The 72,089-nt window shown below is 39.1% G+C and overlaps 2 protein-coding genes across 2 annotated transcripts; both read right to left on the bottom strand.

Moving 5' to 3' along the window:
* Positions 1–32,115: 32,115 nt before the first annotated feature.
* On the bottom strand, positions 32,116–57,512 carry LOC149804184 (peptidyl-prolyl cis-trans isomerase-like 1). The gene is made up of 4 exons (XM_089954171.1): positions 57,337–57,512; positions 45,395–45,549; positions 43,431–43,499; positions 32,116–32,362 (listed from the first exon to the last, which is right to left on the bottom strand). The coding sequence occupies exons 1-4, from the start codon at positions 57,390–57,392 to the stop codon at positions 32,139–32,141; spliced, it is 504 nt and encodes a 167-aa protein (XP_089810297.1). The 5' UTR covers positions 57,393–57,512; the 3' UTR covers positions 32,116–32,138.
* Positions 50,380–53,964, bottom strand: LOC149804185 (E3 SUMO-protein ligase ZBED1-like). Its single transcript, XM_089954170.1, has 2 exons — positions 52,312–53,964; positions 50,380–51,774 (listed from the first exon to the last, which is right to left on the bottom strand). Exons 1-2 carry the CDS (start codon positions 53,641–53,643, stop codon positions 51,277–51,279), a joined length of 1,830 nt encoding a protein of 609 aa, XP_089810296.1. The 5' UTR covers positions 53,644–53,964; the 3' UTR covers positions 50,380–51,276.
* Positions 57,513–72,089: the final 14,577 nt, after the last annotated feature.

Here is a 72,089-nt window from a genome sequence, read left to right as displayed (position 1 = left end):
TGCGTGTGCGACCGGCAATAGGTGTTGAAGAGGAGGAGGATGTCTGAGCGGGGGATATCGGTTCTTGTTTCACTTCTGTCTTCACTTCTGTCTTCACTTTCTTTTTCTCTTGTGATGAAGAAGGGGTGGCCATCATCTTTTTAATCCATCCAATTCTGGAGGTAGGTGGTGTTGTTAACTTGCGTACTTTTTCTGGTGGAGTTTGAAACCCTTCTTCTTCTTCTTCTTTTCCTTTTTCTGTCTTGGTCACTGGTACTGGTGGTACTGGTACTGGTACTGGTGATGGTGCTGGACTTTTCATCAAGGTCTTAAAATCTTTCAGAGTGGGTAGAGCTGTTTCGTCTAAAGCTTTCTGGTGAAAGAGTTGCAGTCGTTGCAAGAGTTGACCGTACTTTTGCGATTTTTCTGTTTCGGACAAATCTTGGCGATCCATCAAGGACTGCAATTCGTGTTGTAACTGGGACATCTCGCTCAAATGGGGATTGGGAGGTAAATGCGGGGTGTGTTGTTTTTGCCACCGATGGTATTCCATCCATCGTTTGTAAGGCACTAAAGCTAGTTTTCGTCCTTCCATAGGGTTGTCAGGGGACGATTCTGAGATCTTGGAACTTCCGAGGCCTTTTTATCTTCCTCCCACCAGTCCTCCCAACATGGTTCCCAAGACTCCTTTCAGTATGGGGCCTAACAAGAGAGGTAAAATACCTCCACGTTGCACTAACATCTTCTTTTTTTGACGAATGGGAATTTTCTTTTGAACCATTTGGCGAAGAACGTGACGATGTTTGCCTAAGCATTGTTTCTGGTGTTTGGACAAAGGGATCGTGCCTTTCAAAATGTTCAAACAACATTCGCACACGGTATCGATGACCTCTTTGGAGGCCGTTTGAATGAGTTTTTTTCGTAGGGGTGGATAAGCTTTGGACAGGACAGATAACATGTCCCCATGTTTGGCTAAACGTGGTGGCAGTCCTTTCCTTTTCTTTCCTTGGGGTTTTCTGGAGGGTGACATCTTTAAGTCTTCAGGAGCACCAAAAAACACTGATACCCGACTTGGTCACAGGCCTTTTTTATACTGGAACGCGTCGCCACTGATTGTCTTGACGTCGTATCAGTTTGAGGACAGGCATGACACGTCGTGCAGGGGTACGTAACGGACTAAATCGAGCCAGTTCTTGCTTGGAGAAATCCAGTAAACCTTGTAACATGCCCGATCTTTCTTGGACTTTGATTTTGGGAGAAGGTACTTTGTGAGCAGCAGCCACTGCCACTAAATTGGAAGGTCCTGCCACTGGGGAAGTTCTTTTTGGGGTCATCAACGGAAAAGTTCTTGGTGTGATCAACGTCTCCAAGTACTCTTCAGTTCTGGGTGTCATTAACGGAGAAGTGGACAAACGTGAGGCTGCCGGAGACGCAGTCACCGCCGTGGCAGGTCGTGGTTTGCGAGTGTAAGGTTACGTCCTGGCCGAAGTGCCTCTCTTGCGACTAGTTTTCTTTGGACTTTTCTTTTTCTGGGGACTTTTTCTCTGTTTCTTTTTCTGGGGGTTTCTTTTCTTTGTCCGGGGTGGTGGTGGTGGTGTCTGGTCAGAGGAGGGCCCTGCCACTGGAGAAGTTCTCCTTGGGGACCTGGTCTTTTTCTTCTTGGGGCTTCGTTGGACTTTTGTCTTGGGTATAACTTTGGGGGCACTAGGATCCCATCTTAAGAGTGAGCGAATGATGACCCCTCCTAGAGTACCGCTCCCTCTAGGTTTCAAAATGATTTGTTTTTTGGTTTGAGTGTCGATGCGGGGATCGGCCAGTTGGACCAAAGCGACTTTGTTTCGATCGAAAAAGCGTTTAGTTTGATGAGGAATCTGAATGATTCCTTGGAGTAATTGACGTGCCGTCACCGTGAACCATCGTAAGACTTCTTTGAGACTAGCTTCTAAGACACGAGCTCGTGTTTGTGGATCTTTTTCTCGACTGATGCCATACAAGGCACGAATCAATTTGACGGGAAGATGCGACTGAAGGGACGTCATGTTCACACTGTGTGAGACAGACGAAAAAGGGTCTGAGGTTTTTATAGATTTTTTTTATGGGGAGTGAAATGAAGTCGAGGACGGAGACGTGTACAGGACAGGCCCTCCGTCTTGGCCCCAGTGGTGAAACAAGTGGGTACGAAATCGCAAATCCTCGGGAGTCATAGGTTTCAAATCGACGAGTAAATAGGCGTGTGGCGTTTGAGTGGCATCGTCGTACGCCTGAGTCAGCCAAGGCGTTCCTAACTGTTTGGCTAAGACTTGCACTTGCGATTTATCTCGAGGGCTTTTAAACAAGACCACGTAATGCGCATTGAGACTGATGGTGCGATGGGCTTTACTTTGTTGAAACAAATTTTGGGTGATGTAAACGACAATGGCATTACGGTGATGCCCTTTGCGCGTGAACCACAGTTTAATTTTTTCTTCGTCATCTCCTAACATGTCGTCGAAAATGACCAAATGGGTTTGACGGGAGTCAGAGACGATGCCGTCGTCTTCTTTAGGAATGCCTTCCACAAACACGATGGAATCGCCTTGACTTTCTCGCAAGAGGCTGTACGCCGATTGCCACTCTTTGTAACACCACACGATTCGTTGAGGGGGTCGATCGATCAAATGATGTTTATGTTCGATCAAACGTTTGACGAATTCGGTTTTGCCTGAACCGCTAGGTCCAGCAATGAGCATGTTAAAGGGATGGCGAAGATACAAAGCCTCCCAACTGGCACGATCTAAGTGTTCGTCGATGACTTTGACAGTAGAGGAAGAGGGAGCAGAGACAGCAGAGGTAGCCATGGTGTGAGAAATGTCACTTGTGACACGAAAAACAAACAAGACAAGAGTTTATATACTTTTTCAGAACACGTTTATTGAATGTTTCAAACATGAATACGAAAGACAAAAATGCATAAAAACCAAAGGCTTAAGTACAAGAATAAAAGGCACATGATAACCATGAACGTGGAATAAACACAAGTGTCTGTACAACATGTTTTGGGTAAAGTTCTAACCAGTTCTATAGTAGGGGTAAGGTCACACAAGTGTCCTCCCGAAAGGGTCTTTCAGGCCTGTCCACGACAGTCCTGTCCTGGGTGACGGGTTCTTCTGGCACTGTCACTAACACATGTTGAAAAGTAACTTTTTTCCTTGAATAACTCTCGTGCATACTGGGCCACCTCTTGTGTCCAAGCCTCAAAACCCTGGTCTCGGTGATGTCCAACATTTGACTCCTAACCAATCTGGTTTCTTCTTCGTCAACGACATGGTAAGTTACTTCAATGAACAATGAACTATCGATCTTGCCTAGGGTTCCTTTTCATATACAGACCAATACCGACGTGACCGTACGGTAAGGTGAAGTGATTGGGAAGTCGCACTCCTTCTGGTATACAATTTGATAGACTTTTTCCAAGGGTCGACTGACGATGTGGTGAGTGGGTAAACGTACAATCTTGTTCGGTTGATAGGTGGTCACTTTAAAGTTTCCATCCTCTCCCGATTGCAAGGCTTCTTTCAATACCCCAAAGTTGACCACCCGACTGGTACGATGATTCAGAGTCAGTCCTTTCACTTTGCACGTAGTGTGCACTTCTCCTTGTGGGTCCCGGTATTCGTAGCCGTAATTTTTGGGACCACCACTGACGAAACTTAGAATCTTGTCGTCGGGATGCTCGTCTGTCCAGGCTCCTAAACGGTCTCCTTCGATGACAGGGTGCTGTTGAATCGGGTGATGGATGTAAATGCAACTGTCCGTGTCAAAGTACAGGACGCGTTCTTCTAACAGTTCTAAAGCTTCGTACAATTTTAAGCGAGCATGAGCTGTCACGTAAGCCGCAATGATGACGTTTCCAAAAGGGTCGTCTTGTACAAAGTCCAGATCTTCTTCGTAATTGACCAAGATCAAATCCTCGCGAACGACGTCCACGTGGTTCATGTATTTGGTTTTGTCGTGAATCATCTGGAAGTAGCGGGAAGGTTCTGTCAAATATTCCGTCTTGGGTAAACACGGTCGTTGTGCCATTTTACCCCACAAGCAATTTAACATCACTTTGGCAAACGATCGCCTGCCTTCGTTTTTTTCGATGTGGTCTAAAGAGATGCCTTCTTGTGCGTAGTATTTCTCTTTGAATTGTATTTGGTCTTCGGGAGTGTGACACCAGGAAGGATAGCCGCTGGCTTCTTGTTTCAGTTTCAAAAAGGCATCCACGTAGTCGGCGAAAATGCCTTTCTGAGTAGGGTCACCCTTGTGGTACTGTTGTGTCTTGGGAAAGTGGCAAATTTCGTACACTTCTAACAGTTGGTATCCCATGTCCAGAGCTTTGAACAATTCCACGCTGACCCAGGTTCCCGTCAAGGCACGTTCTTCCTGGCTGTGATGGCAAGGTTGGTCCTGGTTGCACGTTTCGGCACAAGTACGGCACAAAGGAAACATCAGTTTGCCTTGACAATGGTGAGGTAAGACGGGATGGTATAGGTTCGTGGGAGGCAAAACTTTACACTTGATCAAGCCTTCGTATTGTCGAATGTTTTTCAGGTCGATGTGTTCCGTCAACAATTGCGGGTGCCCTACAGGAAAGCGACAATATTTGCACACGTAGGGATACAGCGAACACACGTCCAAGTATTTGATTTCTTCTCCTTTCTCTTCGTCGGCTTGGTACAGCAAACAGGTGGCATTGGTCCTTCCTCCGTACAAACTATCCCTCGGGTTCAGCGGGTCCATGAACTGGTAACTTTCCACGAGGCGTTTAAACTCGGGATCGGTTTTCATACGGTGATCGTACTCGTGTTCCCACATTTCCACCACTTGGTATCCTTGCTGTTCTAACTTTAGGCGTCGCTGACAAGTGTCCTGGTACAAGTCTTCCATGGTTCGTTGCAAAAACTGATTTTTAGTGCCACGGTCAGGGTAACAGACGGGACATCCGTGAAATAAGCAACCGTTAAACTCGTACACGATCTTGGGGTTTTCTAAGTCTCAGCCATCTACCGAATGCGTTCCGATGGTCTTTTCGCCCCTTCCGTTGCTGGCATGCTGAATCCATTTGTCTTCCTTGTCGCACAAGTAATGTAACCAACGTAGGGCTTTGACCGAGTATTGACGCTTGACATAGTGGGTCGTTTGAGGACTGATGACAGCCACGGTGTTTTCAGGCATGAATCGTTGGCGGTACACTAAGGAACACGCTTTGGCAATGGTGCAAGCTTCTTTCAAAGGATCGACCCCTCCGTGTTCCATGAACAGTTCTCGAAATTTTCCACAGCAACGCCGTAAAATGTCCACGTCGGAACGACAATACTTTAACATTTCTTCCTGAAAGTCGAAAGGGTCCGAGGCGTGAGCTTGGTACCAAGCGTAGAAAGCTTCTCGTTGTTCGGTACGCATGTTGTCGGGGTCGTAATAGTGAGCCTCAGGCAAATGGGGTAGAACAGCATGTTGATTGGCTTCCGTATTGAAAAAGTGTGGAAAGTACCCTTTAGCCATTTCTGTCATTCCAAACGTTTTAGGCATTCGGCTCAAAGGCATGGCCAAGTAACTCATCGAATCTTTAAACTGTACTTGTCCCACTTGCATGAAAATGATTTTGGCTCCGTTCAAAATCACTTTAGGACGTTCGGTGCCATGTTCCGTATAGTACCTCAAAAGAAACTGTCCATCGTATCCGGAGAAATTGTGAGCCATCACCGTGGCATGACGATGACAATCTCCGTAACGTTCGATGTCCTCTTGGCTCCACGTCTTGTCGATGGGGTCTAAGACCCATTGGGCAAAATCGGCTAACGTGTTTGGTCCCCGAAAGATTTTTTCACGTCCTCCAGGAATCTTGCTGCAGTGAGGGCAATGACTGAAGATAGGTTCTTGAATGCACTTCTCGCACGCTCGATGAGCCACGCAGAAATTAGGGATCTGAATGCCAGTCTCTTGCATGCATTCGAAATCGAAAAAGATGAAATTGCCTTTCTTCTTGTGACCGTCCTCTTTCTCTGGTGGGGGTTGGTATTTTTGCACGTAACATTCGTGTTCCAAGTCCACGACGTGGTGACAAATGTGACATTTTTTCTTTCCTCGACATACGTGTGCCTTCGCATTGTTGGTACGTATGCCTTGTCTACACGTAGGGCACAATCTCAGGAGTTGACAAGCACATTTCTTCTGTGAACCTTGTGTTTTCAAATGTTGTTGGTAACAGGTAGGGCTGACAAACGTGCGCAGACAAGTCGAACAAGGCACTGGTTCTTCGCTCAGACAGGGTGGAGAGGCCAAACATCCTGGGCATTTCCATCCACAATGCTTGTGTTGCTCTCGATTATTATAACCATAGTCACATTTCTCACAGTAATATCTGTATCCCAGGAATCCGGTGATACTGGTAATGGTATCGAAATGGTCATCGTGATGATAAACATGAATGTATTTTCCGTCCTTAAAGTCTTGGCCTCGAAACAACAGAGACCCGCGCATTTCTTGAGGGTGCACTTTCAAGGTGTAGCGTGGAGCTAGGGCATCTTGCAATTTTTGCATCTCAGGAATGTCACAGGGTGTGTCTTTGGACAGGCCAGTTTGTTGCAACAGGAGTTCTGCTTCGTTTCGTTGTTTGGTTCGGTTCGATTTTCGAATGTTCTCCCAGGTTCTTTTCCATTCTGTCGTGTCGTTCTTGTTGGCATAGGTTCGTCCCACCACGATGGCACGGGCTAAACACATCTGGTCATGAGGATTGTGAATTTGGACAAGACTACGCTTAATGCTGCGAAGCTCGTTCACCAATAACATCTTTTTGCGTCCTGTCCCTTGAGGAAGAGAGACGTGGGCCATTTTCAGTGTGGCTTTACCATCGGTGATGTCAAACTGGTCATTAGATTGTTGTACGTGTTGAATCTTGTCCATGATTTTGGAAGGGTTAGTTCTGCAGGTTTGCTAAACTCGATCCAAACAGGGGATTTCAAACCGTCGTGATCTATGGATAGTGTCAAGCGATCGTCTTCTTTGGGTTGACATTGTCGCTTGAGTGCGGTGAGCAAAGAATCCCACATCACGGTGATGAACCCTTCTGCTTTCTCCAAGGGTACGTCGGCCTTGAAATCTTTAAACTTCACCGTGTAGGTGTAAGCCGTGGTTCTAAATTTTCTAGAGGAGCGCTTTTCCGTCTCTCGAATGGAACAGTATTTTTCAGGGTTGACTAAGGGTGACGAACTTGGTTTAGAGGTTTCAAATTCTGGTTCACTCATGTCCTCTTCAAAATCACTGGCATGAATCTGTGCCAAGATTTCAGCCCTGGTACGAGGCGATAGATCACGTTTCTGCCTCTTACTTTCTTCTTCTTCTTTCTTCTCGAATGAATGGGATCGTTTCATCTTGAGTGCAAAACGTCAAATGACTCAAGTTTAAACACCATAGACTAATTTATAGTCTTGGCAAACCAGCGTATATAAAAGGGTGTGTGTCTTGTCCTTTCACTATTCATTTCACTCTCAAACCGAGCACAACGATGGAAGAGACTACCCAGATGGAACGTTTCGTCAGAGCTTTGCGAGGGGTCATTAGAAAATTCTCTTCAGACCAGCCGACGGACTACTCTCCTTCCTTTCGAGATAAAAGTCAAGATACTTGCTATATCTGTCAGAAGAAAGGGCATTGGTCTTCAGAGTGTCCAGACCGTCAAAAAAGAAAAAAAACAGGGGCTAAAAAAGACAAAAGTCAAGATACCTGTTATTATTGTAAAGAAAAAGGACATTGGTCTCCAGATTGCCCAAAAAAGAAACAAGAGGAGTCAGAAGAAAAGAAGGATTCTTCAAAAGAAGAGAGGGATTCTTCGGAAGAAGAGAGGGATTCTTTGAAGGAAGAGATGGATTCTTCAGAGGAAGAAGAGGAAGAAAGAAGACAATTCTATTTAAAAGAGGCAAAGAAACAGGAGAAGAAAAGAAGAAGGGAAGAAAATAAGGAAAAAACGGTGAAGAAATTCAAAAAACAGAGAGACTAAATAATGAAAAAGAAGAAGTGTACGAACTTTTTAAAGTGTTCTGTGGTGAATTGTGAATTGGATTGTAAAAAAATGGATAAAAGAATACATGAATGATATAAGGTAAGTGTCTTTGAGTTTTGATTTTAAAATAAGAAGCTACACTCACGCACTCATACACAGACACGTACTATAAGGGTAAAATGGGTGGGTTTATTTTTGAGTTATTGGCAAATTGAAATTGTATTTCTTTTCGAGAAATTTGGGTGGCCCTGAAAAGGGCCTTTTTTCTTTATGGTGTAGGGGTGAGTTTAACCAATCAACTTTAACTGCCTTAAGCCTTTGCCACGGCCAAGGCCTACTTCTGATGATTGGGTTGAAATCACTAAGGGTGGTACGACAGGCTTAGTCACAGGGTTGGCGTGTTTAGCTCGGGAAGGTCGTATTCTCTTCGGTCGTGATAAAGAAGTCTGATACATTTGTTTCAGACTTCTTAACTCCGCTAAAATGTCCAACAGTACCGTAGCCGTTTGATTTTCACCCTCTTGTTTCTTTGCTGCTACTTCTTCTTGCTGTTGTTGCTGTTGTTTTTTTCTTACCTCTTCTTGTTGCTGTTGCTGTTGCTGTAGGAGAAAAGCTTGTTCCGCTTCCTTTTGTCGTTGCATAAATTTCTCCAATTCTTCTTTCTGTCTCTGTCTAAAATTCTCCACTTGCGGTAATGAAGAAGGTAACGAAGGTTCCGGAACAAATTCTTGCGAGGTAAGAAAATCCACAAAATCCCAATGTACCTCTTCTGAAAGTAAGTCCGGGTTCCCTTGGGCAGTCTCCCCTGCTGGTGCACCCCAATGGATCGTTTTCTGAGTTTCCGTCATGTTAAATCACTGTCGCATAGATTGACTGCACACAAGCGCGAGCGAATCTATATAGACCAACTGACGTCACAGACTACTCTCTTCGGATTGGATGCGGGCTGACTGAATTTTGTAACGCGTGTTTGGATTGGTGAATGAACTCAATCCGTTTCAATCCTGCCTCTACCTATAAATAAGCGCAGTTCAGTGCATTGATTCACCTGTTCTCGTCGCTTCAAGATGTGGACCGATGTGCAATCTTCTACGCTTGTGTCTTCCATGATGTTCCGGACGGACATACCCATGTATGTCCGATCCAAGTGGGCCGTTGTCCACAGGACAAACACCAGCCTGTGGATACGTAGGATCCACGTAGAAAGACAAGGATGCCTGAAAAGAGTGCTGATTTACGGACCAACAGTGAGACGTAGCCTAAGGACAAGAAGAAGACCAATGCGGTACCATTTATGTTAATGAATACATTAACATAAACCCAAAGGCCCTTTTCAGGGCCAGCCATATTTCTCGAAAAGAGATAGCCTTTCCATTGCCTACCCCTTTTCTAAATTTAAATTTAAATTTAAATTTAAAAAAACTTTTTAAAAAAAAAAAAAAAATCCCATATTCAATTCCCCTTGTCCCTAGACAAAACCAAACTCTATTCCCATGTTAATTTCCCTTGTCCCTAGACAGACCCAAACTCTATGTTAAATTCCCATTGTCCCTAAAGTGGCCCAGCGTTTTTCTCCATGTTAAATTTCCATTGTCCCTAGAGTTGCCCAGGGGTGTTTTTAATGCTAAGTCCCATTGTCCCTATGGTGGCCCACTTAACTACTCATGGACATTACGCTGTCAGGGATATTCTTGATATGTTACTAATTGGATCTGATTTCAGTTGTTTTGAAGAATAAAGGGCTATATGACAATGGTGAAATAGCAATTATGTTTAGGTACAACTATAAAGAAGGTCACCCAGTCGAGGTCTCATCAATAAAAAACTATAACAAAATGTACGTCCAACAGTCAGCAGGCACGACTCCACTCAACGATAACATAAGATGGTAATTAAGGCTGCCCCCGTTACGTGGAAACAAAAAACAAAAAAAAACTGCATTTAACATTTTATATTGCTGAACGCAAAATAAACGTGGGCAAGTCCAACCGTCCAGGGCCCACACCATTGTTAATTATCCACAGAGGTCAAACGCTGAAATATCCGATTAAGCCAGTGTCCTGATTGTATATCAAAGGAGCTACTGTTGCAAAGTTGGTGAGTCTGGCGGCATGAAGCCAAAACTCCATAAACGATCGCGTTGCATACTGAATATTTACATAAGGGCACTACAATCAAATGTAGACGAGGTCTTTTTAATATCAAAAGCCTGCTACATTTCTTTAAATCCAGTAAGAATGTCATTTATGTGTGTCAATGATACGGGAAGAGTCTGACAATCAAGGACCATAACTCCGCTAAATGATCATGCTATAAACTGAACATGTACATAAGATAGCTGACAATGAAACTCAGACTGGGTCTTAATATTAAGTTGACAAGAAAGGTGGCGCTCTACAGTTTCGTATTTTGCAAAGATTATATATTTAATGAAAAGGAATTTCCCATATTTTCCTCACTGGTTATACTGTCTGTTTAAAAACGGCCTTGTATATCCAGTATTATTAAAGGAACTTTAATTTTCTTTATTTTGGTGTTTGATTGATTGGTGTATTCGGGGTTATGGTGTATACAGCTCGACAATGCTTCAGATATGCTTGTATTAATTTTTTAAAAAAACGCAAGCTCCGCTTGGTCATTTTCACTTCCTGGACTTCAGATGTATAAAAAAGAGCCGATAACTTCTTTTACGTTGAATATATTTACTAATTCATCCATTGCACTTGGTACTGTCATGTCTGGCAAAATTAATTTTCCCTGTTTTGATAATTGTTGGAGATAGTGTATTTTAGACTAATTCAGGCTATTTTTGAGCACATGGGAGCAGACATTTTGTTCAGCAGTGTGTTTAAATCGTGTTCAAGCTCCAAAGGTACAATATTCAATGAAATGTCAGCAACAGTACATGAAAGTAACATAGAGATATGCCAACATTCTCTCTATTGTGCAAATACAAACAAATTCACCTTACACCTATCACCTCTCAGAAATTCATAACATATGTAGAGCGCCTCCTACATTTCTTCAAATAATAATAATAATAATAATAATAATAATAATAATAATGAGGACTTTGCATAGCGCCTAATCTTTAGAAGCTCTAAGCGCTTTACAACATTAGCCAAATCTAATAGGGGAGTCATGTGCTGAATGAAAACCGTCGGCCATGCCACCTGCGGATATAACTCCTTGAAACGATGATGACGTAGAATACTGACAATCAAACTCAACCGAAACCCCATCATAATCAAGCTGATTGTAAAATTTGGTTGAAATCAAATAATAAATAAGCGAGTCATTGTGTGGAACGAAGTTGGTGGATCTGGCAATCAAGAACGGTAACTCCAGTCAACAATGCAGGAAGCTGACAATCAATCTCATCCAAGATGTCATTACAATTAAGCTGCATACGAAATTTTGTTTATATCCAAGGTGTCATGACAATTAAGCTGCATACCAGATTTGGTTGAAATCCAAGGTGTCATGACAATTAAGCTGCATACCAAAATTGGTTAATATCCACGATGTCATGACAATTAAGTTGCATACCAAATTTGGTTGAAATCAAAGGTGTCATGACAATTAAGCTGCATACCAAATTTGATTGAAATGTAAGATTTCATGACAATTAAGCTTCATGCCAAATTTGCTTGAAATCCAAGATGTCATGACAATTAAACTGCATACCAAATTTGGTTGAAATCAAAGGTGTCATGACAATTAAGCTGCATACCAAATTTGATTGAAATGTAAGATTTCATGACAATTAAGCTTCATGCCAAATTTGCTTGAAATCCAAGATGTCATGACAATTAAACTGCATACCAAATTTGGTTGAAATCCAAGATGTCATGACAATTAAGCTGCATACCAAATTTGGTTGAAATCCAAGGTGTCACGACAATTAAGCAGCATACCAAATTTGGTTGAAATCCAAATAATAATTAAGGCAGCTATTGTGAGGAAACAAAATTGGGTGATTCTGAAGTAAAAAATAATGGCATAAAAGTCTGTCAGTCGAACTTAGCTTACGTTTGGTCAGAAACAAAGCGCATATCAAATTTGGTTCAAATCCAAGGTGTCAAGACAATTAAGCTGCACATCAGATTTGATTCAAATCCGTAAATCATTATGGATCATTATGTGAAATCAACAATGACGGATCTGACTCCATTAGATGAAGCAGAATGCTGACAATTGAACTCGGCCAAGGTTTCGTCAGTGTTAATGTGGTGGAAATGAGATTATAATTAAGCGATTCATTTTCCCGGAAAAAAAAATGGATCACACAATCAGGGGTTATCATTTGACCAAATGATGTCCCATAATGGAGTACAATATGGCCGCTATCGCTTAACCGGCTTGAAGCAGCTGTTCCGTTTTTTGTGCCGTTTTTCATGATATGTGTGCTTGTTGTCTGTCTTCGTCCAAGTTATTGTGTTCATCATGCTTTGGCTGTTAAGTTCTATCTGTTTCTTCATCTCTTTGTTTTTGGAAACGTGAACAATTAGATTTTTTCTCAACTGTCTTGCTCCACTGCTAGAACGTCCTTTGTTGTTGAACAAACCGCCATCACGCGATACTCTCCGTTTATGCTATGATAGACCCTCATTAATTGCTTTAAATTACCACTCCTTGGCTCTCCACACTACATTGTGCTCGAGACTAAACGAATTGGACTACGTTCATCATCATACTTAAATGTAAACGGAAGCGAAAAAAGAAACGTTGTTTCAAAGCTGGCCGGCGTAGAACAGGAAGAATAGTTCCGGTTATCTCCCTTTCGCCCTTTCCGGCTCAACAACATAAAAATTCGACCGTTAATTTAGATAACTCAATTCAAATCCCTATTAAATCGTCAACCTTTGTGTCAACAATCCAACAGATACCACTGCGTGTTGCAGTATTCAATTCCCAATCAGAACACGATACTACCCATGAAAAGGCAACAAAAAAACTAATTCTTAAATTGTATCCCCATGTTCTGATAGTTTCGCGAGATATCAGTTGCTTTTAGTATCGGCTTTTAGTCCAACATTGTGTCACGTACACTTTGCACATGTGTCACAGAATGAAGAAAGGGAGATAAAGCACATCACTTGAAGTTTCTCAGTAAAAAGCCTAAATGGCAAACACCGGAAAAGCGCATAGAAATAGTTAATTTTATCAAAGATAGAATATCGACGTCTTTTTTTCTGACAGAAACATGGCTAAAAACATCAGGTAATGAGCTCAAGAGCGCGGATGTAACACCCACCGGTTACTCCATCAAGTCGTTCCCCCGCCAGTCGCGGAGGTGGAATTGTTGTCATCACAAAGAACTCAATGATCAAACATCTTAACCACACCACAATCTTCAATTTCTACCACACGTCGTTTGAACTAGTCCAAACCACACTCACACTGGAACAAAGATCAGTCCATTTTTTCTGCCTCCACCGCCCTCCTCCAAGTAGAAAAAAAAAAAAACAAGCTGACCGCCTCTCTCTCTCTCTCTCTCTCTCTCTCTCTCTCTCTTTGGAGCAGTTTCCGAATATCCTGTAGTATGGAAATTCGATAGATGGCAACCTGGTTATTCTTGGAGATTTCAACTTTCACTTTCACTGTCTTTGAAATCCATACACATAAAAACTCCTAGATTCCATTAATGTTTTCAACCTCAAACAGTCAGTTAACCATCCCACCCATTTTAGACTGGGTTCATCACATACATGATCATAATATTCTACGATCCTCCCTGGTATCCCACGAACTTGCATCAGATCACCTCAACATTATATGCCATCTTGACGTATCAGTCCCTATCCCTCCACCTTTATTTGCTACTAAGGGAAACGGCCGTATGATAAATAGAACCAAACTAATACATGACATCCAAACAAACCTAACAACTTGCTTATCTCCTACAGTAGAACAACTCGATAACTGTCTGCGTTCACTACTTGACAGACATGCCCCAGCCACCAGGCGCATAGTATCAATTCAAAAGTGTTCTCCGTGGTATAGCAGTGTCAGGCACCAGCTTCGCACTGCTAAAAGAGACCGCCGTAAAGCTGAGAGGCTTTGGCTTTCCACCAGACTCACTATTCATAAGCAAATATATGAAGCCGGTAAGAAGAACGTCACAATCATAGTCCATGCAGCGAACCCTGCCTACTACAGTACTAAGATGATGGAAGTTCCAGCTGCAAAGAGCTCCTCGAGATTACTAACAAGCTAATGTCAAGGAAAAAATTTAAAGAACTACCGCCCAGTTTCTAATATCCCATTCATGTCAAAAATCTTACAAAAGGTTGTTCCATCCCATCTTGTATCTCATCTGAATTCAAACAGTCTTTATAGCAATGTACAATCTGCATATCGCCCTTGCTACAACACTTAAACTACTTTTCTAAAGTTGTTAATGACATTCTCTCTGTTTTGGATAGCGAAAAGATTATCGTCCTCACCGCCCTTGATTTGTCTGCAGCATTTGACACAATAGACCAAAATATATTACTTCACCATCTCCAGCAAGTATTTGGCATTTATGATACAGCCTTACTGTGATTCAAGCCCTACTTGGTCAACAGGACACAAATATTGTCCGCAAATGGAATACACTCCAGCCCAGTTTAGCTATGTTGTGGTGTTCCACATGGGTCTGTTATCTTCATTCTACACACTTAGCCACCATCAAGCGTCATAGATCATCATCCAATGTCTCACCAAATGTACGCTGACGACAGCCAAATATACAAATCTAGCCACCCAACTGAAGTTGATGCTACCATCCAAAGTGTAGAGAGGTGCATTTCTGATATGAAATCATGGATGACATGTAACAAGCTGCAAACGAATGACGATAAAACTGAGGCCATTCTGTTCACAACACAAAGACTTTCTCATTCACATCCTTTACCTCAAACAATAAATATCAGCAACACCAACATTAAATTCACACAGTCAGTACTAAATCTAGATGTTACTCTGGATAGTACTCTCACGTCAGCTTATGCCACTTAAACACTTGTGTGTTCATTAGTACTTTCAAGACTGGACTATTGTACCTCAATTCTGTCTGGTTCGTCTCAATATCTACTCAAGAAATTTCAAAAAGTTCAAAACACAGCTGCTCGGATCATCCTTAGTGTACCACGATCAGAGCACACCTCCCCGCTGCTCTGTACTTCATACACTGGCTATTTATTCGATCCAGAATCAAACACAAAATTTATCCTCTGTGCTACTTTTCACGGATGGACTCCAGTCCAACATACGTATCCGACCTCGCCCATGTGTCCACACCAGCAAGATACTTAACGCTCCTCTTCTGACAATCGTATACTCATTATTCCCACTATGAAAACGAAGTCATATGGAGAATGTTCTTTTGCATACCTGGGCCCAGCAACGTGGAACGAATTGCCCACTGAACTTAGTCACAAAGACACAGTGATCCCATTCAAGAGTGATCTTAAAACACATATTTCGACTGCAAGAACAAAATTAAAGACCTAATGTTTCCTACCTTAAATATTTTCAGCATGTTTTTATGTTTTCTAATGTGATGGTGTTTGTTTTCTGTAATCATATCATTATATAATTTTTGTTATATGTGTTGTCTAATGTTGTAAAGCGCTTAGAGCTTCTGAAGATTAGGCGCTATACAAAGTCCTCATTATTATTATTATTATTATTATTATGTTGACAACCGAATACAGGCAACGTCTCAACAATACACATCTGCATTCCAAAACAGGATCAAATCCATTAATAATTAGTTGGTTATTGGGCGGAAATGAAAGAATAATGGACAGGCGGAAGGAAGGAAGGATGAAAGGATAAATGCATAAGCGCAAATGAAAGCTGCACCCACCCTTAAGAAAAGGAGAGGGGATATAAAAATGAATCAACTGCTTGATTAACGTTGTTAACGAGACTGCAAATGAACACGATACTACCCATGAAAAGGCAACAAAAAAACTAATTCTTAAATTGTATCCCCATGTTCTGATAGTTTCGCGAGATATCATTTGCCTTTAGTATCGGCTTTTAGTCCAACATTGTGTCACGTACACTTTGCACATGTGTCACAGAATGAAGAAAGGGAGATAAAGCACATCACTTGAAGTTTCTCAGTAAAAAGCCTAAATGACAAAATTAGCACAAAACACGCATTGTTTAACGCAAGACACGCATTGACAAACACAAAACACGCACTGATTAACGCAAAACACGCACTGATTAACACAAAACACGCATTGATTAACGCAAAACACGCACTGATTAACACAAAACACGCATTGATTAACGCAAAACACGCATTGATTAGCACAAAATACTCACTGATTAATGCAAAACTGAAGAAAAGAAAGAAGAAATATCAGTATTAAACTGTTCACCGCTTGTTGCCTTTATTTCGTTTTTTTTTTTTTGGTGGGTGTCGTGTGAGGGGTGGGAAGGTTAGTTATTTTTCAATTTTTAGTTTCTTACAATTTTAAGTGTTTTTTTGAAAAATAATAGATAGAGGGCAAAGTGGTTAGAGCGTCCGCCTCGGACGCAGGAGGTAGCAAGGTTCGAACCCCCGGCCGAGTCATACCAAACATTTTTAAAAATGGTACTAGCACCTGCATCGCTTGGCGCTCAGCATTAAGATAATGGTGTTAGGACTGGTCGGCCTGGTGTCAGGATAATATGGTGGGACATGATACTATTTGTCTGCGGCATTGATGCCCCAGTGCTAGACATCACTATAAACTGCCACACTGCAGACACCGTAGCGACTTGACTCCAGTTGTTAAAATCCAAATCATACACACACACACACACACACACAAAAACACACACACACGCGAGTCAGAGGTGCAGAAGGTGCAACGTAGGATTTTGTCATGCTTTGATCTTAGACTTGTTGATTACAGGCCACTCCTTGCTGTCCCCATCTATTCTGAGAATAGCAGGAAGCTAAGCTTGTACAACACCCGTTTTGCATTCAGTTTCCCATCTTCAAGAAAATAGGCACGAATCTTCGCTACCATTTCTTTCTTTTAAAACATCCTGTCAACGCGGAAGCCTGGTGAAATCCTTATGATGGCCATAGCAAAGTTGTAGCCCCTGATACATTCACTATCTGAAATATTCCATGTATTTCGTTAATTAATGTTTTCCAACGTTTAGTAACAGCAGCCATGTTCGTTGGCGGAAAAGCATATTTTGTATCAATCTGAAAGACGTTCAAGCTAGGATACTTAATGAGAAATTCGGTCTATCAATCTGAAAGACGTTCAAGCTAGGATACTTAATGAGAAATTCGGTCTATCAATCAGAAAGACGTTCAAGCTAGGATACTTAATGAGAAATTTGGTCTATCAATCTGAAAGACGTTCAAGCTAGGATACTTAATGAGAAATTCGGTCTATCAATCTGAAAGACGTTCAAGCTAGGATACTTAATGAGAAATTCGGTCTATCAATCTGAAAGACGTTCAATCTAGGATACTAAATGAGAAATTCGGTCCATCAATCTGAAAGACGTTCAAGCTAGGATACTAAATGAGAAATTCGGTCTATCAATCTAAAAGACGTTCAAGCTCGGTCTATCAATCTGAAAGACGTTCAAGCTATGATACTTAATGAGAAATTCGATCAATCAATATGAAAGACGTTCAAGCTAGGATACTTAATGAAAAATTCGGTCTATCTGAAAGAAGTTCAAGCTAGGATACTTAATGAGAAATTTGGTCTATCGATCTAAAAGACGTTCAAGCTCGGTCTATCAATCTGAAAGACGTTCAAGCTATGATACTTAATGAGAAATTCGATCTATCAATCTGAAAGACGTTCAAACTAGGATGCTTAATGAAAAATTCGGTCTATCAATCTGAAAGACGTTCAAGCTAGGATACTTAATGAGAAATTCGGTCTATCAATCTGAAAGACGTTCAAGCTAGGATACTTAATGAGAAATTCGGTCTATCAATCTGAAAGACGTTCAATCTAGGATACTAAATGAGAAATTCGGTCCATCAATCTGAAAGACGTTCAAGCTAGGAAACTAAATGAGAAATTCGGTCTATCAATCTAAAAGACGTTCAAGCTCGGTCTATCAATCTGAAAGACGTTCAAGCTAGGATACTTAATGAGAAATTCGATCTGTCAATCTGAAAGACGTTCAAGCTAGGATACTTAATGAAAAATTCGGTCTATCAATCTGAAAGAAGTTCAAGCTAGGATACTTAATGAAAAATTTGGTCTATCAATCTAAAAGACGTTCAACCTCGGTCTATCAATCTGAAAGACGTTCAAGCTGGGATACTTAATGAGAAATTCAGTCTATCAATCTGAAAGACGTTCAATCTAGGATACTAAATGAGAAATTCGGTCCATCAATCTGAAAGACGTTCAAGCTAGGATACTAAATGAGAAATTCGGTCCATCAATCTGAAAGACGTTCAAGCTAGGATACTAAATGAGAAATTCGGTCTATCAATCTAAAAGACGTTCAAGCTCGGTCTATCAATCTGAAAGACGTTCAAGCTATGATACTTAATGAGAAATTCGATCTATCAATATGAAAGACGTTCAAGCAAGGATACTTAATGAAAAATTCGGTCTATCAATCTGAAAGAAGTTCAAGCTAGGATACTTAATAAGAAATTTGGTCTATCGATCTAAAAGACGTTCAAGCTCGGTCTATCAATCTGAAAGACGTTCAAGCTATGATACTTAATGAGAAATTCGATCTATCAATCTGAAAGACGTTCAAACTAGGATGCTTAATGAAAAATTCGGTCTATCAATCTGAAAGACGTTCAAGCTAGGATACTTAATGAGAAATTTGGTCTATCAATCTGAAAGACGTTCAAGCTAGGATACTTAATGAGAAATTCGGTCTATCAATCTGAAAGACGTTCAAGCTAGGATACTTAATGAGAAATTCGGTCTATCAATCTGAAAGACGTTCAATCTAGGATACTAAATGAGAAATTCGGTCCATCAATCTGAAAGACGTTCAAGCTAGGATACTAAATGAGAAATTCGGTCTATCAATCTAAAAGACGTTCAAGCTCGGTCTATCAATCTGAAAGACGTTCAAGCTATGATACTTAATGAGAAATTCGATCTGTCAATCTGAAAGACGTTCAAGCTAGGATACTTAATGAAAAATTCGGTCTATCAATCTGAAAGAAGTTCAAGCTAGGATACTTAATGAGAAATTTGGTCTATCAATCTAAAAGACGTTCAACCTCGGTCTATCAATCTGAAAGACGTTCAAGCTATGATACTTAATGAGAAATTCGATCTATCAATCTGAAAGACGTTCAAGCTAGGATGCTTAATGAAAAATTCGGTCTATCAATCTGAAAGACGTTCAAGCTAGGACACTTAATGAGAAATTCGGTCTATCAATCTGAAAGACGTTCAAGCATGGATACTTAATGAGAAATTTGGTCTATCAATCTGAAAGACGTTCAAGCTAGGATACTTAATGAGAAATTCGGTCTATCAATCTGAAAGACGTTCAAGCTAGGATACTTAATGAGAAATTCGGTCTATCAATCTGAAAGACATTCAATCTAGGATACTAAATGAGAAATTCGGTCCATCAATCTAAAAGACGTTCAAGCTAGGATACTTAATGAGAAATTCGGTCTATCAATCTGAAAGTCATTCAATCTAGGATACTAAATGAGAAATTCGGTCCATCAATCTAAAAGACGTTCAAGCTAGGATACTAAATGAGAAATTCGGTCTATCAATCTAAAAGACGTTCAAGCTCGGTCTATCAATCTGAAAGACGTTGAAGCTATGATACTTAATGAGAAATTCGATCTATCAATCTGAAAGACGTTCAAGCTAGGATAGTTAATGAGAAATTCGGTCTATCAATCTGAAAGACGTTCAATCTAGGATACTAAAAGAGAAATTCGGTCCATCAATCTGAAAGACGTTCAAGCTAGGATACTAAATGAGAAATTCGGTCTATCAATCTAAAAGACGTTCAAGCTCGGTCTATCAATCTGAAAGACGTTCAAGCTATGATACTTAATGAGAAATTCGATCTGTCAATCTGAAAGACGTTCAAGCTAGGGTACTTAATGAAAAATTCGGTCTATCAATCTGAAAGAAGTTCAAGCTAGGATACTTAATGAGAAATTTGGTCTATCAATCTAAAAGACGTTCAACCTCGGTCTATCAATCTGAAAGACGTTCAAGCTATGATACTTAATGAGAAATTCGATCTATCAATCTGAAAGATGTTCAAGCTAGGATGCTTAATGAAAAATTCGGTCTATCAATCTGAAAGACGTTCAAGCTAGGATACTTAATGAGAAATTCGGTCTATCAATCTGAAAGACGTTCAAGCCAGTATACTTAATGAGAAATTTGGTCTATCAATCTGAAAGACGTTCAAGCTAGTATACTTAATGAGAAATTCGGTCTATCAATCTGAAAGACGTTCAAGCTAGGATACTTAATGAGAAATTCGGTCTATCAATCTGAAAGACGTTCAAGCTAGGATACTTAATGAGAAATTCGGTCTATCAATCTGAAAGACGTTCAAGCCAGTATACTTAATGAGAAATTTGGTCTATCAATCTGAAAGACGTTCAAGCTAGGATACTTAATGAGAAATTCGGTCTATCAATCTGAAAGACGTTCAAGCTAGGATACTTAATGAGAAATTCGGTCTATCAATTTGAAAGACATTCAATCTAGGATACTAAATGAGAAATTCGGTCTATCAATCTAAAAGACGTTCAAGCTCGGTCTATCAATCTGAAAGACGTTGAAGCTATGATACTTAATGAGAAATTCGATCTATCAATCTGAAAGACGTTCAAGCTAGGATACTTAATGAAAAATTCGGTCTATCAATCTGAAAGAAGTTCAGGCTAGGATACTTAATGAGAAATTTGGTCTATCAATCTGAAAGACGTTCAAGCTAGGATACTTAATGAAAAATTCGGTCTATCAATCTGAACGACGTTCAAGTTAGGATACTTGAAAAATTCGGTCAAACTCCGTTAAGCGCTGTTTCATGGATAGTTAATAACGGTCGTCCTTTCCAAGTAACGAAATATATATTTGATGGCAGTTTGGTGGCATTTGTTAAAACTTAAAAGTCCTTCATGCCCGAATGTTTTCTGTAAAAAAATAATTTACTTTCTTGTAGTAATTTCATGTTTAGTAACTACGGCCATATTTGACTGCGAATCAATATTATTTATTGACTTTTTAACACTGCAATATCATAATGGTGCCTGTCACACACACACACACACACACACACATATATATATATATATATATATATATATATATATATATATATATATATATATATATATATATATAACAACCACAAAAGTTGACGGCAGATCTGCATCATTTGTATATAAAAGAAATATCGTCATGACAGAATGGTGCTTTCAAAAATTTAAAACAAATTATATCCAATGGTTTTAGAAAAGTAATATGAAGGCTTTTCTGTTTTTAGCAATGGTGGCAATGTTTGACGAATCAGTATCATTTGAAAGGTTGTATGCCTGGACGTTTTCAACTAAGTATGGTTAAAATCTGTTTGGCGGCTTTTTATTGAGCTTAAAGAAACTGAAAGCTATTTATACCAGGATGCTTTCTGTCAAGTTTTGGGTGAAGTCTGTTAAGCTGTTTTTGAGAAGTTAAAATACCAGATCTTGATGGACGATGGTGATTTTTTTAAAACAAAAATATATTCTGACAGCGGTCATGTTTGATAGCTGATTGTCTTAATCTTTACATATCTGAAAGACCTTCATACCAAGCTCTTTTCTGTCAAATTTTAGACACCCAATTCTGAAAGGTCTTCATGCCAGGATGTTTTCTGTCAAAGTTTTTGATCTCTAATTCTCAAAGGTCTTTATGGTAGAATGTTTTCTGTCAAAGTTTTCGACTGAATTCTATAAGGTTTTCATGCCAGGATGTTTTCTGTCAAAAGTTTTCGATTGAATTCTATAAGGTTTTCATGCCAGGATGTTTTGTGTCAATGTTTCCCATCGAATTCTGTTCTGCGATTTTAGAAAAGTTTTAGATAATGATCACCGTTACTATAAATAGAAAAGTTAAATTTTTCTCTATTTATAGTAACGTTGACCCATTGAAATAATTTTTAAAATATTTGTAAAGTCTTTTTACCAGGATGTTCTGTGCAAAGTTGGGTTGAAATTGATTTATCGTTTTTGTAAAGAAGTTGACGAGAAAAATGAAGAAAAAATAGTTGTTGATGCATGGTGCAATGACACGCCAGACGAAGGCCGTGCCATAATCAGACGAAGGTCATGCCATAAACAAACGAAGGCCATGCCATAAGTTCAATTTGTCTTATAGCCAAATATGCCATAAAAATCAACTCGGTTTTAGAGCCCATTCATTTTTATAACATGGGATGAAAAGAAGAGTCGATCTGATATAGACTGAAGCTCTACAAGTCTATAACGATTTTCAGGAACTACTTTGTGTCCGGTTACCCTGTCGTTTTCTTCTTTTTATTTATCTGCAATCTATAGAAACCATCTCATATATTCTTGAGAAATACACAGAACATACAGAAATTGGTAACATAGTATTTCGTATACGTTTGATTTAAGTTGTTGTTGCTTTGCTGTTTTACTGCAAAGCAATAAAAAAAAAAGGTTATTTAGTGCAAAGGTAATAGACGTAAAGTGTGTTGCCCAAGGATACACCACGGTAGCCGACTCAAGCTGATCCGATGGTAGGATTTGAACCCGCACCTTTTCAGTGGAAGCTAACCACCGAACCTCCTGTTTGATTAATTATCTTCATAAGATAAGTGAAGTGTAAAAACTTCTATGTCATTTTATTTCTCCTTTAACCTGTTGTCATGGCAGCTCATTGAATTTGTCTCAACGACTTTCAAAATATAGCCATACTCTATTTGATTTTTATTATTAGTAGTAGTAGCAGTAATAGTAGTAGAATAAAAAGAAGCAGAAGTAGTAGTTTTTAAACCTAAGTTACTGAACTGGCTGTCGCACTGATGGGTCTTTACAGCTAGTTCTATGCAATTTCTATTACTGACTTCAACCAAATAAAAAAAATGCTCAACCCTACATCCACTTGTATACAAATTTCGAGCTATTTTAGGAAGAAGAGAACTATGGGCAAACGTTTTTGTTAACGACAACCACCAATTTCAGCATATGTAAATCCTGCACATCTTGTAGATTATCATACTAACTGCAAATATTTCCATAGCATACGATATCGACATTTTTGGGGGCCCCGAGTGGCCGAGTGGTCTAAAGCGCTCTTCGTTACGGATCACTGCCATCTCACCTCTGTCTGCGGCGGTTCGAGTCTAAGATTCAGCCAATGTGGGCATGTGAGAAAGCTTGCCAGTAGCTTCTCGTGGGTCGGTGGTTCTTTCCGGGGTTTTCCGGGTTCTTCCTCCACCATTAATACTGGCCGCCATGTATAGCCTATCGTGCTGAAAAATGGCGTTAAACCCCAAAACAACAACAACAACGACATTTTTGCTCCGATTTTCTCACTTTCTGTTCTAGTTTTGCCACATATTATATTTACCACATTTTCATTTGGGCATGTCAGTTGAAAAACACAACTATTTTATTCAGCACATACTGGTTTTAAAAATGGACTTTTCCATTTACTTGCTTTTGCAATTTCATTTTAGAAGTATAAAGGACCAACAATATTTTTACCTCAGGATAAATTAGCTGTATTCAGCTATTATAATTGATATGATCAGTTCTCCTTTTCTACAAATGAGTGAAAACATGTTTCTCAAGCCGTTTGGAGTACGTGGAATTTTGTCTTCACAAAAATTCCGAATCCTCACCCTACCCCGACGCCCTCATTAAATGGTTGGTTGGTAGGTACCTAATAGATGTCTGTATTCTTTAAAGGCAGGATAATTTTCATTAGTTCTTGAATCTGTGGTTTGATGCCAGGAAAATTAGTATACATTGTCTGACACTTATTGGCACGTACATCGACCGTAATATAAAAAAAGGCTAACACTCGTATGTTTCTGGTGCTGTTAAACCTAAAATCGACCGAAACAATTAGAGAAGTGGTGCAGAATACATTAATTGGTTTGAGTTTTTTTTTATAAATAAATTAATGAAAAAACTACACAGAACAAGCCCCCAATCTCTGAATAAACATACGGGGGACTTAAAGCAGCGGTAGGCCAGCTGGTGCAGCGTCACACTCAATCCAAAGGCGCGCGTTCGATGCCCGCCCTGGCCAGCCCGGTTAGGCTGCTTTTGTATGTTCTTGTGAAAGGTACCCAGCTTTTATTTCCTAGCTATGATATGGCAAATAATGCGTTAAAAGCGCATATAAAACCAATAACAACAAACTGCAATCTGACCCATACCACTCACTACTCTACTGAATAGGACAATAAAATAGTTGCAATCCTTAGTCAAAACTATATTCATCATAGTAATAAATCCCCCTCCATCTTTTTAGAACATTAGTCCTTGGTGTTTTGCGTGACTTTTCATCCCCGTTTAACAGAAGACGTATCAAAGAGGTGAACAAGAGAACCAACATTTCGAAATCCTGTTTGAATCAAGTTTGGTACACTAGAAATATTTAACCAGGAAGTAAAGCCAACAGTAAAATCCAACTAATGTATAATTTAAAAAAACACGACAAAAACTCCTATTAATAAAATACTGGTCCCTTTAAACATTTCCCTAATAACTTTAAGTTACTGGGATGATGGTTAGAAGTTTTCCCTAATGGAATTATTAAGTACAACTATTATTTAAATTATCTACAAGGACCTCGCAGTAGGCCATAAACACTTGGATGTTGTAGTCAATGGCGTCACATATCGACTTCAAAATATACATGTATTCTCAACATTTTCCTATTTCTATATTGATAAAAACGGAACTCTCATATTTTCAAGATTCACATGACCGTTTAGAACTATAAAATATTTGCAATACTTAATTAAAACGATATTCATCATAGTAATAATGAATGTAGTAACCATGCATTTTGGCCGCACGACTTGAAATTAACACTATACATTGTAATTACTGTAATTATAAATAGGTACAAATTTAACTATCACTAGAATTTAATTACCTTTAGTTTCCTAACGTCACCAAAAATCGACGAAGCCCAGAAGATTTATGTTCAAGTTTCAATTAACCCATGAAACATACAGTTGTAAAGTTAAGGTTACTCACACATAAGATCTGTGACAACAATGGTTTGAAGCCGATGACAACTATGATAGGAAGACATCTGTGCATGAGCTCTCATGTACGTTTTTAGGGGTTGTTTCAAAATAGCTTTGTAATGTTTCGGACTTAGTCATTTTTTGTGCAGTTTTCGAAACTAAACAATGAAATATTTGTACTTATTTGCAATTACAAAGCTGTAATCAAGGTACTTCTAACAGTTTTAATTACTTAGTGTATAGCTACTGCTGAGCTCGTTGTAAGTTATATGGCCCTAATACATTATATAATGAATAAAACGGCAAACAAAGCTTAACTTCATAAACAGCATCTTGGTAGGTCTTATGTACAAGAACTAAATCTGTTATATATCAAACATTCAAATGGTGACTATAACAAAAATATATTATATGTTCAATTATTCGTTTCTGTCCCAATAGTGCTATAGTGTTTTACTGAAAATACCATGTCGATACAAATATCTGTTTAGAAGAAGTAGCCACTGAATAACTATCAAGGCACCAGAAGTACGGAAAAAGGGCTTTTGCCTCATTTGATACCCTATGGGTACTCGGGCACCTGTTCTCGCCTCTAACCCTCATGACGAGTTATCCCCCCCCCCCCCCGCAACCCACCATTTCCTAACTTTTTTGTTTAGGAACTGGAAGAGATGTAAAAACAAACGTGCTTAGATTGTGCCAGTCATGGGGATTAGAGTCTCGTAGGGCTGTCCGCGTCCCCATAGGATATCGAATAAGATCAAACAGCCACTTCCGTACAACTCTGTGCTAGTCTGCAGCGATTGTGAAAAGGAAAAGCTCTGCAGAATGACAGACATCTTCGTTAACCAAGGTTCCGATAACCCTATATACACCTTGTCATATCGAGCAGATATTTCTGTACTTCGAGTCTATGAATTTCATTGGATACCAAGGCAACCCACCACATCTAATCAAAATTAAATTCTTTAAATTTGAACACTGTTCCTACGTAATCGAGAACAGGGGAGCACACAACTTTAATGAACTGATAAATAAGCAATTTTCCAGTGTCGGTCCGTGTTTGGATAAATACCTTGTACTCAAATTCACCTGTAATGGCTTCCCTCTGGTACCTGTACAATGCATCCGGCTATTGGTCAGTTGGCATTTTATGCTAAGGGAGGAAACACGTAAAATCCAATAGACGTCGCTAGGACAAAGCACCAATATAGCTGTTCGATCCGTCAAGGTGTAATAGTTATCAGAACCTTGGGTAACTAAGATGAGAGACGGGCAAGTCTTATGGTTGCGATCGCTATACGCAAGCTTCATGAAAATATTGTTTTGTACTTTCTCTGCTTGTAAATCCACATTGTTTCTTAATTCGCAACTGTCTGAGATTTTCTCTTTCCGCCAACATAGTTTTAAACTCGGCCGCACTAATTAATTTATTTTCGATTGTTACCGAGTACAATTTACTGATCGTACTGAGACTGTTCTGTGTGACCGCAAGCAATTCTGAATAGACGCGTAACACCGTTTTGGAGCAGATATTCGTCGACAAGTGGGACAAAATTTCTATCGACATTAACATCTGCTGCCAGTTGGACTAACAACCCGTCGGTAAATTCCGCAACATCATCACCGCGGTCAGACTCCATCATGTATATAATGATCAAACTAATCTTAAACACAAACGCCCCAAACGTTTAAGTATCCGACTGGAGAAATATCCTGACATGACGTGTAAAACATTTTATAACCTTGGTTATTATTAATTCACCAGTCTGGGTATTATTTTTTTGATAGTGCTACTGAACTGCAATCACAAAACCGGATACAATAAATACGAACAAGCCGCGCGCACCTTTATTATGCGAGATTTAGGTTTATCAAAACCATTTTAAGTCAGCAAAAATAATTCGACCACTTGTTATGGTGACAGTTGTTTCCTCCTTTCCTTCGCTTGTTAAAATTCCTATGTATGCTGTAAATGAAGCTACTACGACTGGGCGTGCGGGTACATCTGTGATTTGCTGATCCACGCGTTTTCTTATGAAATCAATTTGTTCATTCGCGTATTGTTTTGTTACAGCTTTAGTAACTTTAAGTAACCGACATGCCGCTGTCTCTGATGCCACCGTTGTCAGTAAATTCAACCAGATTCTTTACCACAGTCGCCTTTAAACTTGATAATATTTTGAATGTCAACGTTTGATGTTCCCAGTTTGCCAGACTGATCTTCAATACTCACAAGCTCACCTGGATCAACGCCAACAAACGGCCTTGCTGGTAAGCTCAGACAAATCCGCTGTGGTGGCAAATCGACTCAGATCCACATCGGCACCGTGCCATCTAGCTACGATGTCGTAGCCTCAACTTGATTTGTTGTGGTTGAGGCTACGAACCGATCCCATATCATGTAATGGAGCAAAAAAAGTCGTCACTAAAGTCAGAAAAACAAACAGTGTAGAAATCAACTACATAAGTATAATCATGTTGTGAAAGAAGTTTGGCTTATTTTGAATTTATTAGGCCCTTACACGATAAAATAAAAGCGAGACTCTCGCCGTGACCCCTTTTCAACGTAAGGCTTGCCAAACCATATTTTGGATATTCTACGCTACATTATTATCAATCAAGTGGCGAATAATCGCTTCTTGGTGGAATTTCAAAGTTGCCGATAAACCCTATTTACTTTTAATGCGCAGAATTTCTGACCCAAACGGCGCCAAATTTTTACTACGATTTGTGTACATTTCCAAATAAGGCGTCAATGTCCTAATATGGCACACAAACAAACGAGGCTGAGAACGGAAGTAATCATTATTTGAAATAATATGGCGGACGATCTAAACGAAAATATCGGCTAAAATAGGTAAACGAGATTTTACAACTATTTCTACAATGATTTTCGATACTTCCGGTATTAATTAAGAGGACTACTCAATTTATTGGATTATATTCAAAGAATATGTTTAAAGTGTTATTATTAGGCTAAAAGAGCGCCGGGTGTGAATCACACCCGGCTTGCTCCATTAACACGTATAAGCTCATGTTAGTACCCTGTCCACGAGGTACGAGTAAGGGTACTAATATTAGTACTACGTGCCATCGAGCAGAATAACGACCTTAAATGTTGATAGATATGGTTGTGTAATACTATCACACGTACTTTAATGAGAAATAATTGCTTGCGGGGTTGGTGCGAGCTGCAGTGCACGAAACGCTTTAACCCATCCAACCGTATTTGGACTGGCATAGTCGAGTGAAACAACGGCTGACGACTCAGTTCGCGTCCACTAGTGCCCCTGGATAAATAATTACCCACTTCGACTGGCGGTGCAAGTCAATACGAAACAAAATACAAACTATCTTGAGGTGTCACAATGAATGCGACGCAGTGAGTACCAGGGCCTGTGGATGAATCCAGACTGAAGATGTCTGTTTCGCGTGTGCGTAGCATCATCGCTAAAGTTCATCTCGCACATAAACACCACGAAAATGTTTGATCGATTTTGAGATCGCGAGTAATCAAGATTGATCAGTGTACGCTTGAAAAACTTGCTACCATCATCAACGGCATGATCATCTGCGAACGGGCAATCAGATACCTCAGCCTCAGGGTATGGACGAAGGCCTCTTCCTTTTTTATGTGACCGCCAACCGTCCTTTACAAAACCATTCCTGCTGAAGTTGCAACAACCCTTAACACTGCAACTTTGCGATTTCTGGAGCCAATATTGCCAGGAACGCTGGAATCTCCGCAAGGAACGGAAATATCCCACCAGTCTTTTGCATTTGTGTCACCTCTGACTTGGATAATTTTAATGTTACTTAAGTGTTTTTGTGTTTGGAAGCTTTACGCTGAGCGAGCTGCGTTTAGGTCAACCAGTTAATTTTTCAACAGTCAGTTTCAATGTTAAGCAATAATTGTTTTTGATTGCGTGTTTGATTTTTCGCAGATGGCTTTAAATAAGGCTGACCTTCACTTCGTGGAAGGACACTATTATCCAAATAAGAAACACGTTCAATTATAAATTCTACGAATTTTCCACAGGATCATCAATCACTCTCATTCGGCCACCAGCACTTTCTAATAACAGCGTCTTGTCAGAAAGTATCATAGCATAGCATTTATAATTATACCACCACGTGCATGAAAATGCATGAACAACTTCAGATGTTCCTGTAAAATGTAATAAATCGGGTACAACGTATGAAAGTCTTACTGGGAAATGTGCAGGCCCATGTCGACTTTATGGTGCAGGTCCATGGACGACCACAGATTGTTATATGCACTTGCACTATAACTGGCATCTGCCTAGTCAAGCTGAATTTCTTCCAAAGGTTCTTGATGACTGTTTAACATCAAAGAGACATTGGTCACTTCTAAACTGTCAAATATCTTACTATGCTCTTGACTATTATCTCGACTTATATTTTGAAATGCGAGGAACTCGTACTTTGGTGCAGTATGACCGTGCTGGGTACTTATGTTCCAGGTAAACTGCCCCACAATACCAGTGGGTGGGTGTGCGTCTGTGGTATGTGCGAGAAATGAGAGCGTTGACGTGGTTCTCGACTGCATGAACAACAAAGGTGACTCGGTGCTCGATGAAGGCGATAACATGGGATCCACAAAATCTGTGCATATAGCACAACTTTACCGGAAGGAGCACCTGCACCACGACACAGGTTGACGTGTGTTAGGCTCCAAATATCACCATGCGAACAATCGCACACGAAACTCGTACTGAGTCTCCACGAAGTTGTGTTCGACGCTGTCTAATCCAAGATTGATATTTGGGTTAGGAAACGCTAAAATTTAAAGAAGTGCATCAGCATCGCCAGCATCATTTCAAGGCTTTCTGATTACATTTGCTCTCTGATCTGCATGATCAGTTTAATATTTTGACCAGCGGTTCTCCTGACATCACTGCTGTATCGAGCGAGTCTGGGAATCGTCGTGGCCACGTCCACATTGTCCAGAATGGATTCGAAGTCCTTTACATTGATGGAGTAACATAAATTGCTGAACAACGCCATGATGCCATTGTTAACAAATCCCACTAGGCCATTTGCATAGTATTTCGCATTGTTGTTATGCCAGCCTTTGTACCTGTTCGTCTAGCCGTTCTTCCAACATATGAGATCCAGGTGTATATTTTTTCAGTTTAAATTTTACTTGTGGAGCAATAAGCTTAAGTTGAGATGCGCGTGCTTGATCCGAATATTCTTCTATCTCAGTTTCCCTGAAAACCCACCTACCCCATACCTTTTTATGTTTTGAGACGGTTCTTTGATACCTGTATATTTTCAGTTGGGGTGAGTCAAACCTGCACAGACAGGATGTTCAAAGACCCACTGGCAGCCTTTTTCATCAAACTTTTGTACTGGTGGTTAAAGCATTGACTGATGCATGGGTGGTAGCTCTATAGGTTTTCTGACGTCTTCTTTTTCTTTGACTTCAGCTGCCGTCTCTGGCAAGCGTGTAAAAACCTCTTAAGTTGCTCTGGTGGATTTTTTATTTCTTTGGTGCGTTTGGCTATTTGTAAATAAATTCATTACTAGCGAGCGGCCGAAAATCCGACGAAAGACAGATAACGAGATAATGCCTCGTCCGGTTTATCTCCGTAACCAGAAATGTCAACAACAAGAAAGCGGATATCTCACAACATACAGTACTCATGCTAGATGTCAAGATAAGCAAATTATGATATAACAATGCACTGTTTAGATGGTTTGTCAGTATGAATAAAGAATTTGTTTATGTAACAATAGATAAATTTCAGTGCATTTTATATCCAGTTTGCGGTTTCCTTTCATGGGGCCTCTGAATTTCTCCATTCCAAACCAATGGTTGTATATACAAGTTTAAACAGCCAACAATGTCCCCAATGAAAAAAAAATCGGCGGATGGTATATTTTGCCGCCAATAAGGACAAAACAAAATCCAGGTTTGCAACATTTGCAAAGCCCTACGCGATCCCAGAATAAAGTTTTAATACGTTATTTTTCGTACTTTTAAGAAGAAAAAATTACTTTTTCGTGTACGAGAAAAATACACATAAAACTTTCAGGAGCCATGCCACGATCGTCTTGCAATATTCATAAGGGATCTCTTCCACAAAATGGTAAAAAGCTTTTTTTTTAAATGTTTTTTTCGTACTTTTAAGAAAGATTTGTTTTCGTGTACGTGAAAAATACATGTATATGAAATTTCGGGAGTCACACCTTGACCGTGTTATATCTGAATTCGTGTTATAACGAGCGTGCTATAGCGGGGTCACATTGTACCTGGATTTTTCAGGCAGTAAATTCACGTTAGGTTTAATTCAAAACTTTCAAGGTTCTGACAATCATTACTTTACCACTCCGGTGGCCAAACAGGCTAGTGTCTACCTCAGATGCGGGAGGTCGCATATTTGAAGCTTATAAAAATGGTACTAGCAGCTGTCTAGCTTGGCGCTCAGCATTAATTGGTTAGTGTTAGGACTGGTCGACCTGGTGTCAGGATAATGTGATTGTGAGGAACATCATTCTATATGTCTGCAGCATGATTCCCCATGCTAGACATCACTATAAACTGCCACACTGCAGACATCATAACAATATTGCTGAAAAATTGTTAAGCTATGTCAAAAATCTAAATCACACACATACACACAATCATTACTTTCCCATAATGCAAATTTAGCGTTTAAACAATTTGTAATTTAGCAATGAAGAAATCAACAGTTTAATATGGCACATACAATCCTTTGCTAACACTTTCTCACCTTTAAGTAGCTGGGCAGCACATCTACTCCATGCATAGTGAGCTATCCCCATAATTTATCAAATCCAGCCAGTCATAGAATCAGGATTATAAAGTCTTTAATGGGATTCCTCAAAAGATTTAAAAACTTTAAAGCTTGACAAATGTTTGTAAATTTTTATTGCACTAAGTAGGAGTGATATATGCCCTGTTGATTTTGATGTCATCTACTGGTCGATCATTACTGTCTGTTTCTGCCAGGCCAATTCGTTGTATGACCAACATTCCACTGCTCACACGGCCAAAAATAGTATGTTTTCCATCCAGCCACTGTGTGGGTGCTAGTGTTATGAAAAACTGACTCCCATTCGAGTCTGGACCACTGTTTGCCATGGAAATTATACCAGCACCTGCAGATACCAGAGTAGCTTAATAAATTAGAGAATAAAGTCTGATTTCAGACCACGATCCGTCTATTTTATTTTTTAAATTATGTGCATCTTATTATTAAAGAAAGCTATACAGTGGAGACTTAAATGTCTTTTCCAGTACATGCTGAAGGACACTGATGTTGGAGCTATTGTTTGTTTCTTCTGTTTCTTCAAAACAGCATATGACTAAGGCAGTTTTTAAAATCTGATTTTTGTTTTGGCATCAGAGTTGCAGATAAAAACTGGCCTATATGTTTAATGTACCATGCTAAATAATGGCCAACTGATCGATGTACCATGCTAAATAATGGCCAACTGATTAATGTACCATGCTAACTAATGACCAACTGATTAATGCACCATCCTAACTAATGGTCAACTGATTAATGTACCATGCTAACTAATGGCTAAATGGTCAATTATCATGATAACTAATGGCTAACTGTTTAATGTACCATGCTAACTAATGGCTAAATGGTCAAGTATCATGATAACTAATGGCTAACTGATTAATGTACCATGCTAACTAATGGCCAACTGATTAATGTACCATGCTAACTAATGGCTAACTGATTAATCTACCATGCTAACTAATGGCTGATTAATCTACCATGCTAACAAATGGCTAACTGATTCATGTACCATGCTAACTAATGGCCAACTGATTCATGTACCATGCTAACTAATGGCTAAATGTTTCATGTACCATGCTAGCTAATGGCTAAATGATTAATGTACCATGCTAACTAATGGCTAACTGTTTAATGTACCATGCCAACCAATATATGTATGTTTACTGCACCATGCCAACCAATTGCTGATTAATGCCTCTTGATTGCATAGAAGAGAGAACAAGTTGATTTCATCACAAGATTGCCATGAACAGCACTTTGACCTTTGAACATGACTTGTTCTTTACCTTAAATGCAAACCACACACAAAGTTTGGTAAGCATAGACAGTAGAGAACTCAAGTTACTGTGAAGAAACCATTTTTCTTCATTCATCACAGCAACCTCAGCTTTTGAGCTGTTGACCCAAAATCCATACAATTCTTCCTTACTCCATGTGCAAGCCATGCACAAAGTTTGGTAACTGTAGATGGTGGACAGGGGCCCCAAGTGGCCGAGTGGTCTAAAGCTCTCACCGTTACGGATCACTGCCATCTCACCTCTGTCTGCGTGGGTTCGAGCCCAAGGCTCGGCTAGCGTGGGTACGTAGGAAAGCCTGCCAGTAGCTTCTCGTGGGTTAGTGGTTCTTTCCTGGATATTCCAGTGTTCTTCCTCCACCAGCTATACTGGCCACCATGTATAGCCTATCTTGTGCTGAAAAATGGTGTTAAACCCTAGAACAACAACAACAAAAAAGATGGTGGACAACGTAAATTACTATGCAGAAACTAAATCAGTAGCAGACAGAAGGAAAGACCACAACATTAAAATCTCCACATTATGGTGGGTGCATTAAAACTGAACCAGTATACTGAGCAGACCAAAGATGACAATCTTTATGTTAATTATAACTGGTATTTGCTAAACCTGATAAAGGTCTTTTGTATGTAGTAGCATTTAACATAACAATAACAGCTATATGGTCTCAAATAAAAATATTTTGAGGTCAGATCCTAATATAATTAGGCAAACATCTCATAAACAACATCATCTTATATTTGAAATATTCATCTGTAAGCAGTAGATAAATTAATTACGACAAGGATCTGAAGAAATTTTTTATAAGTTTTGCCTGCTTAGTCACATCACAGCACGGCCATAGCAAATTAGCTGTGTCTACATACATGTGCAGAAAATTGTACAATATCTACATTCCTTGCTGGTCATGTGATTTGGTATAACGATGTACTATTAACTGTATCCAAATCTAATTATATACTGTTTGATATGTGATTCTTTTCTTTCTTTACAAAATAAAACATATCATCCACCTTCCTCGTCAACATCTTAAAAATGACATTATCCCATAATAAACACCAAGTCTTAATACAAGCATCTGGCCAACTGAGAATAATCAGTGTAACTTGTTTCCTAAGAAATTACTTCACACAATTCAAAACTCTGTCTATCCATTTAAGGATATAGACAATAAACAATTCACAGTACAGGAAATATACCTGTTATTATTTGTTGGCATAGTAAAATAATTACAGTAGCAGCATGAGAGTAGATGAAACCACATTTTGGAGCCACAAGAGGGATCACTGGGGTAGTTCCCACCAAGAAGCCACCTCAGACACACAATGCGGTTTGTAAGACCACTCATCAAACAGTCCCCTGCATGGTGGAGGGCCTTAAATTGCAGGTTTGCAACAATGATCACCCTGAAAGGGCAAAATACCTCAGAATGTTCTTTGCTTGAAATCCAGTGGAGACTTCCTCTCACAGAGCTGACCCAGTACACAGTGGGATATATTTTGATTAGGTAGCAAAGGCTGACAAATAGTCCTGTGCAACCAGTGCCATGCAGTTTATGTACAGTGATGGCTGAGCCGCTCAAAGTGTGTGCACGCTAGAGTGAAAATATTTTTAGGGAGAAATGTGCTGTGTGATAATTATATTAGAGACACGCCACATAAAAAACACCACAAAAGATGTCACATGCACAATGAGTGCATACAGAATGATGTATATGAGACATTAATCTCTTAGCCAAAGAGCTGCAAAACAGTGTGCAGCAGTTTCATGAGCAGCTTAACCACTTGGGGGCCCCCCATGTGGCAGAGCAGGCTGCATAGCAACCGCATGGCAGGCAGAAGATATACTGTAACATGTGCTATGGGCTTGTAATCAATATGAATCAGTAATGGGGGTCTGACAGTTACCACAGTAGACATCAAGCACTGCAGCAGGCTCAGAAACAGACCGACTGCCAGGGAGTGGCACCAGCAGCAAAGCAGGCTGTATAGGAAATAGGGCCAGAATTTGCCTGCCTCGTGCCATTGAACCCAAGGTCTCATTTGACCTCTAACTGTGATTGCTGCACCCACTGCATATTCCTAAAATCTTAGACTTAGGCTAAAGATGAATTTGAATTCAATGGATTTGTGTAGATCAATGTACAAAGTAAGCCAAAATGGACAAGCATCAAGGGTTCAAATATTAATCCTACTGAAGGATACATGGCTTAACAGACTAAAAAGATATGCTTTGTCACATTATGGATATGCTTTGTCACATTATGGATATCAGTCAAAAAAGTAAACAAGTGCAGAAAAAATCTGAACAAAAGGCATTTTGTGGATCTTGGTGAGCATGTTGGCAGGCATTTCTGGATCAAACTGACATTTTCTTTCTACATGGCCAGCTTGCTAGTATGCCATGGCAATAAAAAGAAGTGCATGACAGTTATCCACCATCCCCAAGCCTCATCAAACCAATTAATCTTGGATATCACACTCCTCCATGAGGAATTACAATGTTGCTATATCCAAAACTCTATGACCCACATGAATAACACTAAAAGAAAATCTCAGAGGTTGAAGAAGATCCTACAAACATGGAACCAAACAGTACAAAGACCATTTCAGAAAGTACTGGTATGCAATCAGTGTGGTGAATGGCACACACCACAATGACAGATACAAGTACTGGTATGCAATCAGTGTGGTGGATGGCACACACCACAATGACAGATACAAGTACTGGTATGCAATCAGTGTGGTGGATGGCACACACCACAATGATAGATACAAGTACTGGTATGCAATCAGTGTGGTGGATGGCACACACCACAATGACAGATACAAGTACTGGTATGCAATCAGTGTGGTGAATGGCACACACCACAATGACAGATACAAGTACTGGTATGGAATCAGTGTGGTGAATGGCACACACCACAATGACAGATACAAGTACTGGTATGCAATCAGTGTGGTGGATGGCACACACCACAATGACAGATACAAGTACTGGTATGCAATCAGTGTGGTGAATGGCACACACCACAATGATAGATACAAGTACTGGTATGCAATCACTGTGGTGCATGGCACACACCACAATGACAAATACAAGTACTGGTATGCAATCAGTGTGGTGGATGGCACACACCACAATGACAGATACAAGTACTGGTTGGAAAAGTTGTGAACTGGCAACTCTGCAAACAAAAACAAAAAATGATGAAATCCACTTCCTAGCTGAAACCAAACTGAAAACTGACCATATTTCTAACGAGTTTAAACTTGTCCTCGATGAGCAAAAGTGTAAAACCTGAAAACATAAAATCTGGACTATGCTGCACAAGGCACATGCTTCCATTACCATCAATGAAGTCACAAAGCACATGCTTCCATTACCATCAATGAAGTCACAAGGCACATGCTTTCATTACCATCAATGAAGTCACAAGGCACATGCTTCCATTACCATCAATGAAGTCACAAAGCACATGCCTCCATTACCATCAATGAAGTCACAAGGCACATGCTTCCATTACCATCAGTAAAGTCACAAGGCACATGTTTCCATTACCATCAATGAAGTCACAAGGCACATGCTTCCATTACCATCAGTGAAGTCACAAGGCACATGTTTCCATTACCATCAATGAAGTCACAAGGCACATACCTCCATTACCATCAATGAAGTTGCAAAACATGAATCAATTGTCCAAAGAAGGGCATGGACCCAACCAGAGCTCCTAAAACAACTAGCAACAGTTGGGATGAATGATAACTTGTGTTATGTTCACTGAAATCACGGGTATATTAGCTGCTGTGGAAAAACTTCCAAATCAGCTGCGCTCTGTCCCACACATTTTTTATGCCATTACATGTTGCTGTAAAGTAACATTGTATTCTGGACTTGACCTTGCCCAAAATTGAGTTCGCTTCTGCTTGACCTAATTGACTTTTCTTAATTTCAATTATGTACACAACTAGTAATAGTTTCATTATTCTCTATGCATATGAGCTTATTATCAGGATTATTATTCAGGTAAACAAGAAGGAGTAAATATGTTGATTTGGGTCAGGGTTTTGGAGATTCCTAAGTAAAGTTTATAGGTTATTGTGTTGTAAATAAATAAGGCTCATTAGATCATTCTAGAAGGTTATTTTCCATTAGGTAATGGTTTTCAGAAAATGCAAATTGTGACCTGAGGTCAAGCAAATAACTTTCTAATCTTGTGACTGTGAAGATTTTACCAGTCATGCTATAACATCTAGCACTTCCAGTTTTATTATGTTGTGACCAGTATGAATTGAATTTTATTTTCTTCCAATTATTGAATTCAAGTGCTAATTATCCCTGGAAATACAAAAGTGCTCTGACAAAATTCTTGGATAAAGACATTCATTAGAATTTAAATTCCGTAGGCTTTAACAGACACGTCATCACCTTCAGTTTTGGATCTCTTCTGGACTTTTACTGAATTTTATTCAGGACTTTAAATTATAATACCGGAAGTTCTTTTTTTTCTCATTTTCACTTTGTATTTAAGGGAAATAAATTATTTGTTAAATGTTACAAAGCTTGTTGTCTTCACTCTTTTCTATTGCTTATTTTAAGAACATAGTCTTGTAACATTAAATACTGGCAAAAAGTAAAGTTTTAATAAACATTACAGTTTATTTCCATGTTGTCGCTTACACTACCGGTATATAGACACTGTTGTTACTGGTACATGGTGTATTTACACTTTCTGAGAAACTTCTGGTCAAATTCCATTTTGATGCATTCTCCTCCCTTTCTCTTTCTTGAATAATATTGATTCCAAGGTAAAAACTGGCATAAATTACCTGGAGTTTTGCAACAAATGAGAACACCCACTCACAAACAGCATTTGAATGTAAAACAATAAGTACATTCTTCATGATGCTGAACAACAGTTGTATTTCAACTGACCATCAGCATCCATTGCCTGTCAACTCTTTCAGTGTTTAAGACCTCTGGATTCATCTCATCTACATGGTAATTCAAAAACTCTGCTTCCAAGTTGTCTTGCCAGTTGATTCCTTGGGTTCCACATAAACAAATCTTGATGGGAAATACATCACTCTGCTGAAATCACTCATCATCATTTTTTACATATCAGCAACTGAACTCTGTTTCAGAAGTTCTTGATTCCAGGGAAATCTCTTAATGTAATCACAAAGAGTTGTGTAATAGTCTCTTACATCTTAGTAGAATTCATACAGGCTACTTTTATACAGGTGGGCTACTTTCATACGGGCTACTTTCATACAGGTGGGCTACTTTCAGATGGGCTACTTTCATACAGGCAATTTTCATACAGCTTACTTTCATATGGGCTACTTTCATACAGGCTTACTTTCATACAGACTTACTTTCATACAGGCTACTTTCATAAAGACTTACATTTATACAGGCTACTTTCATACAGGCTTACTTTCATACAGGCTACTTTCATACAGGCTTACTTTCATACAGGCTACTTTCATATGGGCTACTTTCATACAGGCTTACTTTCATACAGGTTACTTTCATACAGGCTTACTTTCATACAGGCTACTTTCATACAGGCTTATTCATACAGGCTACTTTCATACGGGCTACTTTCATACAGCTTACTTTCATATGGGCTACTTTCATACAGACTTACTTTCATACAGGCTACTTTCATATAGACTTACATTCATACAGGCTACTTTCATACGGGCTACATTCATACAGGCTACTTTCATACAGGCTTACTTTAATACAGGCTACTTTCATACAGGCTACTTTCATACAGGCTTACTTTCATACAGGCTACTTTCATACAGACTTACTTTCTAATGGATGGGCTACTTTCATACAGGCTTACTTTCATACAGACTTACTTTCATACAGGCTACTTTCATACAGACAAACTTTCATATGGATGGGCTACTTTCATGCAGGCTACTTTCGTACAACTTACTTTCAGCCATGTATATTCTTGTTTCTAATGTAACTGTATCATCTGATTTGTTTTTCATGAATGATAATGAATATCAGTAAGATTCTTGTGAAATTTTTGTAGCATTTACAAATCCGATCAGTAACTGCTTGAATAATTCAAGCATGTTTCTCTAAGTTTGTGTATCATAGGCTCCTCCTGCAGCATGATTAAGTTGTGCTTCTTAAATAATATTTTGTAGTCTAGAAATAATTTGCTTTCTGATGATTTGGGAAACATGCAACTGAACAGTTTAGAATCACAGTATGATGCAGCAATTGCAATATTATGCTCAACCCAATTTTTTAAAAAATATACTTGGTTTCTAAAAATCCATATCAAATAGAGGTCAGTGAATTACAACTTGATTTCATTGCAATGTATTCTGTATGCTTTTGGAATTCACATGGTGGTGACAATCATCTTGCTCACGGTGGGAAATGTTCAAGTCAACATGACAGAATGTGCAATAAATAAATGATCGCCTTTTTTACTTTTTTTTCTAAGCATGAACAAATATCTTGAGTAATCTTTTTTTAAATACTTTTGTGACCACTGTTTCAACTTATTATGTGGCTAATTGTCCTCTCTACCTCATGCATTTTTGCTTGGATGACATTTTCAGACAACAAGATGACAAAATGAAGAGAAAAAACTAAATCTTGATCAACTGCGCACATTGCATGAACAAAATAGGCAAGTATAAAGCATCTGAGGTACCAAAGTATAGATAGTCTGGTTCCCTACCAAACAAAATAGGCAGGTATAAATCATCTGAGGTACCACTGTATAGAAAGTCTGGTTCCCTACCAAACAAAATAGGCAGGTATAAATCATTTGAGGTACCACTGTATAGAAAGTCTGATTCCCTACCAAACAAAATAGGCAGGTATAAATCATCTGAGGTACCACTGTATAGATAGTCTGGTTCCCTACCAAACAAAACAGGCAGGTATAAATCATCTGAGGTACCACTGTAGAGAAAGTCTGGTTCCCTACCAAACAAAATAGGCAGGTATAAATCATCTGAGGTATCACTGTATAGATAGTCTGGTTCCCTACCAAACAAAATAGGCAGGTATAAATCATCTGAGGTACCACTGTATAGATAGTCTGGTTCCCTATCAAACAAAATAGGCAGGTATAAATCATCTGAGGTACCACTGTATAGAAAGTCTGGTTCCCTACCAAACAAAATAGGCAGGTATAAATCATCTGAGGTACCACTGTATAGATAGTCTGGTTCCCTACCAAAATCAATTCAGTCTAAGATGAAACTCCAGATCCAAGCATGGGGTCTAATACAAAAATCTGGATCCAAAATGAACCAGGAAAAAAAATTCAGGAACAGAAAAAATAACAATATTGTTGTATATTTTTTTTTGCTATTATTCCCTAAGTCCATAATCTGAGCATCATTTTCTTAAGACTTACTGCAAAATCATATGTGTTGGCAGGTCTGTAGTAGTAGGTCACAAACTACTGCTGGTAAAATTTTCATTTTGAAAATCTGCATATATAAACAACACACAATCAATGCTGCTGCAATCAAAGTTATTAAGGCCTCAATAAGAAAGCAGCCAGTACACATTTTAGCCAAAGGGTGTACTAGAGCTTCTCTCAATACGCACTGGCAAAGATGAACATTCTAATGGCCAAAAGGCCATCTAGCTAATATATGTCAATGCTAGACAGTCTACTCCTGGTTTAAACACTTACACCATCTTTGGATAGAATTTATTCATTTTCTTACAGCCAACTGTGGTCATTGTCTCCACTGATTACATAAGTGTTTGAATTCAACCCATATGGCAAAATGAATCTAGAAATTCCAGAATATTTTAAACTATACACATCATAGTGTGTGTGGATGACTATTATATAATCAAGACCAACATGCAAATTGACTTCCATACCAACAGAACAAACTGATATGACGTAACAGATGCCCTCAATTAAATGAGACTTTATTCCAATGGTTTGATCCCTCAACAGTTGTAAGCCTCTAATCCAGCTTCCAGCTCACATTACATCATGGCTAAGCACTTCATATTAAACCATGGCCAAGAAACTCACTCATAAGGGTATTGTTTTCATTTTTAACAAAAATAAAAAAAAGGCCCAAAATTTACCTGCAGAAAATGTCAATTTCTTTTTTCTTTAAATGTCTGTCTTTGTCACTGTCCACCACAGTACAGAAGATATCAACTAATTTCAACCCAACTATGTAATATTTAGCAGATGGCCTGAAATATATAACGTTCAAACCGTTATGTGCGCTGCTAAGTTTGGATTGTGGCTGATGGAATAGTTCAAAGACAACAACAGAGAACTGCATTATTTCAAGAGGAGGGTGAAGTGGAGCAACTCAACAACTGTATACTTCATCCTATAACCAGTTGGAACACAGACAGATTTTTATTATTAGCAGGCTTAATGAAGCAATGATCACCAACTAAAACATTTTAAAACTTCCAACTATTTTTCCAACAAGTATTAACATTTTTACACATCACACAATAGCAATGGGTCTGGCTAAAGAGCTATAGCATAGTCTGCATGTCATTAGCACTGCAGGCCCAACTGAAAAAAATTCCAGATCTGCAGTCACATGCAAGGACTGCTAATCATGTGCTAGTACTTTGGCATGATCCTCTATATGGGACACAAAATCTGTTGCCAATATATAACAATTTAGCAGAGCTTGACAATGAAGTTTGAATTGCTTGGCTCCTCAATAACAGCAGAAGTGCCTGATGAGCTGGATTATCTACTGCATTATGTCATGAACTTGGATGAGAAGGATTATCAAATTTGTTACATCACAAACTTGGATAAGCCAGATTATCTCATGTGTTACATCATGAACTTGGATGACCTGGATTATCTACTGCATTACATCATGAACCTTGTTGAATCTTAAACCAATGAACTACTCTGCATACAGAGTCTCCGCTGGCCGTCAAACAAATTGTGTTCTGGATCCTCCTTCAGCTCTCTCTGTGTGAACAGCCAAAGAAAACCAGTAGTCTAAGGCCCTCACCCGGCTGTGAACCATATGATCAGCAGTTTTACAAACCACACTTTATGCTTGAGGGAGCTCCTCTGTAGGGAAACTACTGCTGAGCTCTTTCTGATCCAACAATCTGGTTTATTTCCTCAACCCACTCTGCTATTATATTTCATTCAAAACTCATTAGCGATTTGGAATAAACCCAATGTCATGAATCCTATGCTTTTTCATGCAACTTAAAATGTCTGTTTGATAGTTAAATTCTGTTTTCATATTCACCAAGTTGCTTTTAGTAATGGCATCAACATCAAAGAATTAATTCTTTATTATGCAAAACTAATACTTGAATACTAATCTAACTGTACACTCTATTATTCTCAAGTAATATAACTGTATACTGTTATACTAACCTAACTGTACACTGTATTATAGTCAACTAACTGTACACTGTATAATACTAATCTAACTGTACACTGTTAAACTAATCTAATTGCACATTGTTATACTAATTTAACTGAACAGTTATACTAATCTAGTTGTACAGTGTATACACAAATCTAACTGTACACTGTTATACTAATCTAACTGTACATTGTACTATACTCAACTAACTGTACACTGTATAATACTAATATAACTGTACACTGTTAAACTAATCTAATTGCACATTGTTATACTAATTTAACTGTACACTGTATTATACTAATTTAACTGTACACTGTATTATACTCAACTAACTGTACACTTATACTAATCTAACTGTACACTGTTATACTAATCTAACTGTACACTGTTACACTAATCTGCTGTACACTGTATTATACTAATCTAACTGTACACTGTTATACTAATCTAACTGTACAATGTATTATACTAATGTAACTGTACACTTATACTAATCTAAATGTCCACTGTGTTATACTAATCTAACTGTACATTTTTATACTAGTCGAACTACACTGTATTATACTAATCTAACTGTACACTGTATTACGTTAATCTAACTGTACACTCTATTATACTAATCTAACTGTACACTCTATTATACTAATCTAACTGTACACTCTATTATACTAATCTAACTGTACACTCTATTATACTAATCTAACTGTACACTCTATTATACTAATCTAACCTGTGTGCTTCAGCTCACTGTCAATTTCATCTTCAAATTCCTTCCCATAGATTGATGCACCTCCCCGACCTGTACATAAAGAACATAGATACAGATTCCTTCTCTGCACGTACAGAATAAGCAGGAAATATAGGATTCCTGGCTTTTTTTAGGGGGATAAGAAGAGCTACTACTAAAATCCATTTAATTATCATTCTTTTCATAGTACCAAAAATTATACGTAAAAAGTGTTATTATTTTGGAGTACTGACTGTGCATTGAAAATAAAGGAAGTAGATTGCAAAAGATCTGATGTAACCTACAGTACTTGGCAACCTAACATGAAAAAGATTGCTACAATTAATAATAAGCAAAATACAAAGCTAGGAGATATAAGCACAGATTCCAACTTCACTATATGTAACATGTTTCTTCCTCCTGCCATGACTGCATGCAATATGAAAAACAAAAAGCCCTGGAGAAACAGTGCAGCTTCCAACATGACTATGTGATAAACAAAGCCCAGGAGGAACAGAGGAGTTTCTGACGTGTCAAATGTAAAAGGAAACTGACAAAATCCTATGAGAAATTGTCACAGATTCAGACATGACTCCATGTAATATGAATACATAAAACCTAGGAGAAACAGTAGTTTCCAACATGACCCCATGTAATATGAAAAACACAAAGCCTATGTGAAATAAGCGCAGATTCCAACATGACACCATGTAATATGAAAAACACAAAGCCTATGTGAAATAAGCACAGATTCCAACATGACACCATGTAATATGAAAAACACAAAGCCTATGTGAAATAAGCGCAGATTCCAACATGACACCATGTAATATGAAAAACACAAAGCCTATGTGAAATAAGCGCAGATTCCAACATGACACCATGTAATATGAAAAACACAAAGCCTATAAACTAATCACAGATTCACACGTATGAAAAACACGAAACCTAGGAGGAACACGTGTCTTCCTCCTGCTATGACCACAATTAACATGATGTACACAAATCCTAGTTAAAACAAGCACTGCATAATTGCAATTTTTCTGTAACTTACCGAGGGACCCCCAGAGAAAAGGCTAAAAATTATAACCTTCTTTGACCCAGGGTCCCTAGAGAGAGGGTTAAAAGTGTGTAACCTCACACAGACAGGGCTACAAATTATAACCTTCTCTGACTCAGGGGACCTACAGATCGAGGGCTAAATATGAATAACCTCACAGAGAGAAGTCTAAAAATTATAACATTCTCTGACCCTGAGATCCAGAGAGAGGACTAAAAACTTAAACCTTATCTGACCCAGAGCCCATAGAGAGTGGACTAAAAATTATAACCTTATCAGACCCAGAGACCACCAGAGAAAGGGTTAAAAAAAATTATAACCTTCTCTGACCCAGGGACACACAGAGAGATGGCTAAAACAATTATAGCTTTCTCTGACCCAGAGATAAGGCTTAAAATGTATAACCTCGCAGAGAGACGGCTACAAATTTATAACTTTCTTCAACTCAGGAACCCCCAGACGGCTAAAAAATGATAACCTTCTCTGAACCAGGGACTCACTGAGAGGGCTAAAAATGTATAACCTCAATGAGAGAGGGCTAAAAAAAAATATAACCTTCTCTGACACTGGAAACCCCAGAGTTTGGGCTACAAAAAACTATAACCTTCTCTGACCCAAAGACCCTCAGGAAGAAGGCTAAAAATTACAACCTTCTCTGAACTGGGGACCCCCACAGAGAGGGCTAAAAAATTATAATTCTCTGACCATGGACCCCCATAGAGAGGGTTAAAAAAATTATAACCTTGTTTCAGATGGTTATCATACTGGTGACTTACCTACTACATCTGGTGAAATTTCCAGCCATCAGTTGACAAGACAAAAACCCTGACACAACATTTAGGGCATCATCATCTGAAGTTACAGTATGTGATATCAAGGCTAGGATGACTCAGAGATAAACCTTTACCTGTGCCAGTGGGATCTCCCCCTTGTATCATGAAGTCCTTGATAATTCTGTGAAATTTTACTCCATTGTAGTAACCTCTTCTGGCAAGCTCGGCAAAATTACGACACGTGTTTGGGGCATGTTTCCAGTACAGCTCTACCACAACTGTACCCATTCTGTAATCAGATAGAATGAGCATTTATAATGTCATGACATGTCACAATTTTTCTAAATCTTTAAGAGCTACATTAACAAAATGACCTTAATTTCCTGGAATAGAATTAAAAGGCTGACATGGCATGGCATAACGAAGTATAATAGGTTTAGAAAACAATTCAACCAAGTCCTATGTCTTCTCAGGCATGTTCCTAAATATAAAAGATAGCAAGTTAGAGCATGAAAAAAGAACATTGTTACCTACTTGTTGGTGTGAAAATTCCTTTAGATTAATGCACTTACCTAGAAGCCTCATGATTGTCAAAGTGGAAAAGCTTAAAGTTAAAAGTAATCAATAAAGCTAAAGAAAATGTCAATGTGACCTACATAGGCCAGCACTAAGTAGCACTCTTCAAGAAGAATATACTCACAAGTTTTATTCAACAATTTCAAAGAAATGGACAAGTTATGATGACAGGAAAACATATTTAAAAAAGTAATTTAAAGAAATGGACAAGTTATGATGACAGGAAAACATATTTAAAAAAGTAATTTAAAGAAATGGACAAGTTATGATGACAGGAAAACATATTTAAAAAAGTAATTTAAAGAAATGGACAAGTTATGATGACAGGAAAACATATTTAAAAAAGTAATTTAAAGAAATGGACAAGTTATGATGACAGGAAAACATATTTAAAAAAGTAATTTAAAGAAATGGACAAGTTATGATGACAGGAAAACATATTTAAAAAAGTAATTTAAAGAAATGGACAAGTTATGATGACAAGAAAACATATTTAAAAAAGTAATTTAAAGAAATGGACAAGTTATGATGATAGGAAAACTTTCAAAAAAGTAATTCAAAGAAATGAACGAAAACATTCAAAAAAGTAATTCAAAGAAATGTACAAGTTATGATGACTGGAAAACTTTCAAAAAAGTAATTCACAGCAAAACCTAAATGCATATTACCTGTACTTGTATCAGTATACCACTGACAGATGCTAACCCTATTACCTGTACCTGTATCATTATACCACTGACATATTCTAACACTATTACCTGTACCTGTATCAGTGTACCACTGACAGATGCTAACCCTAACCCTATTACTTGTACTTGTACAGCATACCACTGACAGATGCTAACCCTAACCATATATAATTGTACTTGTCTCAGTATACCACTCAAAGATGCTAACCCTAACCCTATTACTTGTACTTGTATCAGTATACAACCCTAACCATATTACCTGTACTTGTATTAGTATACCACGGACAGATGCTCAGCAAGTGAAATGGAGGTTTTTACATTCTGAAAAGCTTAAAGTTTAAATCTTTGAGACTGGTGACAAATACCATAATGTTGCTGAAGCTGATACAAAGTTATTGCCATCTGAAGAAAACAAAAAAAAACAGACACAAATGAACCTGATACACAGGTATTGCCATCTGAAGAAAACAAAAATCCCAGATACAAATAAACCTGATACACAGGTATTGACATCTAAGAAAACAAAAACCCCAGACACAAATAAACCTGATATACAGGTATTGACATCTGAAGAAAACAAAAACCCAGACACAAATAAACCTGATACACAGGTATTGACATCTGAAGAAAACAAAAACCCCAGACACAAATAAACCTGATACACAGGTATTGCCATCTGAAGAAAACAAAAACCCCAGATGCAAATAAACCTGATACACAGGTATTGACATCTGAAGAAAACAAAAACCCAGACACAAATGAACCTGATATACAGGTATTGACATCCGAAGAAAACAAAAACCCCAGACACAAATAAACCTTATACACCGGTATTGCCATCTGAAGAAAACAAAAACCCCAGACACAAATAAACCTGATACACAGGTATTGCCATTTGAAGAAAACAAAAACCCAAATACAAATAAACCTGATACACAGGTATTGCCATCTGAAACAATAAAACAAAAACACCAGACACAAATAAACCTGATACACAGGTATTGCCATCTGAATAAAACAAAAACCCCAGATACAAATAAACCTGATACACATGTATTGCCATCAGAAGAAAACAAAAACCCCAGACACAAATAAACCTGATACACAGGTATTGCCATCTGAGGAAAACAAAAACCCCAGACACAAATAAACCTGATACACAGGTATTGACATCTGAAGAAAACAAAAAACTCAGACACAAATAAACCTGATACACAGGTATTGACATCTGAATAAAACAAAAAACCCAGATACAAATAAACCTGATACACAGGTATTGACATCTGAAGAAAACAAAAACCCCAGACACAAATAAACCTGATACACAGGTATTGACATCTGAAGAAAACAAAAACCCCAGATACAAATAAACCTGATACACATGTATTGCCATCTGAAGAAAACAAAAACCCCAGACACCAATAAACCTGATACACAGGTATTGCCATCTGAATAAAACAAAAACCCCAGATACAAATAAACCTGATACACATGTATTGCCATCTGAAGAAAATAAAAACCCCAGACACAAATAAACCTGATACACAGGTACTGACATCTGAATAAAACAAAAAACCCAGACACAAATAAACCTGATAAACAGGTATTGACATCTGAATAAAACAAAAAACCCAGATACAAATAAACCTGATACACAGGTATTGCCATCGGAAGAAAAGAAAAACCCCAGACACAAATAAACCTGATATACAAATAATGACATCTGAATAAAACAAAACCAAATACACCAATAAACCTGATACAAAGGTACTGACATCAAAGAAAACAAAAACCACATAAACAAATAAAGGTCTAAGATTCTTGTATCTCATTTTCATAGTTTGTTACTGCATAAAGTAATGCACCATTACTTGTTTGTTTTTTTTTTAAACAGCCCACTATAATGAAATCAGTGAAAGGTAACAAGTCACAGTACATTTCTTTAGGAAATTTGTATGTATGTATAATGTATCACAGCATAAGGCCATCTTAGCTACATCACAGTACCCCAGTATAAGGTAATGTCTATATCACAGTACCCAAGTAAAAGGTAATCGTGCCTATATCACAGTAGCCTAGTATAAGGCAATCTTGTCTATATCACAGTAGCCCAGTATAAGGCAATCTTGTCTATATCACAGTAGCCATGACCTATGTCATCCATTTTAGAAAATTTTGTAATCAGCTGATGCAGACATGGTTTCTCTATGTCATTACTACCTAGAAGGATTGCAATAACTGATCAAAAACTGGTACCTGACCATTATTTGGAGAACCAAATTTGTCTGCAAAGTAGCAGAAACAAAAAACCAGTCTATCAGTAAATACTAGCACATAGGGACATGTGTAATTCATGGATACATGCCAGGTATGTGAGCACTTGAAACGATTTATATTGCAATGAAAGAGTCCCAGGGATGATCCTGGGCTTCGCCAATGTCGCAAATTGCGATTTTTTTTCCTTATTGGCAACAAAAATATCCCATCTGGCGATTTTTTTGGCGACATACTTTTTGGTTATTTGATTTGTACATACAATCATGGATTTGGACTGGATAAATTAAAAGGCAGAACGAAAGGAAGCCACAAACTTGACTAAGCAATGCATTGGAATCAATCAATTACACAAACGATCCTTTGTTCTTATTGACAACCCCATCTTTACAGTGCATTGTTACATCATAATCTGCTTATGCTGACATCTGGGCTGAGTACTTTATGCTGCGATACAGTCAATCATGCTACCGCACTATACCTACAACTGACCGACTTCTGAAGACGTGAATAGAACAGATAAAATTAATTGTATGGCTAATCCTTCTGTTTTTTTTATACATATACCAATACAATAGTTTTGCTGAACTTTCATAGAAAACTGATAAGCTTTGAAGTACCGACTACTGTGTATAAATACAAAGCAAATGGAAAAAATCTAAATCACAATTACATCTGTCGCCAGTGCAGCATTTTACTCATTGATCTTTTCCTTTTGCCATCAGTCCTGTGTAGGGGTGAAACGATACGCCTGTGCCACGTATCGATACGATACACGATACACAGCCTACGATACGATACATATCGATACATGTATCAAACTGAAAATGGGATTATCACAGTACATTTGATTAATCATGTGAATGTATATGTTGAATGGTATTTTCAAGTTCAAACAGTGTCAAATATGCAATGTATCAGCAGTGAGTCACCTTGTTAACCTGTTATGTATAATGATAACAGAGAAAAAATTGAATCAAGATACAATGTCACGACTACTAACATTGTTGTTCTGTGTAACCAAATAAAATATAACAAAATCTTTGATGTGTTTCTTTATCCTTCATTCAATAAAAATGAAATGTTACAAGTTTTGTGTCTGATTCATCATGCAACAACATACTGGAACAAAATAATATATTAAAAAGTACACGTAACGCAAAAATACAACAAAAATTTAAAATGCTTAGGATTAGGAAATCATAATTATGCAACCTTTTCTAAGCTGTATACTTTCCTCCTTTCTTCAGTTCAAGAAAGATCATCTTAAAAAACACAAATGATAAACTTCACTGCAGCAAACACTAATTAATTTCACATAAATTGCCATGTGTGTAATTGAAGTCTATAGATGAATTAAAGAAAGTTCCTAATAACTGAAGATGATATCCTCATCAACTTAAATGCATCTGCCAGCAAATGAATAAATCTTCTTAAGTCACAAACTCAGTGTTCTAAAACTAGCTGACAATTGTGATGACTGTAAATGGCATAAATGAACTGAATTAGATAATTCTGCCTAACAGATGCACAGGACTATTACAAGTTTTGTGTCTGATTCATCATTCAATAACATACTGCAACACAATAACACACTAAAAAGTACATGTAATACAAAAATACAAAATAAGTTTAAAATTATTGGGATTCAGAAATAATAATTATGCAGTGTTAAACCTGAGATCTGTTATATCAATCTATGTCACACAAACACCCAACTGCAGTGTAAAAACTGAGATCTGTTATATCTATCTACAACACATACAAGCACCCAACTGCAGTGTCAAAACCTCCGTCTGCGGCGGTTCGAGTCTAAGATTCAGCCAATGTGGGCATGTGAGAAAGCTTGCCAGTAGCTTCTCGTGGGTCGGTGGTTCTTTCCGGGGTTTTCCGGGTTCTTCCTCCACCATTAATACTGGCCGCCATGTATAGCCTATCGTGCTGAAAAATGGCGTTAAACCCCACAACAACAACAACAACAACAGTGTTAAACCTGAGATCTGCTATATCAATTTACAACTTGCAGGCACCTAACTGCAGTATTGAACCTGAGATCTACTACATCCATCTTTATCACACAAGCACCCAACTGCAAACAACGTTGAGCCTGAGATCTGTTATATGAATCTATAATACACAGCACCTAACTGCAAATAATGTTGAACCTGATATATGCTATATCAGTCTATAACGCGCAAGCACCTAACTGCAAACAGTGTTAAATGTAATTTCACATAAATTGTCATGTGTATTTGAATCCAATAACTGAATTAAAGAAAAGTTCATGATGATTGAAAATGATATCCTCATCAACATAAATGCGTTTTCCAGAAAATGAATGAATCTTCTTAAGTCACAAACTCATTGTTCTAAAACTATCTGGCAATTGTGATGACTCTGTAAAAGGCATAAATGAACTGAATTAGATCATTCTGCATAACATATGCACAAGACTGTCAGACTACTCATCACAACTTTCAAAGTTTCATATTCTTCTTCAAAAAAATCAAAATATCCACATTCTCCCCAGTCAGAGAGGCTCTTTGTGCTGATACAACATCTCCAGCAGTTGAAAAGACTCTTTCAGATGGCACTGATGTTGCTGGAATAGTCAACAACATCTTGGCTAGTTTGGCCAGCAAAGGGAATGATGTTTCGTTGAATTTCCACCACATCAGTGGGTTGTCACCAATATGTATACTAGATGTCTCATTCCTATAACGTGTTATCTCTGTGTCTGCCCTCTGAAAGAGGGACTTTGATGGCTCCACCTTGACCACGTACACATCTCCAAAAAGATCTTCAAGTGCACCCTTTTTCACTGGAGGCTCATCAACTTCAACCTTCGCTGTTGCTGCTGGTCTGTTATCTCGTTCTGTAACTTGTACTGCAGGAAGCTGTGGTAGTGGGGGAAGACTAGATGGTAGTACATGAGTGAGTTCATCAGTCTTCTCTGTCTTCACTACTGTTTCACACTGTAATAAAAATCAAAATTATATAATATGTACTCCTTAAGTTAATACGAATCTCGCAATTTTATGTTAATTAACATTTTAGCATTAATTCACTGGCATTTAATATAAATAAAACAACATGATTTTATCAATATAAGATCAATATTGAATATTAAGAAATATTTGTGTATATGAAGTTATGAACTTCAAACAATGAAGTTATGTAATAGTTTGTGTGTTTGCTCTATGTGTGTGTCTGTGTGTGTGTGTGTGTGTGTGTGTGTGTGTGTGTGTGTGTGTGTGTGTGTGTGTGTGTGTCAGTGTTTCAGAGGGAGATGGAGAGAATCGGATGACATAAGAACTTTGAAGGTGACTCTGGGGCATACCAAGATCAGTGGTGCATCTAGGGTAACCTTTGGGGACAAGTGTCCAATTTTAACTACCAAAAGAAATTTCATATATCCTTAAAATCTTGAAAGGGGAAAATAATATTATGTTATGCTTCAACTGCTGCACGTAGATAACACAACGATACTCATATGTAAATTTTTGACTTACCTCATTGACCTTCACTGTTTGCATGACAATGGAAGCATATATTTGGATCCTTGTAGCATCGTCTACATCAGTTAGAGCCCTAAATCTTGGATCTAGGGCACAACTCTGCAACAGAAACTGCTGCGTGTCCTTGTCATTGTATCTTTTGTCTAGGTCTTGGGAGATTGCCACCTTGACTGCCTTCACAAGTGCAGAGTCACTTTCTTGCACTTCCATTGCACTAATAATACGATGTTTAAGAGGAAAAATCATTGATATGGTAGGTGCTTCTTCATCGCACAATATCGTTGTAATGGTTTTCATTGGTTTGAGCAGTTTGAGAATATCCTCTGCATTTGATACATCATCCTCTGATAAAGTGTTTAAGTCCGTCTCCCTCTGTCTGATTTCCTTACTTAATAGAGTAGCTACAATGGCAGGCTGCTGCTCTAAAAATCGATCAATCATATCATAAGAACTATTCCAACGTGTCTGGACATCTTGGATAAGTTTGTGTTTAGGAAGCTGCAACAGCTCTTGTTTGGATTTCAGCAGGGTAGTAGCAGTTGTACTGCGATGGAAAAACGAGACAATGTGCCGGATCCTCCCAAGAAGGCGTGACATCTGATGAACTTGCAACCCTCTCTGGGTTGCTAGATTTATAGTATGTGCAAAGCACTTGATATGTGGTGTGAACTTTGCCTCTTGAATAGCAACATCCATGTTAGCAGCATTATCTCTTACTATGGGGAGTAACTTGTGGGGCCTTTCCAGTTGCCATTCCTTACTGGCATCGTCTAGTACTGCTCCTATATTTTTACCAGTGTGAGACTCGTGTAAAGGTCTCGTCTGAAGAACAAAGCTTTTCATGCACCATTCCTTATCAACCAAGTGAGCTGTGATTGTTATGTAACTCTCTGTAGCCCTTGAAGTCCAACCATCTGTAGTAATGGCCACTGATTCTGCCTCTGATATGGTGCTTTGCACTTCTTGTCTGGTGTGAAGGTATAGGTCTGGGATAACTTTCTCTGCGAAGTGTGTTCTTGATGGGATGATGTAGCGAGGTTCCAGGGTACGAATCAGATTTCTGAAACCTAGCGAATCAACCACTGAGAAAGGGCGCATATCATGTGCAATAAACATCGCTATATGCTTAGTGATTGTCTGTGATCTTTGCGATGATGGAATTAATGGAGACTGAAAAACTTCAGTCAATCTGAGCTGACCAGTGGTTGTTGGATGTGATGGCTTAGGAGTAGGAGAAACACTGACCTTGGGAGCTGAAATCTTGTCATCTTTAAAAGGAATTCCAATGGCAATGATTGGGTGGTGCCGTTTTAAATGTGTAGACATATTTGTGGTGTTTCCAGTAATCCTAAGAGCTGTAAAACACAGTTTGCAAACACACCTGGACTTGTCTACTTTTCTTACTACATTCTCATACTCCACAGGATATCCAAAATAGTTCCAGGCCGATGATCTTCTAATCGCAGGTAACTCGAGTTCAATTTTTTCGGCCTTTTGCGTCTGCTCTATTTGACCGGATGTTGGAATCACCTTGGTCACCCCGCTGCTTGTAGTTCATTGCATGAAAGCATCCCAAACGTCTTAGTGATTAAGAATAATCATAAGTTCTATCACCGGTTCCACGCCCATACCGATAGTTTAGCCCCACGCAAAGAGAAAAAAATTGACACTTACATTATTATAATAATTGTAAGAAAAAAAAATTTCCTTCAGAAACTATTATTAATTTATGTCTTTGATTATATTTTTAAATTATGGTATTATTTAAAAAACAAAAAATAATGTAATTTCCTAGTACAAGGAAACTCTTATCTATAGAACTGATCCGGGTGCGGGAACGGAGATGACTAACTGAATCTCACACGCTATACTTCATGTGTATACAAAACAACTACCGCGACAGTTTGGTCTAATGAGCTCCTAATTTAATTATCATAACTGCTGAAGATTTATGTAGCTATTATAAGGTAGATATCGTTTTGTATCGATTCTTCACCTTGTGTATCGATATGTGTATCGAAATGGCAAAAGTATCGATGCATCGATGTATCGATGAATCGTTTCACCCCTAGTCCTGTGTTATGGCTGCAGAGACTTAAACTCCGCAACAAGAAATAGCAAAAAAATAAAAAAAACAGTTTTGCATAATTAATAATAATTATTTATTTCTCAAAATGCAGGAGTGAAAGAATCCCTAAGTTGGGTGTGAATTTATGCTTATATATACGGATATTGCCAGGTGTTGACTCGTGTAAGTTTCATTCGTGGGAATGGAGATCCTATTTTTCTTGTTGAGAAAATTTATACAGCATTCAGTGATCATTCTTGGGATTTAGGAAGCAATTCACTACAAGCTTTGTGAAGCTAGCCATAAGGGGGGGGGGGCTGCTGAGAGACTACTGGTGTCACCTGTCAGCACTGTAGACTGTGAATGTGGATTCAGTAAGATGAACTTCATAAAAACTGACATCAGAAATAAGCTCTGTATCTCATCTCTCGAGAATTTAATGAGAATCAGCATGTACAGATGTGAAAAATTAGACTTTGAAACTGCATTCAACAAGTGGGCAGCCCTAAAATCGTGACGGATCTTCATGTAACACTTTGTAACATTTTATTAATGCTTCTTGTAATTAAAGTATTAACTAATCCATCTTTTGTAATTTTCATTGCCTGTTACATTAACAGACTAAATTAACACTTGGAAAAATGCATACTACTTTTTTTGGCGACACTTTTTGAAAATTGGCGACAAAATATTGAGGTTGGCGATTTTTTTGGCGACAGCTTTTTAAAAACCAGGACCATCCCTGGAGTCCCAAGAGCAAGGTGGTCATGAAGACAATTGTAATAACCAATGTGAAACCACTTACACAGATGAGGCTTTCTTTCTTTAAAATTACAGTGAATGAATCAAGTGAAGATTTTAATTCTGTTCTAGTTCCAGACATAGATCCAGAACTAAATAAAAAATGACCAATCAAATTCACATTACAACCAGAGAGAGTTGGAGACAAATTTTCCTTGGCTTAAACCTCATCTCTTACTCATCAAGAAGTGCTTATCACAGGTGTACTGAATGCAGCCCTGAAAATGCAGTCAGATAAGAGTTGGTTGTCAATCTTGTGCTCAGTGATACAGAGGAGTCTGTGAGCATGGCAATAAAAATTGTACATTATATGGTGAAGAAGAAGATAACTATAAGTCTTTTATTAGTTTAATGGAGTGTGTGTGTGTGTGTGATTAGGAATTTTAACAAAGCTTTAACAATTTTTCAGTCATATCACTACAATTTCTGCAAATGCAGTCAGATAAGAGTTGGTTGTCAATCTTGTGCTCAGTGATATAGAAAAGTCTGTAAACATGGCAATAAAAATAGTACATTATATTGTGAAGAAGATACCTATAAGGAAATACAAGTCTCATATCAGTTTAATGGTGTGTGTGTGTGTGTGTGTGTGTATGTGATTAGGATTTTTAACATAGCTTTAACAGTTTTTCAGTCATATAACTACAATATCTGCAGTGTGGCAGTTTATAGTGAAGTCTAGCACTGGGGCATCATGCCACAGACATGTAGCATGACGTCCCACCCAGTTACATTATCCTGACACCAGGCCAACCAGTCCTAAAACTAACCTCTTAATGCTGAGCGCCTAGCAAGACAGCTGTTAGTACCATTTTTTAAAGTCTTTGGTATAACTCAGCCAGGTTTCGATCCCACAACCTCCTGCTTCCGAGGCGGACACTCTAACCACTCGGCCACCAGAGCGGTCCCAGTTTAATGGAACTTAATGGTTGTGATTTGCAAGATCTGAATGTGTCATCACATGCTCATTCCAGATCACCTAGGACAGCTCTGGAGTTTTTAACTGTTCTAAGCCAAGCTGTTGATAATGAAGTTTACCAAACGGTTTCTAAAAGTAATTTTTTGTCTGTGTCATGTGATGAAACTACAAATATATCTGTGATTAGCAGAAGTATAGTGTTTGTATTAACTGTTAACCCTTGCACACATAAAACTGACAACTGCTCTCTTGGGACTATGACATATAGGACAAGGCTGCTTCTGGTATCATTGAGAAAGTAATGGAGTGCCTAAACAGACTTCTAGAATCAGGTCACAATTATTACTTCCAGTTCAGTACCTACCAATGTAGTTCCAGTCTATTTTTAAAGCAATTTTCCTGGTGATACACAAGTTGGATTTAGGCATTCTAAGTGTTGATTTAAAGGTAATTGTTCATTCTTAATAATTTTTAACATTATGGTGTGGTTGTCTGTGTATATTTTGGTGACAGTGCACAGTGAGTAATGAGGCATTTATGTTGATCCAGTATTTAAATATGTGTCCCAATGCACCGTGCTTTGTTTCTAGACGAATTTTTTCACAAAATGCTGGAAACCTATGACAAGAATTTCACCACCAGTTCATCTTTGAAGATACATTCAAATAACATATGACTTATTATATGGACACAATGGAAAGTTCATTACTGAGAAAAAAAATGTTGAGAATATGTAGTAAAATCAATTGTAACCGGAGTCCTTTTGTACGATGCGTCAAAATGGGTGACGTTATTCTCACAATCTTTACGATGAGGGTCGTCAGGTTGAAAGCGCGTAAAGAGTATGAGGGAATATACTCTTGTCATTTGTTATCCACATGTTGTGCTAAAATAACTAACGTTCTAAAGCAATGTGATATCGCTATGAGAAAAGTATATTTCTGAAAAGATGAAAGTGCTAAAGTGCGTCAAAACCGAGGAGTCTGTATGTAAGCGGTGTCCAATACTGCAATTGTTTGTAAGGGTTACCATATTTGAACTATCAAAAAACAGAGGACCTACTGAGAATGGGTGTATCTGTGTCATTTAGCTATAGAGTATAAATTTAAGGACCGAAAAGGAGGACATATCCAGGATGAAGAAGATGTTTAGCAACCCAACTGAACTAACGAAAATAAGTTCCATCGAAAACGGATAATACAATCGTGATAAAAATAAAGAATTAATGTACGTGGTCTCCAAAGTAACATTGGGCGGCAGCCACGTCTTAGGAGGAATGCCTGTCATTCTTGCATGTATACTGTATTTCGCTGTAAACTTTCAGATCGTATTCTTCAAAATCGGCGCCTAAACTATTAACGTTTTACTCTACGTAATGGTGTGAAAGGAACAATGTAAACCAGTCTCCTGACGGTGTTCGATTAAATTTTTTAATAAAACATATTATCCTAGTGTGTAGCGTCATCGCACATGGCATTTGTGAAAATACTTCCATAAACACTATAGTAAGACATTTTTACAGCCAGAATTTTGAGGTGTTTTCTCGTTTGGTGAGGCGAAAACTTCGGCATCATACATGCTTCGAGAGGAAGTTTCACAGATTTGTATTTGAATGCCTCTGTAAATAAACTACAGAATGTTATATTAACTTTCAGCCTATGTTGTCTACCACTATTGACACACAATCTGTCAACTCTGACTACGTTAACTTTTAAAATGTTCTGTAAAACGTAATGGACAAACGTGATCAAATAAAACGAGGTGTTTTCTCATTTGGTTGAGGCGAAAACTTCGTCCTTATACATGCTTCGTGAAGAAGTTTCACAGATTTTTATTTGAATGCCTTTGTAACTGAACTACAAATGTTATATTAACTTTCAGTCTATGTTGTCTACCACTAGTGACTCACAATCTGTCAACTCTGACTACTTTGATGATCTAAGGAAAGCTATTGTACGCCAAAGATGTGATGTGTACACACGGTACAGATAATGAGAAGCCTGGGAAAACAAAAGGAAGCAGAGAAATTCGGTAAAGAAATTAAAGAAGAGATGTGCTGGTCTCCTTAAATCCAAGAACTTCTGGTCAACCATTAAATTATATTTTTATAATAAATGTTCCAATGGCCAAAATACGACAATTTTTTTTCGAAGGTACAACAGTTGTAAACGATGCTAGATAAATATGTATTGTCAATAACTTATATGCAAATATGACATTATATATTGGAAAGGATATTCCATTTTATAAAACTATGCCAATGATAACAGTCATTTTCCTCACCGGAATTGAACACTCTTATTAACACACTTCAAACCGAGTCAAACATTGGGATTGACTGGTTCACTGCGAACAAAATGCAAGACAACCGTGAAAAGAGTCAAGCACGTGCTGTGGATAAAAGGTCATTCAGTATGAAGTACATGTATGTACTAAACATACACAGTGCTGCCATAAATTGAACAAGCTGTAAAACTGCTAGGAATTAACACTCACTATCAATTGCAGTTCGATTCACATGTGGAAAACAATCGCTGTCGGAAAACTTCAAGGTAACCGTCTGTCTTGAACATATTGGTCAGAAGTTAACTGGACTCAGTTAAGAAACTGACAATCTTGTATACATTTATCCTTTCCAACTTCAACTCGTGTTCTTTTGCTTGGCGTTTCTGTCCTTAGCAGTACTTCTTTTTATAACCTAAACCTGGCATTTCTGTAGTGCTATGAACGCTATAAAACTTGGAAGAGAAAAAAGATACGAGAGCGTGCTCCGAGATTTTTAAACACAATATATACAATTTTAGATATTAAAATATTTTAGATGTCCCGAGATTTAAAACCTCAACATTTTGGCAAATGCAGCTGCCACTCTTTGGTATGAGCTACCAAATCACTTTAATTCGGCTCTGCAATGGTAAAGACTGTACATGTAATATCTGCAAATAATACCCGGGCCCCCCAACTCTTTACTATCTGTGTTAGGGTTTTGTTGTATATGTCTTTGTACATTAATCAGACATTATGATGACTGTGTTGTATATGTCTTTGTACATTAATCAGACCTGATGATGACTGTGTCTTTGTACATTAATTAGTGTTGTTCCGATTATTGATTATAATCGATCATGAGTTGGTTGAGCGAACCAATAAGATAATAGATTGTGAAACTCCATAATCGAGTATGTAAAGGGAGACTACTTTTTAGTTGTATGCGAGGCACAAAGGTTAGTAAAACTCCAAGCCACTAAAGTTGACCTGAAATTTATTAATTCCCTTCACAACTACAAATATAAAACCATATATTTCATAGGTGCAAAATTTCATAATTAGGAACATATAGCCATTATTACAGGACCAAGTTGTTAAATAGTTGAGTTAATAAATTTAAACACATTTTGTTGATTTGTTTCAGTTTTAAATGCAACATTATTTGTAGTATTTGTAAACACTGACAATTAAGAAAACCATGTCCTTCTACACTTAAAATTATAGACACATCACATATGAATGAAAGGATTTTGTGGGACTGTATCAGTATTTCAGTTGCATATGATTTATCAGCCATAAAAAGTTGCATTCATTTAACAAAGATGTAGAACAAAAATAACAACACAACACAATAGACAAAAATGTAATATTATTATCAGGTTAAAGTATACATGTCATTAAAAGAGATTACTCCTGAACATTTACTAACATCTTGAATTGTTGATCAAAGATATATAACTAAATAACAAACAAAAATTAAAATTTGCTCTTAGTAACCGATTATAATCGATTATCAGTTGGTTAAGTGGAACCGATTATCGATTATGAATATCTGACAGATTCCCATCGCTAACATTAATCAGACATGATTATGACTGTATTGCATATGTCTTTGTAAATTAATCAGACATGATCGTGACTGTGTTGCATACGTCTTTGTACATTAATCAGACATGATCGTGACTGTGTTGCATATGTCTTTGTAGATTAATCGGACATGATCATGACTGTGTTGCATGTCTTTGTACATTACTCAGACATGATAATGACTGTTGCATATGTCTTTGTACATTAATCAGACATGATAATGACTGTGTTGTATATGTTATTGTTCTAGGGTTTAAAGCCATTTTAGTAGTTAAGTGGGGCACTAGAGCCTCGATGGGAATTAGCATTACAGAGACCCCTGGGCAAATATAGCCTCAATGGAAATTTAACATGGAGAAAAATCGTGGGCCTCTCTAGCCTCAAGGGGAATTTAACATGGGAAAAAGTCTTGGGCCACTATAGCCTCAAGGGAATTGAACATGGGATTTTTTTTTTTTTTTAATTTTTTTTTAAATTTAAATTTAAATTTAAAAAAGGGGTAGGCAATGGAAAGACTATCTCTTTTCGAGAAATATGGCTGGCCCTGAAAAGGGCCTTTGGGTTTTCTTCTTCTTCTTCTGCTTCTAATTTCTTCTTTTTCTCCACCAAGTTCTTATTTTATCTCCTACACTCTTTCTCTTCTTCTCTTTCTTTTCTTTCTCCTGCTCTTCTTTCTTCTTCTCTTCCTCCTCTTCTTTCTTCCTCTTCTCATTTTCTTCTTCTTTTTCAATTTTTTCGTTCCATTTGCTTATTCTTATTCTTTCCTCTTCATCCTCCTTCTCCTCCTTTATCTCTTTCATGACACCACTAATCTTGTCCTTTACCTTTTTTAAGTTATTAATTTCCATCTTTACACGATGGGGACTATAGGAATAATGGTCTTCAACGAGTCTTATTAACATCTGTTCCATCATTCCTAAGTTGTCTAAAACGTCTTGCAATGTTTGTATTTTGTCCATTTGGTTAGAAGCCATCTTCTTTGTAGAATGGTTTGAACGACGAATACTGTGGGTTCTTATAGTGAAAGCGCGGACGTGAAGGAAAACATCCCCCTAAAACATAAAATTGATCTTACCTAGATCATGACCAAAGAAACAGCAACGCGCGGACGTGAGGGAAAACATCCCCCTACTTTTCTCATTTCATATAATAAAACCCAAACTATACTCTCCACCTACTCTAAGAAACCCATAATCTACTATTCACACAAACTTGCGTGAACTGTTACTAACACAAACACACAAACACATACACTCCCACTATTAATAAAGAGTTAGTGTTTATATTCACACTACTCTACCTACACACATTGGCAAATCGATCGCTATTTCTTTTCTAGAGTATTGGGTAGCCCTGAAAAGGGCTGGGTTTTTTTTGGAACTTCATGGACACCTGGTTAATGGTGACACCTTCCAGGCCTGGCGCCACATACACATCTTGTCCCCCAGTTACTTTTTACCTTTTTGGGGGAGAGAGCAGAGGCAGGATATGTGGCTTCAGAATCCCAATTTTCGGTTTCTGGGATTCTGAAATTTTTTCTTCTTCTCTCCTTTTCCTCCTCCTCTTCTTTGTATCTTCTCTCCTCCTCTTTGTATCTTCTTTCCTCTTCTTCTTTATATCTTCTCTCCTCTTCTTTATTTCTTCTTTCCTCCTCCTCTCTCATCCTTTCGTCTTCCACAATGGCTTCCGCGGCCAGTTAATTCAACAGGCGCCTGGCATATTCCAGATGCACATGAAGTTCCAACAGTTTAGACAGTCTCGTGTTCATTTTTGGTGTTGATCAATCAAGAAGGGTAGCTAGACTGCCCAGCGAGTTTCAATTTATAGTGAAAGCGCGGACGTGAAGGAAAACATCCCCCTAAGAAACATAAAATTGATCTTACCTAGATCATGACCAAAAGAAACAACGCGCGGACCTAAAAGAAACACTCACTCACTTTTTTTATGCTACCCATCACTATTTTAAAATTTTTTTATAAATCACTTCAATAGACTATTTACATACGCAAAGTAATCCAATCTAACCCCAAATCTACACCTCAAACACCAAAAAAAAAGACATCATTTTAATCTACTATCCATACCAACTTACTTAAGCACTTACAAACACAAACACACAAACACATACCCTCACATTTAAAAAAAAAGAGTTAGTGTTTATTTTCACACTACTCTACCTACACAAATTGGCAAATCGATCGTTATTTCTTTTCTAGAGTATTGGGGTAGCCCTGAAAAGGGCTGTTTTTTTTTTGTTTGCTATGGCAATCTTTTAGTTTCTAAGAATGCGATGTCCTCTGAGGATAGACTTTCTGGCGATAGGTCTGCTTCTTCGGAAAGAGAAGAAGAACTCTTTGGTGTCGATACGACAATCGACAAAGCCTCTGTCAGCTTCAGGTTCTTGTTACTGCTGTTGTTGTTGTTGCTGCTGTTGCTGCTGTCTCTGAAGTCTTTTTACCTGTTCATTTCTTCTCTGAAAAGCTCTTCTATCAGGTCTTCAGTGATTTTTAACATTCTCACATTCTCTATTTCTTCTGGCTTCGGTATCAGACTGTGTCTGACCCTATGCAAATTCACGTAGGCTTCGTTGAGCTTAGCTAGTTTGGAACACATCTTCTTAGGAGGATGAGTCGACAATGGATGGTTAGACTGGAAACAAACCGGTTCTTAAAGTCAAAGCGCGGACGTGAAGGAAAACATCCCCCACACGGTTTTCGAGTCGCAATGTACAGTGAGTGTCATGAGAGGGATAGTAAGAAGTCAAAGAGCATCAATCCAACATTCTTATAGCTAAACAAAAGACAAAGGCATTTTTTTCAAAACACAACATTTTTATTCAAAAATCACTTAACACTAACCAACAACAACTCTAACATTTTTAACAATAATCCAACACTATAACATCAAACAATTTTTTCAAATCACCAACATTTTTTTCTCAATTCACAATCTACTTTAAACAGGGCTGACAACGTTGTGAATGAAATTGTGATTTCCACTGTTGGAAATCATTAGGCCATTGATGGACACTACGTTTCCTAGCTTGAGACAAAAGATAAGCATAATGGTCACAAAACCATCGATCTACTTTCACATCATTTCTTGAAGAAGAACGAGGATCAAAATGAGTCACTAAATGTTCTAAGGAATAGCCCAGGCTTCGATGATGCAGAAAATACACGCAATATTGTCCACACACCAAGGAATCTGTGCCTTGTAATTTCACATTATTGAATCGGGTGGTTTGAGCATTTCTTCTCATAAAGTCGATGATATCGTCTTCCAAAGGGGGCAATCCGTACGAATCGAAACATTCCACACATCCTTCTTGAGGAAAGTAGACGGCTACCCAGTGGGTTCCTGGGAGATGACTGTCGTCCGTGTTGATCACGTAAGCTTGATGGTCTTTAGGTTTGCAATGAGGGAGTTCATCTTTAGCACAGACGACAGGATTCCAAGAAGCCGTATACGAACTGTGGTTCAAAAGGTAATAAAGTTCCCAGGTATCCATTGATTTGTGTGTGTTTTTTTCTTCTTCACAGGTAATAATAAGTCGTCAATTCGATCCTGACTTTTTGCTTCAAAATGTCTGACGAATAAACGGTTATTCGTTCTGTTTCCTCACTCTGATTCAGGACAGCTTCGATACGATCGATCTCTTGAGTGGTTAATGGTGGACAAGAATGTTTACGCAAGTCTTTATACCACTGATGCAAGACGTCTTTGTTCGAGATGAGACTGCAAGCTTCGTCCAGATACTCGTCCAATTTTTCTTCTTGACTCAACATCAGGCATTTATCGTGTTGAATTTGACTGGGATGATCGTTTTGACATCCATAGCAATTTTTCTTGATCAATTCCGTCATTTTGTCGACCAAGTGTTTGGCAAAACAGGAGACTAAATGGGCTTCTTGTTCTGGCCATCTTGACTTCATCATGATCACTTCTTTTTCCACGGTCTCCTCACATTTCATGTCCAAAGTTTCTCCACTAGGTAAAGAGGGATAACAGTCTTCCATGGTTTCTAGTAATCTAGGATGACTTCTCTCAAACTGTTGATTTCTATCGTATTATCGAATTCTGCATACAGGATGACGTTCACCGTTTCATCAGGGTCTCGGTCTTTAAACTGAATTTCCACACGAATCTGGCCGGATTTTATAGGGTGGAAATGTCCCTCGTCGCTGCCTTGGTCTGGAGTGAAATCGAAAGCCCACAAAGCATAGCCTCCTGCTTAATCTTCGTACGTAATGCCGTGACTGGTGTTGGTTCCTAACTGGCCGGTGGCTTCGTACAGGGACAAGTACGATCTCAAGTAATTCTTCTTGGTAAAGTCAGGTTTGAAAGGTCGGGTACACAAGGTTTTGCCATCGCGACTGACTTCGATTTTGGACACGCCAAAGTGTTGAAAGTAGAAAGTATTTTTTTCGGCAGCTCCGTTGAAGGCTGTATTCTCGACGATACCAACGATCAAACGTTTGGGTAACTGTCCTTGGAACAGATGATCTTCGATCATGGATCGCTGTCCCTTGGGAATGGTGAAGGTTTTCACTTCCACGCGTCGTATGGGATACTTGGCAGTCGTTCTGCTCAACGTCTGATTGATGTCGTTTCCCACTTTAGGTAACACTTCCACACGGCGTACGTAGAGTCTGGCTTCTAGGATTTTGGTTTTGTAACCGTCACTATCAGCCAATAAATGGAAAGCGGCACTGCTACGATTCAGTCTCAGGCAGACATCCACCCCGTTCAGCAAATACTTTTCTTGCAACCACATGTCCAAATGTAAACGATCCATCAGTTCTAAACTTGTGTCGACTCCCGTGATTCTCTTTCTTCGTTCTAGAAATCCATCATTGTTGTCTTTCTTTTCATCAGTTTCCAATATTTCAAACTTGGTAGGTTCGTCAGCTTCCCATACCACACAGGCATTGAGATGAGTGTTCTTGGCATCTATTCCGTACGTCAAGAGATTTTCCAGGTAGGCACGATAAGGGTAAGTATCCATGCTGCTACTGACCAGTTTGTTATTCAAGTACAAGTCCACTCCACTGAACAAGGAATGCATGAAATTGTTGACGGGAGCTACTGCTTCATCGTCTATAGCACCTCCAGTCTTATCTAGAATTTTGACTTTCAGGTACAAGTAACTGCTATTCAGATCGATGTAATCTTCGGGCTGTCCTTTGATTTCAAACTCGATGGGAGCGGAATCGGCCAATCAGGAGACGGGATGAAATTCCACACACTGGGATTCTTGCATGGTCATCATGGTGGGGGGCATGGCAAACAGATCCAGTTCCGTCTTGGAACAAGCGCAAGACTCTCGGTGCATCATTTTTTTTTTTGTTCTTTCTCAATAATCGAAAACGTCTAAGTCTCGAACGGTTCTTCTTTTCTTGGCCTTTCTAGCTTGAAGTCTGGTGAAAGGGTGTTTTCTTCGTCGTCTCTTTCTGCCTTGTCCTTGCTGAATGCCTGACTCGGTAGCGTGCAGGGCATTTATAGGTGTTTCTCGGTGACCCAAAATGTCTTTGCCCGTTTGCAGCAAGACATTTTTGCCTGCCCTCATGAAGGCTTCTTTAGGGTTTTGTTTGTCGATGATGACATTTTGGAGAAATTCTTTGCCTTGCGTCAGTGCCGCATCTTTCAATGCGTGCAATCCGCGTGTCACCATCGGTTTCAACACCGGGGCCACCGAACGAAAGGCCGATTTTAACATATCTCCTAAACCGTGTCCTCGCTGTCGAGCAACCCCTCGGTACACTGGATGCATAACTTACGAATCGTGAGAAAACCGTTTTCGAAAATGGAGTTTCACCGAGACTTTTCCTTTGGTGAATGGAATATTTTGTCCCAAATCTCCTTTTATAGTAATGTTGACCGTGTCCAAATACGACTTACTGACAGGCAAATAGTGAGGATGTACACATTCGCAGTGGACGTGGTAAGTGTTTCCACCTTCCTCGTCAGTGTTCGTGGCAGAATCCACTTTGAAAGGAATGACACGCAGTAACGGCACGGAGGTGTGTCCCACCACGTTATACTCCACCACATCGGAGTACACAAACATCAGATTCAGTCCTTGGTTCAGTTCTACCGGGGCACGAAATAACTTGCTAAAAGACTCGTTGTCGTAAACGATGGGTAATTCGCTTTTCTTCATCATGCTCATTCTCAGGTTCATGTCTCCGCCCAACATGTCATACAATTCAGGACAAAATAAAATGGACAGGATTTTACTCCGTTCAAATTTCATCAAGAAGCGACGAGCTGTTTTGTGGTACTCCATGGTGACACTTTTGTTAACATGCTCCAAAGCTTTCAGAAGCACGACATTAAACCTGGAGGCTATGGTGCTGACCAAATGTTGACCACTAAAATAATAGCCTGGGGAAATGAACAAGTGATAGGTGGTGTACTTTTGTGTACGGGTTTTCTTGTCATATTTGACATTGCTATCCATCCACTGTTGCAAGTGTTCGTCATGAACTTCCACATCAAAAAAAATTTTGATTGGGAAGGACATTGAGGACTTGGGTCGGGTGAATCATTTCTACTAAAGCCACTTCCCAATGGGCTTCGTGATCTAAGGGGATGGCCTGAGGTAATTTGGCCGTGTAACAGCACAACGTGTTGTGGGGAAACACCTTCATGGAACTGTCACTGGGTAAGGTTAAGTAAAATTGGTTTTGGTGACTCATAATTCCAGAGTTCTGTGGCTGTCCGAGGGGTTAGTGGACGTCAGAGGCGTGTCTCCGCTCAAAATGGGGTTCTGATTGTGGTGATTGGAGTGGTGACTGGCACTGGCACTGGACACAAGGTTCCCGTTGGAAGAGAATTTCAGGGAGGGATTGGGAAGCAGGTAACCGATGCAACTGCTCAATAAAATGGTCCACAATTGTTTGTCTCCTTGTTGCAAACTCAAATTGGCGATGGCTGCCCCGATGACACAATACACCACGAAGATTTGGCAGAAAAAGACGATTTGCGTTTTAGGCACACGTTCTCCACACCACACCCACAAGGGTTGTTTTTCTAAATCTTGCACAGAAGAATTAGGTGAAGGAGGAGTGGTCGACGTAGCTGCGTCTGCTGTGTGAAAGGGCATGATGGTCACTTCTTTTTATAGTCGATGACTTGCGAAGCGTCGATCCAAGAATCAAAACTGGGTGGATATCCTTTCCAACGTACTTTGACTTCTTTGACACGTCGTTTGCCCACTTTACGGGTTCTGCGTTCGAGAATGCTTTCGATGTCGTACACGTCATCTTCTTTTTTGGTGACACGTTGTAACTCGGGCAAATAAAACGTTCCTTTGAGCACTTCTCCGTTCATGTCTTCCAATTTATAGACGGCAGGATGACGGCCATGCACTCGTCCAGTGACGCGAAACAATTCGGTCGTCCAGTTAGGTAAGTAACCTTTGTCGAAAGTGCGTTTGGTTTTGCCAATGCGCACCCAATCTGCTACGGCCAAGTCTCCACTTTTCTTGGGGACAGCCCTCGTCGGGGACGTACCAAACAGGCGCTCAAACACCAACACTTCGTTGTCGGGAGTCACGTCTTGCGGGGCACGTCCGATGCTTCGATGGTAAGATTGGTTGTACGCTTGCACCAGGTGCGGTAAGATGTCGATGTACTTCAGAGTGTGGTGATGAGTAAAATATTTCCACATGCGTTCTTTCAAAGTGCGTTGAAAACGTTCCACGATGCTGGCTTTGGTTTCGGGATTCTCGGTGGTAAAAAAATGAATGTCACGTTTCTTTAATTCTTTTTGGAAAGCTTGGTTCAGAAATTCGGTACCTTTGTCCGTTTGCCATCGAAGAGGGTGACGACCGCTTTGTTTCAACACCCGTTGCAGGGCTCGCACTAACTCGCTGCTCGATTTGGAAGTCAAGGGTACGACCCAAGCAAATTTGGAAAAGACGTCGATGACACAAAACAAATATTTGTAGCCACGATTGTAGCTGGCCAAATGAGAGACATCGGCTAAATCGGCTTGCCATTGATGATCGATGCCTTCCACTCGGGTGCGACTTCTGGCAAACTTGCGTCGAATGGGTTTGTGTAAAGTGTAGGTAGCTTGTTCTTGTAACCATCGTTGCACTTGAGGTAAACGGAGACTTTTCAGTCGCGTTTTGGCAGCACGATACAATTTTTGAACTCCTGCGTAACCTGCAGGATGGGAGGGATCGTAGTAAATGCTGGCTAAGACTTTTTCCATTTTTTTTGTGTTGGTTGGTGTGTTAATAAGGCACCCACTCTTGGAGGATGCTACTCTTTTTCTCTTGGGGTATTTTCTTGGATTGCAATGCTTTGCGTGTGCGACCGGCAATAGGTGTTGAAGAGGAGGAGGATGTCTGAGCGGGGGATATCGGTTCTTGTTTCACTTCTGTCTTCACTTCTGTCTTCACTTTCTTTTTCTCTTGTGATGAAGAAGGGGTCGCCATCATCTTTTTAATCCATCCAATTCTGGAGGTGGGTGGTGTTGTTAACTTGCGTACCTTTTCTGGTGGAGTTTGAAACCCTTCTTCTTCTTCTTCTTTTCCTTTTTCTGTCTTGGTCACTGGTACTGGTACTGGTACTGGTGATGGTGCTGGACTTTTCATCAAGGTCTTAAAATCTTTCAGAGTTGGTAGAGCTGTTTCGTCTAAAGCTTTCTGGTGAAAGAGTTGCAGTCGTTGCAAGAGTTGACCGTACTTTTGCGATTTTTCTGTTTCGGACAAATCTTGGCGATCCATCAAGGACTGCAATTCGTGTTCTAACTGGGACATCTCGCTCAAACTGGGATTGGGAGGTAAATGCGGGGTGTGTTGTTCTTGCCACCGATGGTATTCCATCCATCGTTTGTAAGGCACTAAAGCTAGTTTTCGTCCTTCCATGGGGTTGTCAGGGGTCGATTCTGAGATCTTGGAACTTCCGAGGCCTTTTTATCTTGCTCCCACCAGTCCTCCCAACATGGTTCCCAAGACTCCTTTCAGTATGGGGCCTAACAAGAGAGGCAAAATACCTCCACGTTGCACTAACATCTTCTTTTTTTGACGAATGGGAATTTTCTTTTGAACCATTTGGCAAAGAACGTGACGATGTTTGCCTAAGCATTGTTTCTGGTGTTTGGACAAAGGGATCGTGCCTTTCAAAACGTTCAAACAACATTCGCACACGGTATCGATGACCTCTTTGGAGGCTGTTTGAATGAGTTTTTTTCGTAGGGGTGGAGAAGCTTTGGACAGGACAGATAACATGTCCCCATGTTTGGCTAAACGTGGTGGCAGTCCTTTCCTTTTCTTTCCTTGGGGTTTTCTGGAGGGTGACATCTTTGAGTCTTCAGGAGCACCAAAAAACACTGATACCCGACTTGGTCACAGGCCTTTTTTATACTGGAACGCGTCGCCACTGATTGTCTTTACGTCGTATTAGTTTGAGGACAGGCATGACACGTCGTGCAGGGGTACGTAACGGACTAAATCGAGCCAGTTCTTTGCTTGGACAAATCCAGTAAACTTTGTAACATGCCCGATCTTTCTTGAACTTTGATTTTGGGAGAAGGTACTTTGTGAGCAGCAGCCACTGCCACTAAATTGGAAGGTCCAGCCACTGGGGAAGTTCTTTTGGGGGTCATCAACGGAGAAGTTCTTGGTGTGATCAACGTCTCCAAGTACTCTTCAGTTCTGGGTGTCATTAACGGAGAAGTGGACAAACGTGAGGCTGCCGGAGACGCAGTCACCGCCGTGGCAGGTCGTGGTTTGCGAGTGTAAGGTTGCGTTCTGGCCGAAGTGCCTCTCTTGCGACTAGTTTTCTGTGGACTTTTCTTTTTCTGGGGACTTTTTCTCTGTTTCTTTTTCTCAGGGCTTCTTTTCTTTTTCCGGGGTGGTGGTGTCTGGTAAGAGGAGGGTCCTGCCACTGGAGAAGTTCTCCTTGGGGACTTGGTCTTTTTCTTTTTGGGGCTTCGTTGGACTTTTGTCTTGGGTATAACTTTGGGGGCATTAGGATCCCATCTTAAGAGTGAGCGAATGATGACCCCTCCTAGAGTACCGCTCCCTCCAGGTTTCAAAATGATTTGTTTTTTGGTTTGAGTGTCGATGCGGGAATCGGCCAGTTGGACCAAAGCAACTTTGTTTCGATCGAAAAAGCGTTTGCTTTGATGAGGAATCTGAATGATTCCTTGGAGTAATTGACGTGCCGTCACCGTTAACCATCGTAAGACTTCTTTGAGACTAGCTTCTAAGACACGATCTCGTGTTTGTGGATTTTTTCTCGACTGATGCCATACAAGGCACGAATCAATTTGACGGGAAGATGCGACTGAAGGGACGTCATATTCGCACTGAGAGTGAGACAGACGAAAAAGGGTCTGAGGTTTTTATAGATTTTTTTATGTGGAGTGAAATGAAGTCGACGACGGAGACGTCTACAGGACAGGCCCTCCGTCTTGGCACCAGTGGTGAAACAAGTGGGTACGAAATCGCAAATACTCTGGGGTCGTAGGTTTCAAATCAACGAGTAAATAGGCGTGTGGAGTTTGAGTGGCATCTTCGTACGCCTGAGTCAGCCAAGGCGTTCCTAACTGTTTGGCTAAGACTTGCACTTGCGATTTATCTCGAGGGCTTTTAAACAAGACCACGTAATGCGCATTGAGACTGATGGTGCGATGGGCTTTACTTTGTTGAAACAAATTTTGGGTGATGTAAACGACACTGGCATTACGGTGATGCCCTTTGCGCGTGAACCACAGTTTAATTTCTTCTTCGTCTTCTCCTAACATGTCGTCAAAAATGACCAAATGGGTTAGACCGGAGTCAGAGACGATGGCATCGTCTTCTTTAGGAATGCCTTCCACAAACACGATGGAATCGCCTTGACTTTCTCGCAAGAGGTTGTACGCCGATTGCCACTCTTTGTAACACCACACGATCCGTTGAGGGGGCCGATCGATCAAATGATGTTTATGTTCGATCAAACGTTTGACGAATTCGGTTTTGCCTGAACCGCTAGGTCCAGCAATGAGCATGTTAAAGGGATGGCGAAGATACAAAGCCTCCCAACTGGCACGATCTAAGTGTTCGTCGATGACTTTGACAGTAGAGGAAGAGGGAGCAGAGACAGCAGAGGTAGCCATAGTGTGAGAAATGTCACTTGTGACACGAAAACAAACAAGACAAGAGTTTATATACTTTTTTTCAGAACACGTTTATTGAATGTTTTTTTTCAAACATGAATACGAAAGACAAAAATACATAAAAGCCAAAGGCTTAAGTACAAGAATAAAAGGCACATGATAACCATGAACGTGGAATAAAAACAAGTGTCTGTACAACAACCACATGTTTTGGGTAAAGTTCTAACCAGTTCTATAGTAGGGGTAAGGTCACACAAGTGTCCTCCCGAAAGGGTCTTTCAGGCCTGTCCACGACAGTCCCGTCCTGGGTGACGGGTTCTTCTGGCACCGTCACTAACACGGGTTGAAAAGTAACTTTTTTCCTTGAATAACTCTCGTGCATACTGGGCCACCTCTTGGGTCCAAGCCAAGCCAATCTGGTTTCTTCTTCATCAACGACATGGTAAGTTACTTCAATGAACAATGAACAATCGATCTTGCCTAGGGTTCCTTTTTATATACAGACCAATACCGACGTGACCGTACGGCAACGTAAAGTGATTGGGAAGTCGCACTCGCTTCTGGTATACAATTTGATAGACTTTTTCCAAGGGCCGACTGACGATTTGGTGAGTGGGTAAACGTACAATCTTGTTCGGTTGATAGGTGGTCACTTTAAAGTTTCCATCCTCTCCCGATTGCAAGGCTTCTTTCAATACCCCAAAGTTGACCACTCGACTGGTACGATGATTCAGAGTCAGTCCTTTCACTTTGCACGTCGTGTGCACTTCTCCTTGTTTGTCCCGGTATTCGTAGCCGTAATTTTTGGGGCCGCCACTGACGAAACTTAGAATCTTGTCGTCGGGATGCTCGTCTGTCCAGGCTCCTAAACGGTCTCCTTCGATGTCAGGGTGATGTTGAATCGGGTGATGGATGTAAATGCAACTGTCCGTGTCAAAGTACAGGACGCGATCCCCTAACAGTTATAAAGCTTCGTACAATTTTAAGCCAGCATGAGCTGTCACGTAAGCC

The sequence above is a fragment of the Sinohyriopsis cumingii genome, chromosome 3 (assembly GCF_028554795.1).
Source record: "Sinohyriopsis cumingii isolate HCF-2022 chromosome 3, ASM2855479v2, whole genome shotgun sequence".
In the NCBI taxonomy this organism is placed as follows: Eukaryota; Metazoa; Mollusca; class Bivalvia; order Unionida; family Unionidae; genus Sinohyriopsis; species Sinohyriopsis cumingii.
Note: the sequence above shows the minus strand (reverse complement) of the source record. Positions and strands in the feature narration are given on the sequence as shown.

What these genes read in the sequence shown, in the direction of transcription:
- LOC149804185 (XM_089954170.1), bottom strand. Translation starts at nt 53,643, where the DNA reads ATGTCTACACATTTAAAACGGCACCACCCAATCATTGCCATTGGAATT. An exon ending in AAACAGTGAAGGTCAATGAG is followed by an intron (nt 51,775 to 52,311) that starts GTAAGTCAAAAA and finishes TTTTTATTACAG; the next exon opens with TGTGAAACAGTAGTGAAGAC.
- LOC149804184 (XM_089954171.1), bottom strand. Translation starts at nt 57,392, where the DNA reads ATGACAGGCATTCCTCCTAAGACGTGGCTGCCGCCCAATGTTACTTTG. An exon ending in GGGAGATCCCACTGGCACAG is followed by an intron (nt 43,500 to 45,394) that starts GTAAAGGTTTAT and finishes CTTTATGTACAG; the next exon opens with GTCGGGGAGGTGCATCAATC. An exon ending in CAGTGAGCTGAAGCACACAG is followed by an intron (nt 32,363 to 43,430) that starts GTTAGATTAGTA and finishes TGGTATCTGCAG; the next exon opens with GTGCTGGTATAATTTCCATG.